Source organism: Malaya genurostris, chromosome 3, assembly GCF_030247185.1.
Source record: "Malaya genurostris strain Urasoe2022 chromosome 3, Malgen_1.1, whole genome shotgun sequence".
In the NCBI taxonomy this organism is placed as follows: domain Eukaryota; kingdom Metazoa; phylum Arthropoda; class Insecta; order Diptera; family Culicidae; genus Malaya; species Malaya genurostris.
Window position 1 is genome coordinate 185,242,885 of NC_080572.1, and position 72,089 is coordinate 185,314,973.

The following is a 72,089-nucleotide window of genomic DNA, read 5'->3' on the forward strand; positions in this document are numbered from 1 at the left end:
AGAAAGGCCAAATTCCACAGAAGGAATGTAATGCCAAGACATTGCTTTCGATTCATGCGAGACATCTTTCACCATCAACCCCAACCAACTAAACGATCAGGGTAACCAAAATTCTCAAAGAAATAATTTCGAAAATTCGCAAACACAAATAAGTTTATACCCCTAAAAACTGCTGACTTAATATTCCAAACAAATTTTTGAAATTTTGTAGTTTGATATTGTATTTAATCCTTAAATGCGCTATTTTGTTTTACAACAAAATATCGAAAACGCTTCAAGCTTCGAATTTACGCGTCTCATGCAAAGTTATATCGAAACAAAATATTATTTAAAAATCGACTAAATAATACTTCAAAATAGTGGGTCGTTCTCCCCGGTACGAATAATTACTCACCTGGGCTTAATATGTTTCACCGGCTCTGGTCATGTCAATTGTATGGGTGCGCAGTGCTACTATTTTCGCGCGTACGAATTTGACACTTCTCTAGACTACTTGTATGTACAAGATTCGATGTGGACTCGCTTGAGGGAACCATGCTCGCAAAAAAAGATGTTGCCAATTATTTGTTCGGGAAATGGGAAAGCTGGATATCTTGTTAATATGATGTCTTTGATTATACCAAGCTTCGGCAAAAGATGCGATTTATCGAAATATCAGAATAGTATTTCAACGAATCCCGACAAAGAACATTTAAATTACCGAACAATCAGAAAAATTTCGTGTTACCGATCAAATTCGACATTTAATTCTTTCTTGACTATGGAACTGAAGATACAGCAGATGTTTCATTTAAATGACATAATAAATCTAAACTCCTATCAAAGACGTCAATTTTATGATGACAAGAATCTAGATCTTGAATTGAAAATTGTACAGGTTTGCGGGGATTTCATTCCATCATCCCCTAATCGTATTCAGTGAAGTAGATGAGACGCACACTTTATTTGATGACTCATTTTTGTTCGCAAACAGGAGGAACGCAACAATTGGGTACACTCTTAAAAATATCTTCCTACAACTACGACGACTACGACAAATGCTGTCGGGCCCGTTGATTCACTGTCCAATGCATACAAACAACATGTGGATTCAGAACGATTTCCAATTTCGCGGTGTGCGTTCGGGCAGGGACAAACACGCCACTTCAGGGTATCGGTAACGTTAGTACTGCGTGAGATTTAAAGCCATACGGTTGTTCGGAAATTTGAAACGAAACAAAACGGAACGAAAAGTGACTTACCAGTGACTGTTTGCTAGGACATAACTACACCGCGTACACTAGAATTTACCGGCTGAAAAGGATTCGCGGTTTATCGAGGAACGCTAGTTAAACGCTGCCAAAATGGGACTCAACTGCGGCTTGTCAACGATCAAATACGTGCTATTTGTGTTCAATCTGTTGTGTTCGGTGAGTGACCATCAATCTATTGTCATTAATCTGTGACTAATTCCGATGCTCTACGCTGTATCAACTCGGTGAGCGGTTGGAAGGTCAAAACATGTTGAATCAGAAAACATTCTAACGAACAGTGTGATGTTATTTATTGCTAGTGAGTTGCATATTTAACCATTTTAAATGCTTGGTTAAATGACTGAATGATGGAAACAGAACCAATCAAGTTTAAACGTTTACAGATTTTACAAATTCACTTTAATAATATAGTTTGACCATAGAAAGAAAAAAAATCGATTATTCTCTCATTAAAATCAAAATCTATGCGTGTTCAAAATCCTTACTCAAAGCGTTAACATCGCCTAGTGGTTTTAAATCACCGGTTTAGTGGGAAGTGAGATATACTTGTGAAAAAATGATCAATGCTTTTGCGCGTGTTATTATTAAAATTAGTCTATAAAATCGTGAAGATGAACACAATCTTGATATAATAAATGAGAGATGAATGTGACAAACATTTTCTCAAGTGTTTTGTCTGTTTGACTGCATTTTCAGTGTGCTATGTACTTCCATAATTAGTATGTTCAAATCATGTGACTCACTGAATTTAGAAATTTTACCACTCTGTCGAAAGAACTTCGAAGGTTCCAATTGTGTATATGCTTTCATCTACAATAACTCTGTGTGTGACATTGAAATGATATTCGTTGTTCCAACTATAGTTTAGGAATTAATCGATCAAGATAATAAAATTTTGCGATCGTTAATGTTACTAATGACTGTTACGTTATTTGTGTGACTGTTTTTACTGCCGCACAATGTATTTTCATCGCCAGTCCTGTCTGCATTTTTCAGCGTTTTCGCGCCATTCTGACCCGCGTCTATTAAACTGCGTCTCAGTATCAAGACAAGAGAAAAATCAGTTTCGCCAAACAGCATCTCATTGCAACAACACGCATTTTCTAGCGTTACTGGAATATTTGCCAAACACACACATGTTTCGACAAAGAACGCGCAAAACGAGTCATATACACTCAAATAAAAATCACGCTCAATTTACTTGAAAATCACATAAAATCGTTTGAAATGTCGAATTGAATATTTCACGCTACGAGAATGAATGTTATGCGAATAAGTCAAACGTAAACGTAAACACTACACTACACACTTAGACAATTTCGCAGAATTCGGAAATTTTTTCCCGATTTTTCAACAGCTGAACGTTCGGTAATTGAATTGATTACCAATCGTTTGGTAATTGCTGAACTGTCAAACAACTACCGTAAACTGTAAATCCAATGGATCTAACGGATTGCTATTTTTTTGTTTGTTTGTTTTCCTTTGTTTTAAATTCTGAATTTCCCATTTCAAAAAACAACACAAATTCACAAAAACGAATGAAGAAAATTCTAACCAGTTGCGGATATAGTTTTATTCCACGAAAAAAAGGGTCAAATGTTCCGACTGATCGGAATTATGAGCGTCTTCCAAAACACTGCACAATCCGTGGAGTTCACAAGAAATTACCCTCGAACGATTTGTGTAGGCAGCAAGTGGGCAGTGATACAAAATTATGTTTTGCGCATAAGTAAACAAAAAGCTTTTAGTGGCTCTAATGTTTTAAAAACTTTAGCACCTGTACCTCAATCCATTCCTGATTTTTTTGTTTGGTTAATAAAAAGACACTTACTGAAAATTTTAATAACTGTTTGACAGTTAGTTTCATGACAATCAGTTTTCACAGAAGTTCGGTTATTGCAACGGAACCAGCCGCGATCCCATTTCAACCAGAATATTAGTTGATTTTCTGAATTCGATTGGTTAAAATTTGGTACAACTAATCGATCGTTGTTTTAACTAAACTGTCATTTTTGTTTTTCGATTAGCAGAAACGATGATTGAAACAACTAATTTAACTGTTTGAAAAAAATGCTGTCAATTAGTGAGGACACATACCTTTCAAATATTTTAGTTGAAATAACTGGTGTTGTTATTGAAACAAAATTCTGTTAGTTGAAAAATAAATCGGTTTTATTTGTTTTAGACATTGCAAATAGTTGAATCAACTCGAACAATGTTATTGATTTGCGAAAATAATCAAAATATCCAATCAAATCTGGTACACGTCATGATCTATTTGATATAAGTTCGGTATGTTGAGATTCATGAAATAAATATCGTTGTTAAAATAAAAAACAGTATTTTATATTGACATGTAATATCATTAGGGCTGGGAAAACCACCGATGTAATATCATTAGGGCTGCGAAAACCTGCTGATTTCAAGTGATCTTAACCAAGGAATAAATTATCATTAAGAAATCAGAACTGATCTGATCTCTAAGTGATTTTGATTTTTGTATGATCATGATCAAGTCAAGTCGAGATCAGTAAAGATCTAAATTCTAAAAAAATACTTCTGATTCGATCGGAAATGATTGATGTAGAATTTAATTTAATCAGCAAAAAGGCCCGGAGGGGCGAGTAAATTAGCGAAATTATTAAATTCACCTAAAATGAGTATTGAAAGATGATGCCTTCAAACGGTTGAACTAAAGTTATGCACTGATAATTTTAGTCAATTTATATGAGCTTGGGTGCATCAACTGCTGGGAATTGGAATTTTGCGACGGCAATTCAAACGCGCCATTCAATCGCAGCGCGTTCTGTGTGTTTGAACCCCTTCGCTCCTGTTACTTTTATAAATTAAATTCATGTCAAAAAGCGTTTTATTGCTAATGCATGAACATCATCATCGGTATCAAACAGCTGGAAGTAAAACAGTCTGCTGGAAGTAAATCAATGATCGAATTTGAAACATAAAATTTTTGCGCATACCTGAAAGATGATCATTCATTAACATTTTCTAATTTGTCACCAAATCTTCATCATCTTAAACAAGGTTAACTTTATCACAACACCGCTGTTAGATAAACACTTGTTATCATAAATTTCTTAAATCGAATGAACACAATTTCACCAAACGCTTTAACCATCGATGTTGTTTTCATTGACATTTTGAAGCGACGCGAACAGATTTCAACTAAAAAAGTTGTTGATTTTTCATTGCGATTATTGTTTTCCTTTCAACTGTCTCCGGCATTTGACAGCATTCAAAACAACATATTTTTCAACTACTTGAATATATGCAAATCAAAAACCATATTGGTTGAATCAAAAAAAATTAGTTAAATCAACTATCGCAAAAATCAAAAACTGCGATATCGCAATTTTATGATCGAAGGGTTCTCCGTGTTGAAGATAATTTTACCATACGGACAGTATGGTTTTTACCGTACTCGGCGACTATTCAGATTTACCGTATAAATTGTATATATATTTACAAAATTCTGTAATGAAAATTTACGTAAAACTGATCGTCCGGTAAAAATTTGCATAATTATTGTAAAATAAAAGTCATGTACCGAAATATCGGTCATTTCTATAGATTACCGAAATTTCTCGTCAAAAATATTACCGAACAAAGGAATTAAATCTCAGTGTGTACATTTTATCTATGAAACACATAACTTCTTAATGTCTGTCCATTAAAACCTACGTAAAAAATAGGGTGGATATAATATTCAAATAGCTTTGCACGTAACTATGATGTGATTATCTTTTGAGTGTACTTTTTACTCTATTAATCTGACACTTTTTTTGTGCTCTCAGAGTAGATTTATCAAATAAGGGAGAAGCACCCTGTGAGCAGGGATTGCTATTTTGTTGATGATGAAAATTTCACGATTTCAATCAATATTGTTTTCATTAATTACAAATAAATTTGTAGAGAACACATTTAAAACTTCTGAAAATATCTTACTTTTCCCTGTTGGTGGAGCTCCCTTTACGAAAAATTTAAAATTTTGCATGTGACTCAACACAGAATCAAAGATCGCTAATTAAAAAAACAGTTTTACCATGTCAATGTAAGAATTAGAGTTTTTGTGAGATTATTTACCGTTATTTACTAATTATCTGATTTCGTTAAGTTTGAATGAAAATGGAATTATTTCCAAGATTTATCAAATCGATTGCAGATATTTCATCTGTATTTAAACTGAGTAATACATAACAGGGGCATGGTACAATTGCCCACTGTAATGAAATAAGCTTTTATATCTCAAGAAAATGTTGACATAGGGTAACGGCTCCAGTAGTCATCTCATATATGAAAACCATTAGTTAGAGTGAGATCTGCTGTCTCTGCTCGGTAGACTGACCTTAAGGGTAAGATGAAAATAGTTGCAGATAGATTTTAACACAATTCATTGATTGGCGATACAATATGGCGACTCTAATAATCAGATGACTATTAGTACAATAGTCTTATCTGTTATTTACCGAAATCTCAACTTAACGAATTAGTATATCAAGCCTCGGTTGTCCCGATCCCGACATATCAGTACAACGTGTTAAGGAATTTTGGTATAACGAAGATCGATTATTGAACAATCGATGAAAATCACCTAGAAAAAATCGTTTAAATTTACGTCTTCTGAGACCGATATTTTCGAGTGCCAAAATTGACTCATTTCTACAGTCGACCTAACACATGTTTAAAGCATTCTGACGATGTAAATGAAGTTGAAGTTTTGTGGTTTTTATGACATATACGCTTACGGAAAAAGAAGCGAAATACAATGCAGAATAATACTGTGACGCATAATTTTATTGCTAAATAAAACAAACGAAATGATTGAGTGCAGATTCATTTTTAAAACAGATTCCTTATGAATAATAAAACTGCATAAACACGCAAATTTAAGTCGTTTGAGCCATACATATACGAGGTTCAAAATGATATATTTTTACTATTTGTTGGAATCTATCACATAAATTTTCGTCACTGCGTTAATTGCTGGGTATGTTTGACGCAGGTTTAGGTCATTTTTGTGATATAAGGCGAATCGAGTTTTTAAGTAGAATTCGGTATTTTCGAATATTTCTAATTTTTTTGCTGTGTAAACTAAAAGAATACCGTATTTTATCAACTAAAATAAAATTTATTTGGATGTAAAAATCATCCAAATTATTTGTGCTGTTAAAATCATTTCAGCTGCTGAAAATTTCATATGGGAGGTGTATAAAAGAATTGAAATTGAAATAATGAAATGTCGTTTTCGCTTGATGCCGAACCTAACCCAGTTTTCACCCTAACTGCTGTCAAACCGTTTGTTTGAAGTTAGTTTCGAACCTAGTTTCAGTGTTATTGAACTGAAAATCGAGTCAGTTTCGAACATGATTCTATATCAGGTTTGCTCAAACCCCCGTTGCTAAGTGCAAACCAAACACAGTTTCGTGAAAAGTGTTTACTTGGTGAAACTACCCAAGGTCAGTTTTAATTTTTTTTCAAGCAAAAACGACATTAGTTTCATTTATTCGAGCATTTCTACACTGTCCATACGCGCATTTAGCTTGATGAATGAAGTCTTAATATTGATATACTTTCAAAAATTGCAAGATAATATTAACTTTCGTCAGTCCTATCTGCAAAATACTCGCATATCAGTCCCATTTAGTGCATATTTAATTAATTTTATGTATTGGAATTCCAAGATTTAGCCTTCTGTAATAACAAAAAATGAAAAACATCGGAAATTAAATTTGAATCTTCTGTTATAACATGTTAATGTTGTATATGGGATTAATATGCAAGTATGTGCAGTACAGTCGAAGGTTATAGCCGGGTAACCATGTGAAATCTGTCCCAAAGGGAACTCATATCGTTTAACATGTTTGAAAGAGCTTGTACTGGAGACAATTTTCCCAACATTTTAGTCCTTCAACTATCATATTGATTAGAATTTTGAGGCAAACGTTTTACCGTGAAATTTAAAAAAAATCAGGGATGCTTTAGGCATTATCAGGAAGGTTTACAATTTTGTTCAAATTTTTTGAAAATGTATTTCTTGCATTGAAAAATACTTAAAAATATTGAAACAAATTTTTTCACCCTTCGGTTTTTGTACCACTCTGGATTTTGTTGTAATGAATAAATCATTTTCGGACACGTTGAAGTGGTTCCTTTTTCAATTTTTTTTTCTAAAATGCGGAAAACCACAATGTTTGAGTTTTTCGAAATAAAACTAACATTCCACTATGTGCCTTTATGCGGCGAATGACCAACACGTGATAAAAGCTACTAATAAATGATAACAACAACCATGCGTCTCCATTGAAATTCTATTAGAAGGAAACGCTTGATGCACAACTACTCGAACAAAGCACCATGCGCTTCCTTCTAATAGAGCTTCAACGGAAACGCGTGGTTGATTGTTATTTTTTTTTTAGAAAAATTCAAACATTTTGCTCGTTCACATTTAAAAAATACGAAACCGAAACAGCATTCATTATTTATTACTAAAAAAATCCATAGTGGTACCAAAATCGAAGTGTGACAAAATATGTTTTCAAATTTATAAGTATTTTTGATCTTCAAAAACTCTTCCCGACTATACCTAAAACATCTATGATTTTCTCAATTATCCATGGTTTTTCCAACTCAATAGAACTACACTAACTGGTAGTTAAGGATTTGCAATGCACTGAGGTCTTTTTTGCGTAAAAAACCGCATAATTTCGGAAGGCCATGAAAAAACAACTGCAAAACTAAAGAAATTTATTTTGTGATGCCAAATATCTTAGAAATGCATGAAACATTCAGGTCTGGTGTAATGTCGAAAAAAATTTTCTTTGAAGAAAATCGACTTTGGAACCTGATTTGATTTTGAGATTTCCGAAATTGAAAATTTTGTTTATGCCAAACGTCTTATAAATGCATGAAAGAGATATGGTGTAATCTAAAAAAAATTGGTAAAAAACGACTTTCGGACAGGGAATTTGAGACCGCGTAACTTCTGAAATCCACGTATAAAAAAACTGCAAAACTAAAGATTTTTTTTATGGCAAATGAAGACAAACACGAGAAAAACTCCTAAGTGAAAATGAAGGTTTCTCTTTCAATTATTACGGTTCTATCGATGAACCCTCTCTAATTCTTTGCATAGAATAACGACTGAATCCATCGACTTTCGATCTGTGGTTAAGAAATTGTTGAAAAATATAGGGATATGCCGTAATAATTGAAAGAGTGAGTAAACAAAGAGAATCTGCCATTTGCACTTGGAGCCTTTTCTAATGTCAATCGAGAAATGTCTTAGAAACGCATGAAACGTCGAGACCTGGTGTAATTTCCAAAAATATTTTTTTGAAAATATTCGAAAATGTGTTAGAGAGTTGACTTAAAAAAATTAGGGATAACAACAGATCTCGACGTTTCATGCATTTCTAAGACAAAACAAGAAAACCGGATAACTTCGAAAATCCGCGTAAAAACACGTAACTTCGGAAATCCGCGTAACCTCGGTAATCCGTGTAAAAATACGGTGCAACATCCGCGTAAAACCCGCATAAAAACCGCGTAAAAAAGACCTCAGTGTATTAAGAATTGTTATATCAGTCCAAGCTCTTTCAAATGTGGTATAACAATATAAATTTTTTTATTGGGGTAAGTTTCACATGCTTACTCGGCTATACCTTATGATCAAAAAAGAACCGGAATTTTATTAAAAAACGCAAAATTTCATTTTTTAATAAATTTCTTTATTATCGCCTTCAAAGTATCCTCCTCCTGCGGCAATACATGCATGCCAACGCTTGATCCAATTTTCCATACAAGTTTTATAGGCCGCCGAAGGTATGGCCTTTAGTTCACGCAGTGAATTCTCTTTTATGGTCTCTATGGTCTCAAAACGCGTTCCCCACAATGGCAATTTGAGTCTGGGGAAAAGGAAAAAGTCACACGGGGCCATATCTGGAGAGTACGGTGCTTGGTTGATGATATTGGTTGAGTGTTTGGCCAAAAACTGCGACACAACCAACGCACACACGACGCTGTTTTTGAATGAAATTCAGCTTTTTGGCACTAGCCGAGAAGCGACGCGTTTCAAACCCAAAACATCAGTTAAAATGTGTTTGGCTGATCCATAAAAGATGCCCAACAACACAGCAATCTCTCTAATCGGTATAGAACGATTTTGCAACACGATTTGCTTCGCCGATTCAATGTTTTCTTCAGTAACAGATGTTGTTGGGCGGCCAGGGATCTCATCATGATCCAAGCTTGTACGATCACCTATGAAGCGTTTATACCACTCGTATGCCTGTGTTTTTCCTAGACACGATTCACCAAAGGCCTTTCCTAACATTTTCAACGTTTCGGAACACTTAAATCCATTTGCAACACAAAATTTGATGCACGCACGTTGTTCTAAATTTTCATCCATTATAAAAATCGCCACACGAAAAATTTTCAACTTCTTTGTATAGACGCCAAACAAAAACTAATCGTACGATATGCGTCAAAATTTGACAGAATGTGTATAAAAGTGTTGCCAACGTTGAGAGAATAAAAGTTTACCGATTGGACAAGCGCGGGAATTTTAAAATGAAAATTCCGGTTCTTTTTTGATCATAAGGTAACTTTCAAAACTGGTATACGCTGCCGTTCGATTTTATCTATGTTTGGAACGCGAGTAAAACGCTACTGATGATATTAGATTTTTTTGTTATAAACTGACATAAATTATGCATCTAGAACTAGAACATTCTTGAACTAGTGATCCTACAACCAGAGATCAGCGACATTGTTATGATTCCAATTGAACTGTCACAATCTGCTTGTTCACCATTGCCTTGTTATTGGGGAGTATTGATACCTGAGTATATGATATTTGGAAGAAACGTGAAATAAATAACATATGCTTTGTGCTCAAATTGAGCAGAACTGATGGATACACTTCTTTTTTCGCTACAAGTGTGATACTTAACAAGCAAACAAACTCGCACACAATTACAAATGCAACCTGTGTCATAATTTTTGGTCTCCCTATCTCGTTGCCAGATCTACGATTTTCCTTTCCGCTGATCGCTGGATCAGATTTAGATTGTCAATTTAAGAAAATTACCACGCTTCTTTTATGTGCATCTACCGAGACGCGAATGTAATATGATTATTTCGTAGTGTAAATAAATTAATTTACAGTTGGACAAGATTGTTTTGACCATACCACAATAATCCATATTCCTGCTCGTGTGTGAAGACGGTGAGGATCTTTCTTATTGCTTACCTGTGTTGAATTCGTAACACCGCACACGCATGATGTCAACGATGTGGTTGGAAATATCTTGTACTAAAAAAAGATTTGCTAATAAAAGGACGCACACATCCAAACAAACACACGTATGGAGTGGAGTACGAGATTAAATTATCAAGTTACAGTATTATTATTTTTATGCACACTCGGCACACTCGAGCAAAATTTTTTTTTATACAATGCGGTACAACATGAGATAATGGGCCGAGTGTATTTCACTGGTCGAACGTGAAATTGATATGAGAATTATAGACTACTTTTGATATAGTGAGCAGAAAAATTAATTCGAGCATTTTACTTCAATGGATGGTTTTAATAAATATGATGTGCATAGGAACTGAGACGAATGTGGACACCGTTCCCCTTCGTTTTTCCCACATTCCAATAAAGGCAGATCTAACAAAGAAGCTAGTAATGTCGTTTCTCAATGTTGAAAGAATTTCTTCGTAGTGGGCGATGCTTCAAGTAGGCGGCGTTCATTCGGTGAAAAATCTATTTCATGACACTGCAACGAATTTATCAGTTGAACAACGTTGAAATGAAGCCCACAATGCGAATTTTAAATGCGTCACAATATTCATAGTCATAGAGGACATATCTGAAAATCTTAGTATTATGGAGATAATTGTTTTATTTGTCTCTACTGAAATGAGCTATTGTGTATTGTCATTTCATATGGCGCTATTTAGTAGGTAAACAACTTTGACAAAACAAATAGTAAGTGAGTTCGTGTCTTCGAACGGTTAACATATTTGAATCCAGAGTTATCACGTATACGCCACATATACGGGCTCACTAAGTGGCCTTCAGTGAACCAGTGGAAAAATGACATCATCTGAATTGGTGGGAGTTGTGGATACAAATGTAATAAGCAGTAGTAGTTAACTGGTTTTCCACTATACCAGCATCAAGGCGTTGCGGTCACTTCCGGTCGATTTTTATACGTATTTTGGCGACTCGACGTTGTCACGCAACGAGGTTTTCACTTGTAGTCCAATGAAAAGAAAGTACATTGGCCGAAAAACGAAAATTAACTGACAACATAGCCTAAATTGCTGTCCCATCAATCGGTTTCATCTCAAGTGAAGGTGACGCTAACCAAAAGTAGTAGAAGAAGAAGGTGTTGCGGTATATTTGCTACGATTTTATCACTGAAAGCTATTTAAAGATTGATACTTTTGTTAATATTTGTTCATTCCGGTAGCAATTGATTTTGCAATCTTATCAGTTATCAACCGTCCATCAATGTGTACCTATCCACATTCACCCAAGGAACATTTATCACTAACTTAAGGAGCAAGAGTAGACCAAGTTAACTTGTGTTGGTAATTTGTATATCACGTACATATGATTTGGTACGTATGTCATAGATCTAAGTATTCACTAGCTGTCCCGTCGAACTTCGTCTCGTCCAAAAATTATTTGTTCAAATTTATGTTCTCGGACATCATAATTGTCAAATGACTAAGTGGATAACGTTTCTCTCCCATATTTTTCTGATTACTTAACCTACAATTAACGGAATTCGACACACATTTGCTTGACCCAAAAAAGAAATATCACAAAAAGTTAATGTGAAAATGTGAAATACTTATGTTAGGCTAAAATTGAGCAAAATCACAGATTCTCATCTCATTCTTTGAGTCAATACACTGGACAGAGTTCCCTCTCTAATGGCTTCCGCATAATGGATATAAAACAATGTGGAAGAATTTCCCTTCTAGAGTTGTTCTTTCGGTAGGATGTATTATAGTTTGCATCTAACCCAAGTAACCAAAAGTTCGTACGAAAAGATTTGGCTTAAGCAGCATACAAAGTTTGTTTTCAAAGAATTACTCACACTTGATTGTTCATCCGACGTAACACAACAAACTTTGAAGTAGTTCCTTGTACAGCTTTTAAGCAGCGAGGAAGTTTCCAAGAACTTTTTCTGTACGTTCAAGTTGCCAAAAAGTGCCACGCGTACTTTAGAGCTCTAATAAAGTGGATATTTTTCAGGAACTGTTGAACTTTTGGTTGCTTGGAGAGACGACGCTTAAATTTTAATTTGGTATTAATCTTACCAATTTGAACATTCTTTTACGCACACACATTACTCATACGCTTGCAAAGTGCCTTGCTCCTTAATACAAACAGGAATCTTGAATGCTATTTGTTTTTGATATCAAGTATGAGTGAATAGTAAAGTGGATATTCAATTTTGATCAAGCGGTTGAAGTATTTGAGACCTGAATTGATTCAATGGGATATGTAATCTCATGTACGAGTACAACAAGACGCGCGTAACACACCATCGTCCGGAATCTCATTTAACATATCGAAAAAAAGGCAAAAGGCTTAAGCAAACTTAGATAAGATATCTAGTCGAACAAAAAAAGGAACAAACATTACAAAGAATATCAAAAATAATGCTGAAACGTCCCATTGTTCATAAAATTCATGGAAAACAAAAGAGTGGAACCTACTCTTAATTCATTCAGGGGTTAGTTAATGTTAGTGCTTAGGGAACAAAACCGCATTCATTTTGCCTTACGTTTTTATGTTACATATCTAATACCGTTTTCGTTTTTGAACCTATACGCGGGCGACTCTGACTCCGAGTAAAACGAACACATGGTATGCGCCCTAAACAACAACTCATGAAAAAAAGAAAAAATAAACAAACTCGCATGGATGCGTGGTGCGACCCTAGAAAATTTTCAGAGCAAAACTACGCGATTGGAGTCCGATCTAGAGTGACCCCAGGTTGCTAGAACAAACGCATCAAAAGTTGTTTGAGCGACTCTGGGTCAGCTCTCGGGCTGCTCTGATCAATAAACAAAAACGGTATAAGAATACGCAATTTTTTTGTCGTGAATACGACTTACTTTACTATGGGGCGCCTTTTAAAAATTTACCCTCTGAGAGAGTGATAAGTTTTTGATCGTGAATATCTCTTGTTGTATCTAACGAATCAACATAATTTTTGCTACATGCCATCGGAAATATGATCACAATTTTATGATAAAATTTTCAGTTTTGTGACATAATCTCAAATAATTCAAAATTAAACTTTTCTGAAATGTTTGGTATAAACGAGTATCAAAGAGGATAATTCATAAGGCGCGTTGGACTTCCTCGTATTTTGAAATCTCATAGCTCAGTGATCTGTGAACAACAGCATTGAAGTATTTCAATAGTACACTATTGAAAAACCTGTCTTATTTGACCCATGTCAACATCAGCCAATCAGAACGCGTTCTGGGGAAGAGAACAAAATATCTGCTGCTGCACAACAAATCGTTCGAGAAAAATACTCCGAAGAGTGCTTAATATCGTAGTGAGTTCCACAGTTTGGTCCTTCTGAAAGGCAGGAATGAATCCCGTACAGCATCCTGAGAGTTTCTTTCAATGAAATGCAAATCCGAAATGAAATAATCGACATTAAAATTCTGTATGCGGCTATCTTTATTGCCGTTAGGACCGCCCATTAGTGAAAAAGCTACAAACGAAATCACGTAAAAAGAAACCTGCTAACAAAAATTGGATCAGTTTGGATTCTATCGCCAATGCGAGCAGATGTATTGTTCTTTGCATTTGCGCCTGTTCTTTGCATTGGTGAAAAAACAACGGAAAGAGGACAACGGTGGAGAGCATCACACAAAATCAGCCGTTCTAATGGCTCTAAAAGTTGTCTAAAGAACTATTAGGATTTCTTCTTCGCAAATCGAAGGTAAAAACCTCAGCTTAGTGCAAATTTAGAACTGTTTGATAAGATTTGTGCACAGTAATCGAGATCAGGTGAAGCCTTCTTTGTTTTTGAGAAAAATGTTAAAAAGGGGAATGCTTGCATAATTCATACAATTGATCAACTAATTGATATTTGGAAGTGTTAAGGAACATATCAGTTGTTTTCGTATTCACGACATCCAGTTATGTCTCTGACATTACCCACCCACCTTTTTTGTATCTAAGAATATCATTTTCTTCTTCATACGTAAACGTAATATTTTCTAAACATTGTTGATCATATACAATAAAGTTGTTAAATTATCACATTGGATAAGGCAAACTTTTTTTTTACTTTCTTCTAAATTTGTTACAAACAATTCATATAGAAGCGAACGAGAAAAGGACGTTACTCATGGATGCGCCCTGTAATTGTCTAAAAAATTCTCATTTTACTTTTTCACAAGCTACTGCCATTTATTTAAGTAACCAATCTTTCAAGATATTTACAGAGCAACGTGAATAATGAATGTTCACGATAGAAAACTAGATGCAAAATGTTGATTTCGCAAAACCAATCGAAATGCTGAGGTCTTCCGCACCGGACAACTATTGCTAATACTGCATTTATTGTTTACCGTTATCTCAACACCAACAAAACAGATTGTGCTGAATGTTTACTCAAGACAGCCATATTGTGAATAAACAAATTCGAGTGCTGATCGGCGTGTTTTAGTAGCCACCCTGTAGGTACTGATGCAGCACACAGCACGTTCACGAATGTGTTTCGAGTGTATCCAGATCGGAAGACTCTCGATTAACGGTCGTACAATGCTCGGTTCGATGAATCGACTTCTTTGTACAAGTGGAGCGACCGAATGACTCGGCCGGCGGCTTCTATGTATTACCAGTAACTTGTTTATTTGATAAAGACAACAACCGTTCTCGGAGCAAAGCCGAAGCATGCTTTTGTGGTTGAGCCAGACCTACGGGAAAAACAATATTCAGCTTATTTTTAAAACAAATTAAATTTCTCTCTTACGAACGCTTTGCGAATTTCTGTCTGGCAGCGTCGTAGCACTCGTAGCAATTTCACCATGCTAAGCGCATAAGCCACCTGATTTTCCACTTGTCAGCACTGCGTGTCTAGGGTTACTTCCTACGTACAGCGGTTCTCAGTTACCTAAGGGCCAGCGTTTTATTCTGTATCTAGGACGCTGTTCGACCATGGAGAATTTTATAAGAACTTTGAATTTATTATTGTTATTTATATTTTCAATTCGGATGGCTAGACAGAAGAAACTTGTTTTCAGTTTTATCTATCTTAGCTAAAATGAGCAAATTCAACACGGATTTTCGAAGTTAAGCGGTTTTTTTTGTTTTGTCTTAGAAATGCATGAAACGTCGAGATCTGGTGTTATCCCGAAATTTTTTTAAAGTCAACTTTCTGACACTTAGGCTGTGAACCATTTCGTGGTTAATTTTAAATTTTGGTTGAAATCTGACACTTGAGTGGTTATTTTGTGTCGTATAGTTAAATTTAACTAAAACTGCGACCCATTTCAAAATTTGACGGAAGGAAAGTTATTTGGGTTTATATTCCGCTGGAAATAATTTCAACTAAAGAATTAATATAAGAATTTTCATTGCAAGATTTTTTTCAGTGTCGGAAAATAATCATCGATCTGTCAAAAATAACCGTACTCTCGAGCAGGGTTATTTTTGACAACACCAAATTAATCACTCGAGTGTCAGATTTTAACCAAAAGTTAAAATTAACCGCGAAAGCCTTAGAAAATTGTCGGTTTTTTGTAAAAAAAAATTTAGGTTACACCAGATCTCCAATTTTTATGCATTTCTAAGACATTTAGCATTAAAAAAATTTCGATTTCGGAGTTCTAGTCGAATTAAAAAAAATTTGTTTTTTGAAGTTATACCAGATCTGGATGTTTCTAAGACATTTGGCAACATTTTTTTTTTCGATTTTGCGGTTTTTTTCTACCCGCATTACCGAAGTTACGCAGTCTCAAATTCTGTAAATATTTATATCGACAGGAAAAAAACAATTTTGTTATGAGGTTACACGGAGGTCTTTTTTATGGGATTTTTTTTTACGCAGATTTTCGGAACTACGCGGACTTCGGAAGCTACGAGGTTTTCTTGTTTTGCCTTAGAAATACACGCTCACCTTGATATTTGGAGATTTATGAAGTCAATAGTGTAAGACTTAGAAAATTTTCTTTTTTTTTGAGGTTACACCAGATCTCGACTTTTCATGTTTTTCTCAACTTTTCATGCATTTCATGGCTTCAAAAATAATTTCCGATTTCGGAAGTTCGGAGTTCCAAAGTCGATTTAAGAAAAAATGTTTTTGAAATTATACCAGATTACGTTTCAAGCATTTCTAGGACATTTGGCATCATTTGGTTTTTTCCATGCGGGTCGATTTAAAAAAAATTTAAGCTTACGCCAAATATGGATGTTTCATGCATTTGGCATGAAATTTTTTTTTAAATTTGCGGTTTTTTTCTACATGGATTTCCGATACGATACGCTGTCTCTAATTTGTCCCAAGTCGATCTAAGACAAATTTATTTTTTTGGGATTGCACCAGATCTGTACGTTTCATGCTTATAAATAATAGTTCGCTCATGTGCTTCATGTAAGGCCATTTCACAGCGATTTCGGTCCATAATCGCTCCATTAATGCACACTAATACTAGAATTTTGTTGTTTTGGGGAAGTCCTCCAAAAGTATACTATGACAATCCCAAAAGACCGACATCATGACATTTTTGACTCATTAAGCCTCTCTTGCAGATACTCGTACCGCTTCGAAACACGACTACAGTCCTTTGTCGGTAATCATTCTGTTCTCTGGTGTATAATAAAGGATCCAGCCTAACATGTATTCGAAGTGCGCTTGCGTTTATCTTTTTAATCCTAAATAACTATGGCAAGCTCGCACACTTTCTCTTTTCGGACATCCAGCACAGTTTTATGAATTGTTATCATTGTCGTTTTTTTTGCCCCGGTTTTATCCTCCATTTAAAGTAATTTTTACGCCGTTCTGTGAAACCGCTTCGTAGGGTAGGCTTTTATTAGTTTCTGTTTCTCATTTCGGACGAGGCCAAGGTCCTTCGGTTTCTTACTTCTGGATACATGCCTGTAAATCTGTAACATCTAAACCAGAAGTCAGAGTATAACAAAAATTCAACAATAGTGTGTGGTAATACGACCTTTCATTCGAATCTAAAATTTCAAAAATCGATTCAGCCATCCCCGAGAAAATCAAGTGCACATGTTTTTCATGAAATACGAACTGATTCGAGTGTTATATGAAAGTCGGCCCTCTTGGTACAAAGAAGAAAAAACTGATAAACTAATAGTTTATCAGTCATTAGTTTATTTCCTCAGATTTAGTAAGTACCTATGGGAAACATGAATCAGGGTCATTTCACCGAAAGCCATTTCGATGAAAGCCGTTTCGCCAAAAGCTGTTTCGCCAAAAGCTGTTTCGCCGATAGCCATTTCGCCGAATGTCATTTCGCCGAAAGGGTAATTTCGCCGAATGCCAGTTCGCCGACTCCTGAAATTGTCTTAAAATCGTAATTGGAATTGATCTAAAATAAAGACAAATGAAAGATGATAGCGTTAACGCACGTTTTGTTGACCTACAATTGTATTCTTGAATTAAGATTGATTCATGAACCTCAGAACGGAGTTCCCACGAAAACTTGTTGACTATTAGCTACTAAGCATCAAAGCACTCAAGTTTGAGTATTAATTAGCTTCTGTGAGTTCGCATTTAAACAAAACAAGACTTCTCGATCTGTTTTTCCACTTAGCCTTTGCAAAAATAAATACATTTATTTTCTTTTTGAGGTTTCTACTTTAGTAATGTTTAATTGACTTTAATTTTCAGCGCAAGAATATAATCTTAGTAGAAACGAATATTTAAGTAAAAGAGAATAAGAAGCCTATTTTAATAAATTATAATTATTGCTATTTATTCTCGGTTTTTTTAAAACCGAATTGATATAAACGTATAGCTAACTTACTCAGAAGTGCTTTCTCATATATAGGAATATGTAATAGTCAGTGACACGTGAAGTTGTTTAGAATGCGACTTTTCACAATCGAAGTTCAGAAGTCAAATTTAATATGCGTTGAGAAGTTTAATATTTACTGGCAGGAAAATATTAATTCTAACCAAAAGATTTCCTTACAGCTCAGGAAACCATTGTAGTCAGATAAAAAAAATGGTAAAGATAAGTATGTTGTTCCAACTCGCCTTATCACTTTCATTTACCTTGACAAACCTTTTTTACCGACTAGCATTCGTTGGCGTTATGGTATATGCCTACAAATGAAGCTTCGTATCACGGTTGAAAATTGCGAAACTTTACTATTCTACATGTCTGCGAGCAAGCTCTGATAGTAAACCTATTGCATGTGCCGTACCCGCCGCGAGCCTGCAGGTTGAAGGCAAACTTCTAGCAGCCACGGTTGAGCGCATCTTGGCTAGCTTTACGCTTCCAAACGCAAAATTTAGTTGTTACTAAATTAGTCACACCCTAACCTTGGGCATGATCGTATGTTCTTTTTTATTCTTTCGTTTGGGTCAATGCTTTGGTTGGCACCAGGAAACGACAAAAAAAAACAATTTATTAAATTAGCTTTTTTATGGGGTTCCGATTACTAACATATTACTACTACTCGTACGAGAGTCATAGTCATAGGAAATAACATACGCAATAGTATAGGCACTGTCCGAAATTGAAAATATTTGCATGCTAAATTCAATTCATAAATGAAATTCTTATGGTGAGGTTTAGGCAATTTTCCATTCTGTACCAGTTTCGAGGTACCGAACAGTTGAAGCAAACGAAATATCGTTCGGAATTATGTGAACGAACTGACGAACTAAGAACTGACTCATTGTCGAAAAGCGGGTTCCGTCGAAAAGCGGGTTCCGGCGAAAAGCTGATAAGCAGATAAGAATGCAGATACTATTTCATACGCATGTGGCGTAACATGTAATACATGTTCAACAAAATTCTTAATAATCGCACCGATTATTAATAGCATTTATTTGAAACAAATTCTTCAACAAACTTCTACTGTCTAACCTATGCGTTTACTTATCACTATGTAATGGAGCGTAATAGAAATGCGGTTGAACGACGCTAGTAGTTTGGTGCTTATAAGGACTGTACTCGGAAAAAATACAACACTTTCTGTTGTGAAAAACTTTTTTTTGGATGGGTAAAAATTGATGAAATTTTCCGAAAAACTACTTTAGAGTGTAGCATTTACATGTGCAAAATTTCTTTACATACTGCCAAGTTGGTGGTTCAATGCATAGCAAAGTTGGTGGAAAAGATTTTACCCAACTGTGGAGTAAAATTGTGTTGTTGATTAGTTGGCGGAGGAGGGTTGCGGTTGTTAAAAGAAAGTGATAAAAACCTGCATTTCCAGGTATAGAATTCCGCACCTAGACATTTTCCAGGTGTGGAGTTCAGTATACTCCCAACAGGGCCTCCGGTGCCCCCGATGCATAGAACACTGATATTACAAACCAGTTGTGGTATGTTTCTAGAAGAAAACCGGTAGCGAAGTCTATTGAATCAGAAAGAATAAACTCCACAAAACGTATGTAACGTCAAGACGTTGTTGTTTTTGCTGTCAAGCGATTACCGAGAATAAATTTTGTGTCGCGGTTGTAGAAAATCCAGGCCACTCCCACAGATGGATCGTGAATCAGTCTCGAATCGACTATTCGATCGTTTCCCGTGGGGTAAAATTGCTCAAGGAGACCCAGATAACCCAGCGGTAAACTGACAGCGGAACAAAAGCGAAGAAATGCAACCCTGAGATCTCAAGGAAGACGAGGAAATACTTCAAGCGTAACCCGAACCTTTTGAATCGGGACGAGGCCCAAAAGATCAATTCTTCTGTCTGCTTCATCCAACATGCAATGAGGCGGGTCGGATTTCATGGCTAAATCCTGCGGCCAGGAAGCGGTACCGCGAGCAGTTGGTGCAGCCGAAGTACATCGCAATGGACGACGAGAAGTACATTAAAGCGGGCACCAAGGAGATCCCGCCTCGACGTTCTGAGAATATTCGGTAGATGAAGGAGCATAGTGAACATTGTTATTGTCTTTAGCGAATTGAATTGCATCCAACTCTATAAAACTGGATGTAAACAACATTATTTGTCTTGTTGCTTCGAAGTAAATGCACACGTTTAATATCAAGATGCATTTGCCCCTTAAGCAAACCTTCAAGTTCTCGTATCGAAAGTCGAATTATGCACTGTCTGAAGTAAACAATAATTATATTTTTTCGTATAGGCTGTGGTAGCTTTTGTTAATTTGGCTCACTCATTTCGAAATCGTTCTATTGTTCTCTACACAATACTGTACTTGGTTACTGCCGTTCCGAACGTAAGCGGTTTTGTTTTATCGACTGACTTGGATGAGATGTGAAAGCTAACTGGATAACTACAGGTGTGAACGTTCCGGTAAAGAAAGTATCAAACTAATTTTGACGGAAGCTGAAGTTCCGGTGACGGTTTGAATCGTACATTAGTTTTATACAAATCACTTCTAACGTACAATAGGCGGAGAAAAAAATATGAAAATGCATTAACCATGTTCGAATTCTTCATCTGGGTGGTACTTTTTCGTAAAAATTTTCACTTTTTACTGTTTCATGCATACTAAAGTGACGACACTTATTATTCTCATTGAGTTTCGAATTTATAAAACCGAAAGAGAAGATAAGGAAGTCGAATTGATACTTTACTTGATTTTATTTGGAACTGCCCATCTCCAACTCTACACACTCTAGCAAGTTGGATCGCAACCAACACCTTAGGAGTGCTCAAAATCTAGTAAACAAAGTAGTAGAAGTACTCTAAGTAGAGTGAAATCAGAATTTCTTCTTCGTGGTGAGGAAAATCTGAACGAAGTTTTGATCTTTTCGGAAATATGTTAACCCGTAGCGTCTCGTCCTCATGTACACTTCGTCAAGTTCACGGAATGAACTGCATCAATTATATTTTAGATTCTCAATTTATTCGATGAAAGCTTCGGATGGTACCGAATATAAAATAATGAACGATTTGGTCCATAGCAAAAATTCACTCTGCTTGCGCTTGCTGGTCTATAACAGCAAATCGATCTTTTCATATCCCATTGCCGTAGCCAGTACGTGGTACTCTGAACTCGAACACTTTGCCTCCTGTGCCGGAATTGCGTGTATTTAACACACACATCTCATATACATCCAACCTAAAATTTCAAGTATCTCTTGTCGTTGTGTTAGTGGCTTTTCCGTGTTCATAAGTTACTGAACTGAGAGAACGAATTACTCCGCTCAGCTCTGAGATTTGTTGTTCTCTCTGTCACGTTTGGCTCTGTGCGAACATGTATGCACGCCGTTAGGAGAGGCTTCAGTGGTTTATGCTTATAGTAGTTGAAAACAAATTGCTGTCTCAGTTGCAACGTCGAGTCGGTTTTATTGATGATGTTATTGACAGATTTGCTCGACGTGCAGAGCACCGAATACTTCTATTGTATCGATTATACGAAATAAATTTTAAAAAAATCCCATCCAACAGTATATTATTATTTCATTGTACACTAAGATTGCGAATTTTCAGAGTTATGGGGTTTTTTATGCGAAGTTTCATAGCTATGCGTTTTTTTAAGCGAATTTTCAGAGTTATGCGGTTTCCTTTCTGCGGTTTTCTTTATGCGAAGTTTCAGAGTTATGCGGTTTTTTTATGCGAAGTTTCAAAGTTATTCGGTTTTTTTTTGCGAATTTTCAGAGTTATGCGGTTTTTTATGCGGTACGTAAAGTCGCATAAAAAAAGACTTCAGTGTATTGAAAAACACTAGCAAATATCTGTTTGTTTATTTGGAGTAGTTAAAAGCCCGGTGGAGTTAGTTTCTGTCAAACTTGCTCTCCAATAGGCATAAAACCTCCTCTTCTTTTGCATCAACAGATTACAATCATCCAAATGATACATTTCACTTGAACATAGTAATTCTAAATGAACTAAAACTAATTAGATAGTAGGCCTAGGAACATTTTCTTGACTACGTTTCGTGATAGATTGTAGTCGAATGAGTTGGTTGAATATTCAGCACATGCTGGCAAAAGGCTCGTTATACCCATAATTAGTTCTAGCATTTGGCATGGTAACTTGGAAGGTTCCAAGGGTATCTCCGAGGAAGCCGATGCAGAGTGACTCAAACAAATTTTCGTTGGATTGCTTCAATGCGTTGGATATCGTTTTGGTAGTACGGTGACCAGACAACTGAGGCGTATTCGAGCGTAGAGCGAACTAAGGCACAATATAATGCTTTCAAGCAATGCGCATCATCGAATTTTTGAGTAACGAGAAAAATGAATCATTGTAGCTTAGAGGCTTTGGAGATAGTAAGCTCAAATAAAATTTAACATGTAGTCCAAGAGGACACCAAGGTCCTTCACAGACGATGTACGTTGCAGAAAAATTTGTGAAATATTATAGTCGAAACTGACTACAGACTGTTTGCGACTAAAAGCGATGACGAAATATTTTGAGGCGTCCAAAACCATTCTGTTGATATTACACCACTTAGTCAAATTATTCAACTGCTCTTGTAGGAACTCTGCGTCAGCTGTGGATTTGATGACATGAAATATTTTGAAGTCTTCGGAGAACGATAGTTTCATGCATTTGATCGAAAAATTTAGATCGTTGAGATAAAGTAAAAATATAAACGGTCTAAGGTGACTTCGTAAAAGGTAAAAGCGAATGGTAAGGTTGTACAGTCTCCTATTTTCAGTATCATTTCGTGACCAGTAAGATATGAGTGGAGCCAATCCAGAAATGACCCGTTAAATCCTAGTCTCCATCTCCATTCCTCAATCGTTAGTTTTCATTTATAATGAACTGTTACAACTGATTTTATACTACATAAGCAGTGCACAACCCGTCAATTTCGTTGCGCGACGCCACTGATGTTAACCACAGAAATACGATCTGGGGCAAAATTCAAATGTTCACCTTTACATCCACACATTTTCTGGCTGTACAGAAAACGTATTCTGATTGGCTCACACACGGAAAGACCGAAATCAGAATTTTGGCGAAAAAATTAGTTGATTTTCTGATTTTAGTTAGTTATTTTTTGAGACAATTAAAAAAACTTACTTTTGTCAATTTAGATTTTTTAATTCTAATTCCCTTAATAATAATAAAATTATTAATTATAAAATAATTTTAACAAATTGCTATTTTTTCAGTTGAATTCACCAATTAAACGTGCTGTCATTTCTTAGCTAAGGAACACTTCATTTCCATTCAACTAATTTTTTAGTTGAATAAGAGAAATAAAACGTTGTTTTCAACCAATATAAATGGTTGAACTGGTTTCTGCAATTTGCAGCTGTATGGCGCACAGTCACCGAAAAAACGTTAACACCGTAATGACTACTAGCCACTACTACCGAAAAAAATTAGTCGCGGTTGTCTTTTTTATATTGTCAGGTATAAATACGATGTTGTATTGGAGAAAAAGATATAAACGAAACATAAATTTATTTTTGAAAATTTTTCTCCTAAATCGCTGTTTTCTTCATTCGACTTCGTGAAATCGACTCTCTCACTGAAAACTTTGAGCACTCGGAAAACAAAACCGAATACAAGTAGTACACCGGACGGCGTAGCCCGGAATGTTAGAAGATACAAAAAAACATCATTTGACGTGTACAATTAGAGTGCAACATTCGAAACTCACTTCACTGTTCCGCGTAAAAACTTTATTACGCACAATCGCTTCAAATACGCACAAATTCTGAATAAATACACTTTCCACTAACAGTTTACGTCATTTTTACATATCGGTTTAGAAATTTATATATGGATACATCGTAACACATGCGAAAAACATCTAAACAATTTGCAAGCAGTTTCAACAAGACTGTCCCTTTTAACTTTTTAATGGATTGTTTTGCTTTGACACTTCTCATGAGTTTTTGGCTAATAAACTTGTCAATAAAACCCATTTCATTTTTGTTTTCTTTGTGCTGTCCTTCAGTAATGATGGTGATAGATAAATAGAAACAAATTTTCTGATTTTAATAACGAAAGTAGTTGTCAATGAGAATTTCGTGTTGGATTGAAATATTGCTGGTTTGTGTCCAGGATATTTGTCAACTAAACACATTCTCGAAAAATAAGAGTTTTTTTCAGCAAAGTAAATTCTCAATTTTAACTAAATTTATAGTTATTTTGGAATTTTTGTTGTTAAAATCAACTAATTCAAAAACAGTAATACGAATTAGGCGCAGAGCTCGTTTCGATCGTTCCGTGCAAAAACGTGTTTCAATTCAAAGATATTTCTAAATAAAGGCTAACTAATGCCGTTTTCGTTTGATCCCAAACTTATCTTAGTTTCCACACGAACTTTTTTTGAAGCCAGCTTCGAACCGAACGTTATTTAACTGAAATTCGGGTCAGTTTCAAAACTGATTCTTATAACGCGGGTTTGCTCACACTTCCGTTGCTAAGTGCGAACCCAGCACAGTTTTGTGAAAAGTGTTAGTTTGAGGAAACTACCCTGGGTCAGTTTCATTTTTTTTCAAACGAAAACTCTTCTTTTGGCTTGAACTTGCTGTACCAGGGACTTTTTCGGCACCTTCTGTTTCTTGTACGTTTTCAGGGAGTTCAGAACTTTGATCCGTTGAATCATCCCGATGCTGGTGTTGAACTGCTTGGCCAAATCCCGCATCGACAATGATGGGTTTTTCCTGATGTACTCAACCACTTTTAAGTCCCGGCCGGGCTGGCTGGGATCCGTTTTCCTACCGGATCGGGGCAAATCCTTCATGTAAAGCGTCTTACCGAACTTCTCGATAGTATTTTTGACACCGGTGTGGTGCACTTTCACCCGTTTTGCAATTTCGTTGTACGTAACACCACTTTATGAGCACCAAGTGTGCAGAATTTTCTTTCGCGTTTCCGGATCAATTCGACTCATCATCGAAACGATAAACCGTACCGAAACCAATCGATTGCGCAGCTGTTATTGATATGTAAACAAACATGTCACCGCAAAACACGCTGCAAAAAATTAAGCCATTCAAATCATTTAAGGGTTAACCTAAGTTTGTGATTAGGGCACATAATCGTTTTTACTTTTCTTTACGTTTCGTACTAGACTCGTCAGTTCAAATTGCACTTCGGTGCCAATTAAAAAGCGTTTCGCAAATAACGTTAACTTTACGTCTGCTGAGCGATTCAAGTTGAACTGTTTAAGTTAGCATTAAGCAGTTCAATTTGAACTACTCTGCACTGACGAGACTAAGACGAAACATAAAGAAAAGTAAAACAAAAATCTTTGTTTACTTTTAATTGCTGAAAGCTTCATAAACTTCACTTCTTTTTTTGACCGAACATTCAGTAAAGGTTATGCCGAACAGCCAGTAAACTTTTTGCTGACGATTTCGGTTATAACTGACGCTTGTCAAATTTAAGATTACCGAGACTCAGCAGTATCATATTTTGCTAAGATGATTACCCACTTAGAAAAAAACGTTCAACGGTGGTCCTTCATTGGTCCAATACGTTGGATCATTGGTCCAATGAAAGTCTAATCAATCGTCCAACGGGAGGCCAACACGGGACCTTCGTTTGCCGATTTTAAAACTGACCGTTTAGCCGAATGCCATTTTTTTCGTTCAACAAACCCGGTAGACAGAGGTCCATTGTTGAGCCATTTTTAACATGAGGAATTGGAGCCCCGTTGGACTAGTTTTACTGTAGAATTTCTGAAGTTTTTTCCACTTATTTGTTTAAACTAACAATACATACCTGCACAATACTTCTACTTCACGTAGAATAACAACAAATTTTCTTTCTATGTAAAGGTAACACTTAATTTTCACACTATTTTTGCAAGACAAAAAACAACAACAAACAGATCCAGCAAATTGACCGAATCTTTCGTGCAATATATCGTTCAACAAGCGCTCAAAAACCAACATAATTGAACGGCCTGTTGAGAGAGTACTGAGTACTCGACGGTGCCAATCTCGGTAAACATTTTACCGAGATTCAACGAAAACAAATAAATGTGTACAAGAAAAGCCTGAGTGTAGAAAGAAGAAAGATTCAAGTTTGCGAAGAAAGTTGTGTTTTGGGAAGCGATTTACAGATGTGGCCTGGAAACGGAACCATTTGTCACATCCTCGACGATGACATTCCAAGTTTGTGTTTCCGTTCATCCGCAAGCATAGAGGAACAAAGTCATCTTTTTACCCGATTTATCCAGCTGTCACTAGTCCACGGTGGTCCTGGAGGGGTATGCTGCCAACAAGATCGGCTTTGTCCCCAAGCCAATGAATCCTTAAAAATATCCGGAATTTCGAACAATCGAAAAATACTGGGCAAACTCCGAGACCGTTTCCATCAGGTGCACCAAGAAGTAGTAAAACTTTGAAATTTTTGGGAGAAAGTTTTCGTGTGTACCAATTTAGTTTCAGTCATTCTTTATTGCAACTTTATGTTCTGAGGTTTATCCGTGTATGATAAGCATTGCGCGAGAATTGCTACGAAGTCTTCTACTACAAACACCGATACCAACACTAATAGAGACGAAATAAAGACTCAAAACAAACAGCTTTAAATACGCGAATCATACGATCTGTGAATCAGCCATTCCACAACCATTGCTGAATATTTAGTAATGAAATCATCTCTCCCCCAGGAAACAAGGTGACAACGAGATTGACTTTATTTACTTGAAACATAAAATGATATACGATAAAAACAGATTAATGAATAGAAAACAATCATTTAAAACTATAATGTGAAATTTTCATATTTCCCACAGAAAAATTGAAGTACAATTGATAGTATGCATCAGCTACAATATAACCTGTTCTGCACGAATCGAGTGCCTAATGATTCTATTAGTCAGCACTGATCGCCAGATTTGTATCACACCAATTGAGAGTCACTGACAGTTTCAATGTCAAGGCTAGAACTATGCATGTCGTACGTACTGGATAAAAAAAACCCCGCTTCTGTCGGTTATGGCTATGTACTTCTGGACGAATGTAGCTAGTATAGAATCGACGGGTTTGCATCATCAAGAAATGATGTTTCAGGCACATACCTAGTTATTTGTATGCAACGAATGTTCGGCGTTCGAATCCATTCGAGCTTGTTCCCGACGAAGCGGATGACCGAGTTGGGAGTTCCAGTGTTTGCGCTTTTCATTACGTGACGTCGTCCTAATTGCATTGTTGTCTGTGAGTGTAAATATGTCACGGCTGTTATTGTCCTTGAAAACAACATTTTTTCGGTTGAATATTCTTCCTGGTCTGTTGGATACGAGAGCCATGTTTTATTTCAATAAAAATATAAAACATTTTTCGAATGCAAGCTATTGTTTGACGGTTTAATTTAATTTAGTTAGCAGTACCGTCTCAAACACATGTGGAATGCGTTACCTTTCAGATGACTAACAGAACAAACACCGATTAATAGAAACTTCCGTGGTTGGTCCGATGCGCAATATTCCATGAGTTTCAACATATTGACTGTCGGAACTGTTGGTTAGCATTAGTTAGTCAGTATGTCCCTGGTGATCGTGCGAGTTGGCTTTTGTGGTGCCGTGTTTGAAATTATGACTTTCCAGAAACAACTTTGCGTCCACATGATGTCATGCCACTGCTATTTGTCATTGCGATTCCAAACCGAACGCATTTTGTCTTTCGCGCTTTGTGGTCTAAGTCTACACATTCGAACCAGCTTCCTGAGTGTGCGTTTTTAATATTTCATTCTCACATTTTATTCTAGCGTCAACTCATACAGTGGGGATAATGAATAATACAATAAAAATAAAAACAAACGAAGTTGGATATAGTAGGTTACTTTTAAATCTATATTTTTCCGATTTTTCTCTATGAAAAGGCCACTGCAGACCTTAACTCTATTTTTTCGCAACGATAGTGTTTCTTTCGCTTTTCTACGTTGTGGAAAGTCCAATATGTGAACTCGTTCCAATATACAGCAATAAATAATAAAATTCGAATTTCATTACAACTTTAAGGAAAGATCTTACGAGCTAACCTAGAGTAATAGAACTATTATCACTGAATTTGGAATCGTGAGATTTAAACAAATTTGATGTAATTATCTTGCATACATACCTAAATTTTGTGTGAATCATAAAAAGGATCAGTTAAGTGACAATTTCATGTCAAGTACTCGAATGCATACTATCTCAAGGATGAGTTTTTATAAGGATCTGTCGGGCAATAGACTTTTTCATATTCATTACTACTTCCCACTGCACTAACACTTTTAGGTGAGATTTTGCCTTACCCAAGCTATTAATGATCGAACCTGTTTGCTTCATTAGATCAGACATACGGTTTCCCTCCACAATTACTGCACGACCACCAACTTGATCCATTTTGCTACGTATGCAATTGATCACAGAATCAACCGGTCGAGAATATATACTATCCGCACAAACCAGACGACTGCCTTCGATAAGGTCAATCATCGCATCACTGGCGGAGGCTAATTTGCTTTTATTGGTCGCCTATCGAGCTGTATCAAATTTGAACCCACCCTTTATTGTATAAATTTTTTGCCGTGGTGGAAAGATATTTAAGACTGTTTTCTCGATTTTGAAAGCACAACTTATTTAATGTCTGGAGTAGTAACTTGCGTAGAGATACTAGAGAACTAATAACAAATATAACATTAAACTTTGTCCGGGTTCGAGACACGGTTGTAGCGTTACGGTTTGTTTAGTTTAGTCAGCTGCACAACAGCTTATTTGTAAATACTGTCCCAGAAAGTATGGACGCAACCAAAAATCGCTGCCATTTCGCAATGGTTCAGAATCTGTCAATTTTTATGGCTGCGCCCTGTTGTTTACACTCTTCTCTAACCAATTGTGCAGTTGTTTATTCGTTTTCATTAGTTTGTTTCGAAATGCGTGGACTTTCAGCAGAACAACGTCGAAAAATTGTGTACAAATGGTGCACAGAACGCGAACTGTCACTGAGAAAGATAGCAAAAATGGAAGGAGTAAGTGAAAAAGCCGTGCGAAATGCAATCATAAAGTTCGGTGCGAATAACACCTTTGAGGATAAACCGAAAACGGGTCGAATAAATCGTCCTGCTAACCCTCAGTTGGATAAACGTATACTGAAGGCGTTCGAGCCAAAGAACTAGGTTTCAGTTTGGGATGTGGCCAAAAATGTGGGCACTTCGATGTCAAATGTTCTTCGTGCTAAAGAACGTTTGAATCTTTGAACCTATAAGAACTTATCAAAAGCATTCGACAAAGTCCCTCACCGTCTTGCTGTTGAAAAATTTAAAAAACTCGGATTTCCAGATTGGCTTACTCAGTGGATTTGGACATACTTGACTGGACGCAGCGCTTTCGTAGGTATAGGAAACATAACATCCTCATCGTTCGATATATCTTCAGGCGTACCACAAGGAAGCCATCTTGGTCCGTTAATATTCGTTCTATTTATCAACGATCTCTGCAAGGTGATAAAATCCCCAAAATTATTATACGCGGACGATTTGAAGATTTTTCGCAGTATTATACCTACACTGGATTGTTACGCACTGCAATCTGATATTGAAACACTTATCGATTGGTGTAATATCAATGGCATGGAGATCAACATTCGTAAATGTAATGCTGTCACATTTTCTCGTTTACGTACTTCAACTGTTTTCGACTATAAAATTTCCACAACAAGTATTGAACGAGTCACTATAATAAAGGATCTTGAAGTCTATTTGGATAACAAACCACGCTTCTCGGAACACGTCGCACTAATCACCGCGAAGGCCTTTTCCATGTTGGGTTTCATCCGTCGGAATACACAGTCGTTCGAAGACATCTATTGCCTGAAAACTTTGTACTGTTCAGTTGTTCGCAGTATTTTAGAATACGCCGTTCCGGTATGGGCACCGTTCCATCGTGTCCATATCAGAAGAATTGAAAGCGTGCAAAGGAGCTTCATACGATACGCACTACGTCTGCTGCCTTGGTCGGATCCCGTTCATCTCCCATCTTACGAGGATCGCTGTCGACTCATCAATCTATCAACACTGGAAAGCCGGAGACAGGTCTTGCAGCGACTCCTGATATTCGATATAATAGTTAACAACATTGACTGCGCAGAGCTTTTAGGAAAATTGCCGTTTTTTGCTCCATTAAGACGAACTCGACGTGTGCAATTTCTACGGCTGCCAATCCATCGCACTCAATATGGACAAAACAACCCTTTTTATGTATGTTGCCGTCTTTTTAACGAAGTTTACGACAAATTTGATTTCAATGTGTCCAAAAATATGTTTAGATTAAGAATTAGTAATTAGGTGTCTGTGCGATGTAAATTATCGAAGACTAAGTAAATAAATAAAAAAGAAGCAGAAACAACCAAAACGTAGTCCGAAACAAAAAGCATCGGTCAGGCCAAGGGTTGGAAAGCTGTACAATACGATTCTCGCTGGAAATTTGAACTGCATAATCATGGACGACGAAACCTACGTGAAATCCTTGCCTTGGGACCACAATATTATACGGTGCGAGAAGGGCAAGTGTTAAACCAGTCCGAGACATCGATTGAAGTCGAAAAATTTGGTAAGAAAGCTATGGTCTGGCAAACAATTTGTAGTTGCGGTATGATTTCGAAACCCTTCATCACCACTGCTTAAATGAACAGCGAAATATACATCAAGGAATGTTTACAAAAACGACTTCTACCCATGATTCGAAGCCTGATGGCTAAGTAGCAAATGTTGAGAACAATATTCTGTTGTTGTAGTCTAATATTATCAGTATATCGAATAAAATTTGAATATCTAACACTTGTGAATTATTTACAGCGAAATCAAAGTGCGTCCATACTTTCTGGGACAGTCGTTAAAATCACAGAGTCTTTTTGAAAGTGTGTATCTACTCAATAACAAGTACTCAACTATTGAGTTTTATAGGCTCTACGCTATAGGTTGAATACGGTTTACTTAATTTTAGCTTATTGAACCAAATTCTCGTTATTTTGCTCTTTGTGTTTTGAATACACTTAAAACAGGGAATGAATGAAAAGATTTAAAGCAATTCAAAGTTGAGTAAAAAGAAGTCAACAGATACTTTTAATCCACCGAGCGAATTATCTGTTGCTTTTTCGTTGTTGAAATTGTTGTTTGATTGTTGGTGTCGTTGTCCGTAGCCGACGTATCAAGTTGTTGTATTTTATCTATGTCAGTTCTTACAACAGAAGCATTGCTGATAAAAGATATACAAGCTCGCACTTGAGGTATGTGTAAAGTTTGCTTATCAGCCTGGTGAACACATGCAGATGTCGCCGGGATCGAAACTACATGGGTGTTGCATTCACATCACGCAACACTTGAGGAAATGCAATTCTCATTCTGTGTGGAATTTTTTTCAATAGCTGCAGTTGAAAAATGTAACAGGCAAGAGAACTTTGTTATCGCTCTGGAACAAAGTGGAACGTTATAAAAGACTAAGCCGGGCAGTCGAGTAAGTGGTAGTAGCCAAGGATGGCTTTTATCGTATCAAAGAACGCTCACTAGCAACGCTTCACACGATTCAATCAGTGCCATCAAAGAGAGACGGATATCATCGCAACAACAAAAAACCCGGCATGGCTAATTTAACATAGAATCGACACCAGTGCGAGAGTGAATTTCTCTCGAAGACATTTCTGAGAATCAAAGGTTAGCACGCTCCTCTCTGAAGCAACAAACGGTCGCTTATTCTCGTCTCGCGGTCCGATTCTGTATGGGCAGTTGATAATTGCGATAGCATTATTTTACTATTACCGCTTATTCTAACTATGCGCATATAACCTTTGTATAAGTTGTGTCTATGAAAATGTATGTGAATGCTCCACGCAAGGGTTTTGAAATATTGCAACCTATTATGGGAATCATCAAGTCGAATCATCGATTCGATTTTCTGCCATAATTGTCAATTTTAGATTTTCTCTTGGTAAATTACACACAGCACCGTACATTACCAGACTGTAATTTTTTTAGGAGCCGTGAAATACTCAGAGTATGAAGTGGAAAGAAGAAATGTAGAAAAATTCTCTCACGGTTCATGGCTACTGCTACTTACTCGACTGCCCGGCGTAGTGATACGAGTTCTTGTAGCATCTTCTAACGGATTGAAAATGCTGTATACAATATAGATAAATATCGAGCAGCTCCTGTCAAATTATCGGGAATCACCAATACTGGCAGTAGCGAGAGGAGGAGATCAGCATATAGCAAAATTTCAAATTTTTCTGAGGTAGTTTGAAACTAAAGTAGGAAGGTTTTCAGGTATCCTTGGCTACAGGCGTTCTTTTGTTTGATGTCTCGTCTTATCATAGTTGGTAGGTTTGGTCAGTATTGACATGTGACCAGTTGATTCTTGTATGTGAGCAGCGATTTGAATTCGAGCATTCCGCTTTTGTACACCAAGTAAAAAGAAATTGATTTCTCTCATACGAAATACACGAATACCGTTCGTCAGAGAAAAAGCAACTCCACACTTCCTTCTCGATAAAAAGAAACTCGTCGTACTCATTTTCAGTTCCAGTACATTTGTTTATGTCGAGGAGCATTTTTTCCTTCGACAATGTTTCGACTTCGCTTACTGAAGATCGAATACTGCTCTTGCTGGAGTCAATAACAATTACCCTTGGTCGAATAACCATTTGCCCACCTCGAGATCGCTTTATTGTTCACAGCACTGTATTGCTCACTACGCAGTATTTTAATTTTGATTTCATAACCGAGACTGTAGTGATCAACGTGAACTGCCTTAAAAGTAGCGTAACAAACTTTTTTAGAAAAAGTAGTAGAAAGTAGAAACGGCGCACAAACGCTATCATTCGGAAGCAAATGATCTTTTTAGGACTTCAAAGCCTCAAGCGGTTCTTTTCGGGAAGTAATATGAAAAGCGTATTAGGAAATTTGAAAATATCAGCCGGAGGTGTTTGATTAGTATGAATCCACTAAATTTGTAATATGCAGTTCGAATGCAGTCCTACGTCGATCTCGTGTTTATGTTTATGATATTACCAACTCCTAGTTTTTTGTATTTCGATGTTTAATTTGCCGTTGTACAAAAATGGCAACTCCACCACCCATTCCAGTAAACCTGTCAAATCGATGAATCACATAATGTGGATTACTTTTCAATTTGACATTTGGTTTAAGAAAAGTTTCTGTCACAATGGCAATATGGATTTTATGAACTTCGAGAAAATTATAAAACTCATCTTCACTCGATTTCAAAGATCGAGCATTCCAATTTAAAATATTCAAATAATTATTTAACATCACTGTTAAATTTTAAATTCAATATAATATTATTTGCGAAGTGCCATCCATTAAAGAATGTAGTGTTTTTCGTTTTCTTCCGTTGAATTATTATTCAATTGCCATTGCCATTTTCATATGATATTAATTACCAATGTATTTGGCAGCTGCATATAATAATTCATTGCAGTAGCCAGAACGCACATCACACCAAAATATTTCACGTATCAAATCATAACGTGCTTCTGGTATAGTAATTTTTTACGTTTGTTTAAATGATTCAACAATTCGGGCTACTCACGATCTATCTTTTCTAGATGGTATAACTAACAATAACAACAGTACCACTACGTATATCCTAATTCGCTTTTTTTCATGTTCTTTACAGCTATGCGGTATTGCTCTGGTCGTGGTTGGAGGCGTCTCGCTGGCCAAAATCTCAGAGCTTCAGGATATCACTGATGAGCACAACATTGTGGCCCCATCGATCATCTTCATTGTCCTCGGTTCAATAGTTTTCATCATATCATTCTTCGGATGCTGCGGTGCGATTCGGGAATCGTACTGTATGACGACTACCGTAAGTTACAGGGATTTTGTTTACCGAATCCGATCCATCTGATATTATTTCTCGTTTTAGTATGGCTTCTTCCTCATGGTCTTGATCATCGGACAAATCGTGATAGCTGCTCTGGTCTTCATCTACGTTGGTGATGTTAGGCAGGCATTATTGAAAGGATTTAGTCGAGTGTTCCAACAAACAGATAATGCTGCTAACAAAGAACTGGTTGATACTATACAAACAAACGTAAGCATCGATGTCATTTATTTCGTAACTAAATCTTTTAATGGCGTTCTTTATTTTACAACAGCTGCAATGTTGCGGAGATAGCTCATTTTTGGATTGGGGCGTAAATATCCCGCAATCATGCTGCTCAAGTGGAACGGCTCCATTTTGTATCCCACATCCTGTCGGCTGCCAGAAGCGCCTAGGCGAGTTTATCGATAGTGCGGGAAATGTCCTCGGATGGGTATCGTTGGGTGTTGCTGCAATTGAACTAATTGGCCTCATTGCTGCCTGCTGTCTGGCCAACGGAATACGCAATCGAGAAAGAAGGTCTGGCTATTAGGCAATCTAATCTAATTCTTTTCTAACACCTAAAATCCAATCAACTTCTAATAAACTGACTTGTAATGTTATACTGATTAATCTATTTTATTTTATTTATTTCACAGATACGCTTAAGCTTGAGTGTCGCTTGATTCGGGGTAAAATGCTTAATGTTTTATACTGAGTTTAAATGCGTGGAACGAGCAGCTTTTTTTGTTAGTGTAGTCTAAACACAACGTGAGAAAGAGAAGATTTATTGCTTAGTGTAAGCCGGGAATCGTGGGCTGACCACACCTAAATATCTAACGTGGAGTCTAAAATTAACTTCGATCATACTACTTTGAAATTGAAAACCATTATGCTCACTGAATATCACAGCACCATTGGTTTTACCGTGTATATAAAAAATCTATACACTACACCATCTATACAAACATGTGAAAGCTCCGTGTATCATCAGAATCTATTGATATCACATTAACGCACAACGATAAGAATTTAAGTTTCGTTTTCTCTGTTTAGCCTGGATGTTAGTATTAAACAAGAGTACACGTTATAAGAAATGATTATATGATAAAAATAAACAAAAATGTTTCATTAAATACAAACATGCTTACACATACCCTCTAAGAGTATTTTCAATCTCATCAGACATATTTGAACTAGGAAATGTCAATACTCGAATTGAAATTGTAGTAGGTTTGGGAAAGTGTGATTATATGTGTGCAACTGAAAATGTCAATGTGTTATACATACGTGTGATTCAGTTACGTTCGTCCTTGATTAGGCTTCAATGTTATGTTAAACTCATATACCGATATAATTGTTATATTTTACATGTACTATAATTGTTCTATTTTTTACTCTTTCATTTATGACTACTTCTCCGTCAATGATTTTTTCTGTTATTTTTATGATTTTTACTTGAATTAAACAAACTAGAGATTATAAGAAAAAAGATAATACGAAAACTATACAACTAATTAAAAATGAACAAGAGATGTGAAAATAAAGAGCGGAAAAGCGTGATAATCTCTAATTAGATTAATATCATTAAAACTTTAAAAAAATAACAAATAAAATTATTGACTAAACCGAAGTTGTAAATAAAAGCGTAAAAAAGCTGATGGTTCTTTCCCATCGCACACAGTGATGAATGAAGCGCTGCAGGCACCGCATACATCGTGTATCGAAAAGCCATAACTGGTAAAGGACCCATTTCTTTACAGTATGCAAAAGAAAACGTAAGTAACAGCTGCTTAATTCTGATCGTCTAAAAAGTTTTTTTTTATTCACTATTTACTCACGCTCATGCTGCAGATGTCGTCAAATTTTAGCGCTGGTTTTTGAAAAAGGATTTAATAAATTCTTACGAATCTACGCGTTTATTGCATTGTGTGAAGCTTCTAGAAAGTTTGTTGGGTATGTTCGTGAGAATTGACGTTTCGAGTAAAAATTGAGGTGTGTCGTCTATGCCCTACTATCGGTATGGATGCCGCAGAAAGTTCAAGATGCGACGTCGCATTATTATAAGTACTGCATTGAGATATTGTTGCTTAAGCGAAAAAATAAGTTTTGAGCTTGAGCTTGAGCGACCACCTCTGGTTGCTACTCCGTTACTGATCGAAATTCACTGAAATTGTACAGAGAATTTCTAGATGATCAGATCTGGGACTGGTAAATCATCCCTCAAAGTACATCTTTTGGGAACCCCAGCATTCATTGATCAGTACCGGCGCCGGCCAGCCCCAAACATAGTTCGTCAAAGGAATGGAAAGGGATGTTAGTTCAACACTTGTTGTTACTAGAGGCAGTATATACTACTCCACAAGTGTCACGGAAGAAGGATATTTGTTAGTATAAATTTCAGTAATGGTAGTATTCGCATTCGTATAAAATCATTTTAAATTACCAAACAAAAGTCAACGTATTTCGCGCGCGACTTTGTTGTCCGCTTTATTATTTTAATTATTTATTGAAAATAATAATTGGTTTTACTGGTTCATCTGGACAGCCGGCTGCCGAGAAAAAAATATTAATTTATCAAACAAACAAGTATTTTTTACTATTTATTCAATATACCGATATATGTTATCTCTGTTATTAGCTTTGTAATATTAACGAATTTGCGCAATAGTTGATTTTTATCATTCAATTTATAATCTTGAAAGACAAGCAATAACATGGAATAAGAAAACATACCAAATAAAACTTCTCTCCGAAGCTAACTTCAATTGATAAGTTAGAAGAAGTTGAATGAAGAGATAATTTAGTAAAATAGAGTAATCAGAAGTGAAACGTTGGAAATATCTGTTAACTGAAAGGAAAAAGAAACTCCTGCAATTGTCGTCTTTTACGACATGGAAGCAGGAGCCCAGTGGATCTTTTCTTGGCTCATTTTTTTTCGCCGGATTCCACACGGCATCTAGGCTGGTACTGCCCGGAGAAAGATAATAGGTACTATCAATCTCCTAGTGGACCCCAGCCCCTATTAAGATTCAAGTATTAGTTTTGGGAGCAATATCGAACATTCATTGAGTGACATAAAAAGATGTAAATAGCTTCGTTCCTCCAACGTTTCCTACGTGTGGTCTTACCATAAGGCGGGGCATCTCACCTGGATTTGCGTTTTTTATTCAAATATGAATATTATAAACAAATTATATTTCTTAACCAACATCATTTTTCAATATGTTGTACAATCCTTCGATTTTTAATAACAATACACTAAGTTCAATTCACGTCACACGTCACGTCACGCTGGGGTTGTTTGGAACCGTAGTAGAAAAGTGTTCTTGGGTGTAGGTGTTCTATTGTCTGATGTCTAGCAGAGGATAAGCTTTTAACAGAACTGACATGTGGCCTGTTGATTCTCGTTGATTTGAATTGTTAAAACCGGGGGTAAATAAACGATATAATAATAATAATGATTTGAATTAGTCATCCGAAAACCAAGTAAGAAGAAATTGACTTCTCTGAACGCATATGAACTGCACGAATAGCTTTCGGTACACCAGATGAAAAATTTCCGAATACCTTTCGGTACACCAGATGAAAGGGAGGTGCCCTTTCGATAGAAGATGCCTCGCCGAACTGCGCCATTTGTGTTAGTATAAAGCTATCACTATCAGCTATCATTTCAAAAGCATTGTCCTCCACATTGACGATTATGTAATAGTTGAGGAGTATATAAAAGTCAATGCAGTGGACTTTATTATTTTTAAGCACCTCCAAATCTTGGTTACCAACTGCAGCGTCCTTAGCGAATTTGCTGTATTGCTAGTTTGCATTGGCGCAGCAGTTTTTGTTTACGCGCTCTTGGAATGTGCTCGGGGTTGCTGAGCAGTTTTTTGTTTACGCGACACTGAGGTGCTCTGCGTAAACAAAGAAATTTCACGGACAACCGCGGTAACGTTCACGATGGTCTCGGGTTTAGGCCGAACAGTTAGCATAAAACCCCCTAGTCGGGAAAAGTTAGGGCTCAGTTCGAATTCAATTTCTGAAGGCATCTAAAGAATTAAGTGAAAGATTGTTGTAATGAGTTCGGATTCAATTTCTGAAGGCATCTAAAGAATTAAGTGAAAGATTGTTGTAATGAGTTCGGATTCAATTTCTGAAGGCATCTAAAGAATTAAGTGAAAGATTGTTGTAATGAGTTCGGATTCAATTTCTGAAGGCATCTAAAGAATTAAGTGAAAGATTGTTGTAATGAGTTCGGATTCAATTTCTGAAGGCATCTAAAGAATTGAGTGAAAGATTGTTGTAATGAGTTCAGATTCAATTCCTGAAGGCAAAGATTGTTGTAATGAGTTCGGATTCAATTCCTGAAGGCAAAGATTGTTGTAATCAGTTCGGATTCAAATTCTGAAGGCATCTAAAGAATTGAGTGAAAGATTGTTGTAATGAGTGCGGATTCAATTCCTGAAGGCAAAGATTGTTGTAATGAGTTCAGATTCAATTCCTGAAGGCAAAGATTGTTGTAATGAGTTCAGATTCAATTTCTGAAGGCATCTAAAGAATTGAGTGAAAGATTGTTGTAATGAGTTCAAATTCAATTTCGGAAGGCATCTAAAGAATTGAGTGAAAGATTGCTGTAATGAATAAAGATTTAACAGTTTTATGTGCAGTGTTTGATACTCATATGCGAGAAGAACAAAATAGTTATACGACAATAAAATTATGTGTTGAAGAATTAGTGTTGACAATATACGACAACAAAATTATGTGTTGAAGAATTAGTATTGACAATATACGACAATAAAATTATGTGTTGAAGAATTAGTGTTGACAATATACGACAATAAAATTATGTGTTGAAGAATTAGTGTTGACAACATACGACAACAAAAGTATGTGTTGAAGAATAACTTCTTTTATTAATGTAAACAAGTAAATGTTGAGACATATATTCGACGAGATCACCATGAAGTGTTGTGAATAGATTTACAAACTAGTGGAGTATGCAATAGAACTACAAGTCAAAAAAAAGAAAATAACTCAACATACTATGGTTGTAGCATAACTGCACAGAATTTACGGTGAAAGTTAAAAGGTTCCAATTCTAATGTAAATGTGTGAAAATCACAAAAAGATTTGAAACTCAGAAAAAGGTGAAATTCGTGATATTAAACTCAAGTACATGTAGAGACCGAATTGAAGAGTATTACTCCGTATAGAACTGAAAGAAACGTCATCTTCGTCATTCTTCTCCCGCCACCGCTCGGCCGGGAGCTTACAAGTGGTGGCAGCGGTGGTCCTTTGCGAGGCAAAGGAAGACATCATCGCAACGCAAACCCAAGTGACTACCAGAAGTCGGAGATGATCGGCAGAAGGGGGATGTTCATCATGTTGGTCGAGTAAGTAATCCATGCACATTCAGTGCGCTTTGTTTGACATCTACATTCAACAGTGAATTGGGGCAACCATGCGCGTCTGTCTCGAAGTAAAGTTCATCTAAAAATTGCTGGGAAATCAATGATAAGACGTATTTTTACGTTCTTTCGCGCGTAAATTTAAAGTGAATCGCGACGCGCTTTTATGTGCATCGGCGAAAACATACAGTCCACTAAGGGTATATCGTTACTATACCACATACTGCCGAGTCTTCACTAGCAGGTGACCGTCTTTACTCTTAAGTTGCATTGTCTGACACGTTTAACTACAAGTCTTGTGCCTTTTCTCGTGCCGATGCGTATTTTTTTATTCGACAAGCTTTCAGTTTCGCTTACTGAAGGTCAAATATTGCTCTTTTTGAAGTCAATATTAATTTTGCTTGGTCGAAAAGCCACAGCCGTTGCATTTTGTTTTTCAGGTTTCGAATATCTCGAGACCGTCGTATGGTTTACTGCACTATGTATTATACTACCGTTTAATACTCGGCGTTAACGGCGCACTACAAAAACCACATAACTTCGAAAAAACCGCAAAACCATAGACAATTTTTTTTCGAAATGTCTTCCAAAATTCATGAAACATCGAGATCTGCTGTTATTTTGATCATATTTTTTTTTTAAATTTGACTTTGGGATTTAGAACAATTTTGCAGAATGCCTTCGAAAATTCATGAAAAATCAAGATCTGGTGTTATCTTGATCAATTTTTTAGAAAAAATCGACATTGGGATTCAAACAAATGTTGAGATTTCCGAAATTTTTATTTTTCCAAATGTGTTAAACATGCATGAAACGTCGAGATCTAGTATAACCTCGGAATTTTTTTTTCGAAGAAATTGTCAGGGAAACGTACTTACAGAAAATCAAATGGACCCTGCCAGAGTAAAAGCTAAGCAGATTTACGACTTGTACTCTGACATGGTCGCAATAATCGAAGGTAAACAAAGAGAATCTCTCATTCTTACATTCGTCGTTTTGAACATTTTATACAGAAATAGTTTTCCACAAAAAAGTAGATCTAGTGTGATATTTTGAAAGAGAGACTAGCTTTAGGGTTGGAGATAATTAATGGGTTCGAGTTGCTATTAAGCTTGTTAGAAAACGCTGATTAATTTGGAAAGAAACGAAAGCGAAAGTTCTCAAAACACACTAAAAACGAATCGACTGTCAAGTTTTACCACTTGATATGCAAAACTAGCTATCACTTATGTTTTCGAGCAAAACTAGCTTTCACAAAAGTGCGAGTAACAAAACGACGAATGCACTCTGCGACTTTCGAAAAACGACTTTGGCTGTGAACCATTTCGTGGTTAATTTTAACTGTTGGTTGAAATCTGACACTCGAGTGGTTATTTTCCGCAAAAATCTTGCAAAGAAAATTCTAATATCAATTCTTTAGTCAAAATTATTCCAAGTGCAAAATAAACCCAAATAACTTTCCATTCGTCAAACATTGAAATGGGCCGCAGTTTTAGTTAAATTTAACTCGTCGATACAAAATAACCACTCAAGTGTCAGATTTTAACCAAAAGTTAAAATTAACCGCGAAATGGTTTACAGCCTTAATAAACAGAAGTAAAACGACTTTTGTGTCAAGTCAACCAAAAACAACGACCTATCATACTGTCCAATGTACACGATCAAATTACAAAACGACGTAAGTTTCGTTTTTGTCTAACAGTTATTTTTGTGGCTATAAATCGTGAATTAGTCTCTATGATACGTTGCGCTCATACAAACTTGAAAATTTAGTGAAGAGATGAAGCTGTTTCAACTAATCATTTTTAAATAGCATTTAAAATTGTGCGATTATTTTTCAACATCGCTTCTCTCGGTTATGCCTAAATGTTACATTCGTCGTTTCGAAAATTTCATGCAGATATATAAAATGCTTCAACAATGGATTTCTTCCTACGGAATTCGTTCAACAGGAAAATTTACCCGGTTCAACGCTCTATATTTTGTTTTTAATTATATACATTAAACTAATCCATCTGTTTTTAGCGTATAGCGTCTGATTCAGATCTCATCATATAATCAATTTGTAAACAAAAATAAGAACAGATCCGTCGAATTTAATAGTGCTTATCAAAATATCTAAACTATTATGAAGTGGACTCATGAACTTTGAAAGGTCAGTGTGTAAGGGTATATTTTACTAAATCATAACATTATTAATATGACAATATACTAGAACTAGTGAGTTGCATTGTAGGATCTGCAGGCAGCACAAATGAAAAGAGCGTATGTTATAAATCTATTGAGATACAAAAATGTTCGTATTTGCAAATTTTGTACGAATCAGAATAGTGATAGCAAAACCAAACCGGAAAGCATTGAGGTAGTCCAAATAAAATCTAATATGTCAAAGCTTTCAATGCTATTAAAATAACATGTTTAGCTACCACCGGAACCCACAACTTGTTGCATGTCCGGTTGCCAGAACTGCGTTTGGATTCAGTATGCTGCCGAGCTGACCAAACTGCTGGACGATGGGGGAGAGCAGGCACGTGAAATTATATTGAGTAAAATATCGGATCCCAGTCTCAAGATGTTTCTTCGTATGGAACTCCAAAACATGACATTCGACAAAAAAGATTCAAGTAAATAGTACATTGTTCAAAGTAGTCATTGTTTATAGTAAAATTTTAAGAATACAACTGAATTGTCAATGATCCGAAATCAAAACGATTTGTTTTCTACAAATGCAAAAATGATATAACATTATCGAATGCCTTTCTACAAATCAATGCTGTACAAATTGTTAGAGAATGTATGCATTGTTCAGCTCAACTATAACGTAAAACTTTTTCGGATCATTATTGAATATTGCTTTGGAACTTGGATTTTTGGTTTATTTTCTATATCACGTTTTTGACGAAGCGCGGAAAAGTTACGCTAGCAAACTATTGACAACGAACAAAACCTAAACAAAAAACAATCGGATTTTATTGTTGTAAGGTATAGATTGTAGTTTTAATTTCACTTCAGATTGAAGCTTTGATCCCATTTTCGCTTCAAAACGATTTAGTACTGTGCAGTTTGATCTGGTGGCAATTGAATCAGAAAAACGGTATTTACTACTATACGTTGAATAATGTAAGTGCTTTCACCAATCGCTTCAACCAGCCTCCTGCTATGACGTCATGAAACTGTGGCCTACATCATTCTGCAAAAATCAAAACAATGAAGAAGAATGGCTAACAAAAAATGGATATTACAAACTACTTGTTTGTTCAGTACCGTTTACCGCACTACCCGCATATTACCGATCAGAATATCATCACTACAATAAGAAAATTAAGATTTTACTCGATTTGAAATGCTCGAATGTTTGTTTACCATACTCTGAGCGCTCTGAATGCCCACCAAATGCTCCAGATTATGACCACGATAGCACTTGCTGGAGCGCCCTATCCTTGCATCTACATCACTGCAATCTACTTTCTGGTAGATTATTTTGAAATCCGAACCACATAGGGCTATTGTACCAATATCTCATTAGCAGAGTCATCATATCAACGAAGTGTGATGAAATCGGATGCAATATGTTTGCTTCAGCTCTAAGAAGCAATACCGCAGAACAAATATGCACCCATTTTCATCTTACCCTTAAAGTCAAGCTATCAAAAACGATTCTTCTAAAACTCCGTATGCAGATATTCCACTGAACTTCAAGTTTAGTTTCGATTTTTAATCCTGATAATCGATTAGTTCTAAAAGTAGAATAATCTAGAAATTCGATAAATACGACATTCCTACATATGCCTTTTTGAAAAATCATACACATCCAAGTCAATTCGTATTATAAGCTAACCCACTGGGCACATACATAGAACATCATCAGACGGCTTCTGAACGTAGCCAAGTAAACGAATGAACTGTCAAAATCAGCTGGAGCTAAACAAGATTTTGCGAAGTTACGTAAAATTTATTTCTTCGGTGGATCCTGAAAGGTAATATCAAAAACAGAACCGATTCCAGAATGTTATTTATTTTGGCTTTCTACAAACATAAATTCCGACAATTGGAATTGTTTACGTCTAATTCTGCTTTTAGGTTTTAGACAAAATGAGCATACTAACCACGAAATACTACGATAACCCAGAGGGGAGCGATTTGTTTGGAAAAATGGTGGCCACCAACAAATATGCTCTAGCTACCGGACTCGGTTGGTCCTCGATTGAAATTATTATGGTTTCCAAACCGAAAGGTGTATTACCATCTCTCGCGCGTTACGTTTACTTCACCGGCCCTTTCATGGGAATGGCTTCAGCCTTCACCGTCGGCGCTTATACTGCGAATCGGCTTCGTGGCAAGGACGATATGTGAGTATAGGACATAAGTTAGGTTGTTGTTGCTTATAATCAAATCGACCATATGATAAAAGTATGTAGCACTATAATCTCGACCCATTTTGAGATGAAATATGGAAATCGGTTTCTATTCTCTTGAAACGATCGTTTATCTTTTCGATTCGACAATAAGATTCAATCATCCACTCTGATCTGAAAGTTTCATTGGAAATAAATAATTCCATAAAATTCATGTCAGTTCAATAAAAGCTTCTGTTAGAATCATACGTGTTTTCAAAATACATCTAACCTTGAGGTCGTTCGACGGGAGAAATTTAAAAATTCAGTCTAAGGCTGTTTTTTTTCCTAAGAAAATTAAAACTTTTTTCGTATTATTTATTTTACCCCGACTTTAACCATTTTGGTTGTTCACCAAGAATAAAACTTTGTTCCAGAAAGTTATTTTATACAACTCTATAAATAATAATCCATTCATATTTTAAACACTAATCTGACAACTATCATTTTGCTCATGACTAGAATGAATTACGTTGTGGGTGGCTTCGCCTCCGGTGGTGTGTATGGAGCCTGGAGACGCAGTGTCGTGGCTGGGCTTGTGTCCGGACTAATCTTTAGCATTGCGGGTGCTGTCAAAAAGATGTCCATCGACGAGGGATGGGAGTTTTTCCCGGAAGTAACGAAACACGCCTATGGCTCACTTAATCCAAAGCGATATGATTTCACACTAACTCAGGAACGAGAACGAGGATGGACCACCGGCAAGTAGAAGGTGATCCCGGATTCGGTTGGTGAATGTGATGTTGGAATCAGAAGAATTTAGAAATATATGCAGTACAAAATATGAACCGAGCATTATATGTGTTTTGAATAGAGAAAATATCCATGCAGTTTAATTAATGTTATCTAAATATGGACTGAATTGTATATTGAGGAGTATTAATCCATGTCACTTTTTATATTTCCGTAACGTTCAACGGACCAATAACTACAACAACAATGCTAGGAAATAAAAGGGATAAGTGTTTATAAGTAATGTAAAGCAGCTGAAAGTATTTTCAATTGTCTATTCTGCTTTCTTCAAACCATCAAAAACATGCATCGCTATGCAATACCTCTGCCAATAACAATGATCTTCGTACAGATTGTGCAAAAATGCTGAAACCTGGTTTGCTGTCTGCTCAAGCAAAAGCGGAAGGTATGCGTCATATTCTGCATGCAAGAGACGCAAAGATCTACAGAAAGCATGAGTAGAATAAGTCATTTGCGTAGAAAAATGGGCTGCGCACAACAATAGCCGATCGTATCAGTGATATAAGTAGGTAAACAGGTAAGACAGCATTCGTCGGTCTTAATCGGATCGAAAAAAAGCTGAAGGAATGCAAAGAACTGAAAGAACACCGATATGCTTATGCATCCACCAAACTGAGAACGTGTGCTCGCGACCAGCATGTTTTACCAGTGTTTGCGGCAAACACTGCAACAATCGTTTTCGGCAGAAAATTTCACCTAGTGGTCAATTGTTTTCATTTCAGCGAGACTGGCTGAACAGCTTTGACTAGGTTGGATATTTCCAACTGTTTGTGCTTTTCTGTTTGTTCTTCACATTCTGATTCTTCTACTTCTGGTTGACGTCATCTCACTTGAGTCGCCAATGTACAGATAAAAATTCTTTTTTTGAGAAGTACTCGATTTTTCACCGCACAAACGAGATACGGCATGCTAACTTGTTGAGAGTTTCATCGGAAGTGTTAAAAATTGTTGCAAAGAGCGATTGCACCGCTTTCACACAACCAAACATGATTAATTAAACCGGGTATAAATAAACGACATACTAGAAAAATGGCGTATGAAATTCATATAGTTATGTATTCTGAGATCATTTACATTCATACTTTAAATGACGACAATTCACACCATAAAGTAGCACAGCCGATTCGTGGAGAACGGAAACATCTTCTAAATGTATGGTTCATATTAGTAGATGGCCAAACAAATTTACTTTAGCTATACTGGTTTCGAATTCAGGTTCAGGAAGTAGTGATCTAAAATTCCGAAACGAAACTCACAAAAATTACTCAGAAATAAATTAACGTTTGAGTACAGTTAATAGTACGAGGAAGCCAAAGCAGGTGAACGAGGATGATGCCCAAGTAATTAAAACCTAAACCGTTGGTAGCGATGCTCATGTGCTTCATGTAAGGCCATTTCACAGCGATTTCGGTCTTCAGTCGCTTCATTAATGCATGATAATACTGACTTTTTTCTGATTTAACTTTCAGTCAAACACGTACCTGAATGGCGCTTACGTTCCTCTTTCTATCCCTAAATAAGTATGTGCGGGATCCAGCGGCAGGATATCTTTCTCATCTGAAGAATCATGCTCAACTAATACAAGCTCGTGAACTTTCTCTTTTCGGTCATCCAGTACAGTTTTATGTATTATTATTATTGTCATTTATTTGTTCCCCCGGATTCATCCTCCATTTTATGTGTTTTTGGCTTTGTTCTGCTTCGTAGGGCCTGCCGCTGCGTGCTTTATCGGCAGTGGAGTTTTGACCATGACGTAACTCTCAAACCTTCTATCTCACGGTGTAAGCCACAGGATCCACAGCCCCGTAATATTTTTTTTTTTCGTTTCTGTTTCTGGATTCGGAAGGGGCCAAAACCCTTCGTCCTCCACCCTGGGCACGTGGCTATCGGTAACATTTAAAATATAGAAACCGATGAATCATGTGAAATAACATTTCAATTTACTAAATACTCTCATATCAACAAAGAACTAATGAATCCTTCATGGATGGAAAAGAACAATTAATTCACTTGAATAATATTTATGCTTATTTTCCTTAAAAATTAGATACAAGTTTTCGTATCGATGGGATATTTCATCGTGCTAATTTTGATTAGTGTATTCCATGTCGTTGCAGGATCATTTCTAATCATTTCATAATTTTGACATTTCCAGTAGATTTGGTAAATAAGTGACACTTCAATATGGTAAAATTGGGATGCCAAAACTCTTGTAACGCTTTTTAACACCTATAACTTTAGAACTAATTGGCTCAAGAGGCACGTTCCCAATTAGTTCTGAAGTTATAGGTGTTAAAAAGCGTTACAAGAGTTTTGGTATCCCAATTTTAACATATTGAAGGGTCACTTATTTGCAAACACCTTCGTAACACCTATAACTTACAAAAAAGTGACGCATGTAACGCTTCATAACACCTATGATTCACATAAAATAACGCATGTAACGTTTCGTAACGTTTATAACTTACAAAACGGTAACGTTTGTAACGCCTGTAACACTTCGTAACGTCATAACTCACAAATAAGTCATGCATATAACGGATTCTTAGTTTCAGTAGGATCCATAGTACTAGCCATGCAATGCTTCTGTACGCTAAGAATAGGCTGCGAAGTCTGTTGAAATAGAAAGGCCAAATTCCACAAAAGCTATGTAATGCCAAGACTTTGCTTTTTATGTAACGCTTCGTAACGCCTAAAACATACTTAAGAGTAACGCATGTAACGCTTCGTAACATCATAACTCACAAAAAATAATGCATGCAACGTTTCGTAACGCTTATAACTTAAAAAACATTAATGTTTGTAACGCTTCGTAACTCCTATAACTTACAAAACAGCAACGTTTGTAAAGCTTCATAACGCCTAATTTACTACAAAGTAACGCACGTAACAGTTAATAACACTTATAACTTACAAAACAGCAACGATTGTAACGCTTCCTAACGCCTGTAACTTACTTAAGAGTAACGCATGTAACGCTTCGTAACATCATAACTCACAAAAAATAATGCATGCAACGTTTCGTAACGCTTATAACTTAAAAACCATTAATGTTTGTAACGCTTCGTAACTCGTATAACTTACAAAACAGCAACGTTTGTAAAGCTTCATAACGCCTAATTTACTACAAAGTAACGCACGTAACAGTTAATAACACTTATAACTTACAAAACAGTAACGTTTGTAACACTTCGTAACGCCTGTAACGTACGAAAAAGTAACGCATGTAATGCTCCGTATCATCATAACTCACAAATAAGTAACGTATATAACGGATTCTTAGTTTCAGTAGGATCCATAGTACTAGCCATGCAATGATTCTGTACGCTAAGTATAGGCTGTGAAGTCTGTTGAAATAGGAAGGCCAAATTCCACAAAAGGAATGTAATGCCAAGACTTTGCTTTTTATGTAACGCTTCGTAACGCCTATAACATACTAAAAAGTAATGCATGTAATGCTTCGTAACGCTTATAACTTACAAAACAGTAACGTTTGTAACGCTGCCTAACGCCTGTAACTTACTAAAAAGTAACGCATGTAACGCTTCGTAACGTCATAACTCAAAAAAATAATGCATGTAACGTTTCGTAACGCTTATAACTTACAAAACAGCAACGTTTGTAACGCTTCGTAACGCCTATAACTTACAAAACAGCATCGTTTGTAACGCTTCGTAACACCTAATTTACTACAAAGTAACGCACGCAACGCCCCATAACACTTATAATTTACAAAATAGTAACGCATGTAACACTTCGTAACGTCTATAGCTTACAAAAAAGTAACGCTTCGTAACGTTTATAACTTACTGAAAAAGTTTTAAAAAAGTAACATATATACCGCTTCGTAATGCCCATAACTTACATAAAGTAACGCATGTAACGCTTCGTGACATCTATAATTTACAAACGAGCGAAATATATAAAAATTCGTTAGAACTATAACTTCCTTGAAAGTAACGTGTTGTAACTCGTTCACCGCAAGAATCTAGCCCTTATAACGGTTTTGAACATTCATAATTTCCACAAAATAACTAATATGATTTGTAGCCCTCAATTTAAGAAAATTATCGTATGCAACACTTTCTAGCTTTTTTAACTTAACAGGAATTCGGAAGGAGCCATGGCCTCTCGGGCACCCCTCTAGGTACGGGACTGGATTTGCCGTTGCAGAACCATTTAAAACATACAATAACCACAGCATTTATTGTGGAAATAACACAGGAATATTTTTCAATGTATTGTGAAAGATAAACTCAAGAAATTTTTCATGCATCGTAATTGGGGATGTCGGTCTTTTCTAATTATTCTATTATTAAATAATCGAGTATAATTTTCTAACTATTCGATTAAATTTTTGTCGATCATCTAGGTTAATTATCTAATACTCGATTAATTAATCGAATATTGTTATTGAATTTTTCAAATCACTGAATTAGCTTAATAGTCGAATTCAGTGAAGTAGGTTCAGCGTCAACATTACCTCTCCTCCTTATTATTTGAAATTTTATATTTTTCTGTGAAAACTATACGAGGGTAAATAATTATATTCCGTTGGTAGCAAGCTCTTTGAAGCTTGCTTCATTTAGAATTGGAACGCGTTATCAAACGGTATAAGGAAAAATTGACGACGATTCGGAAGCCTCAAGCCAATCGTCGGAGTGGAACTGTCGACCGGAAACTGCGTGGTAAGATTTTGAAGACGATTAAGAGGAATCCTAATCTGTCGAACCGTGATTTGGCTAGAAAATTCGGTGCTGCCCATAGTACCATGAGGAGAACTCGACTCCGGGAAGAAATCAAGTCGTATCGAGCTAGCAAACAGCATAATCGGACCATAAAACAGATTGGTGTGGTCCAAATTCGTGCTCGGAAACTATATGACCAGGTGCCGACCAAGTTCGACGGGTGTCTTCTGATGGACGATGAAACCTATGTCAAGGCTGACTTCGGGCGAATCCCAGGTCAAAAATTTTACTTGACAACGGCTCGGGACGATGTTCCAGCAAATTTAAATTTGTTATTGCCGACAAATTTGCAAGAAAATTTATGATTTGGTAGGGCATTTGCAGCTGTGGCAAAAAAAACCGAATGTTTTCGTTACAAATAAGACTATGATATCGGAACTATACCAAAAAGAGTGCCTCCAAAAACGAAATTTGCCGTTCATTCGATCCCACGACCAACCCGTAATATTTTGGCCAGATTTGACAAGCTGTCATTACGGCAAAGTCGTTCAAGAATGGTATGCAGAGAAAGGGGTCCAGTTTGATCCGAAAAACCTTAACCCACCCAACTGCTCCCAGTTCCGCCCTATTGAGAAATACTGGGCAACCATTAAGAGGAGACTCAAGGCAAAGGGAAAGGTTGTCAAAGACATCAATCAGATGACGACCTGGTGGAATAAGATAGCTAAAACGATGGACGAAGAAGGTGTGCGCCTCCTAATGAGCCGTGTTACAGGAAAAATTCGATTATTCCTTCAAAACCGTGTCGAACAATTTTATCCGTATTTTTTCTTAAAAGTATGAAGAAAACGCTACATTTGTACAAAAAAGATCTTGAATTCAATAATAAATTACTGAAATACAGGCAAATGTCTTTGTTCCGATTCTATCTGAAGCAAGCTTTAATAGTGAATGCATTGACTTTCTTGTATGTATTTAAAGTGTAGCAACTATTACCTTTGTGCTATTTTTCAGGGATAGCTAAATATACACAATTTCTACTGCATTCCTAACAATTATAGACGTTCCGAAATATACAGTCATTAATACAGGGTCCGCCATCTAACATTTTTTTAACTAGCGGTTATTTCGACATTGGTAACTTTAATGTCACTTCTGATTTGACAGAAACTTAGTTTTATCCTTCCGCTGAACGAAAATGGTTGTGTATACGCGTTATCGCTTCGCCAACTGGGCTTGCGATCAGCTTGAAAAAGATGCCGATTTTTGCCAAAAAAAATCATCTTCTCGGATGATGCACATTTTCATCTCGGCGGGTATGTTAATAAGCAAAATTGTCGCATCTCGGGGACGGGCAGGTTATCATGGAGAAGCCGATGCATCCTCAGAGAATGACGGTTTGGTGCGGATTGTTGTCTGGGGGCATCATTGGGCGATTTTTCTTCGAAAATGAGGCAGGAGCCGCCGCCACGGTCAATGGCGAGCGCTACCGCGCCATGATTAGTGATTGGTTCTTCCCATTACTTGAAGAGGAAGACTTGGACACCATTTGGTTCCAACAAGACGGCGCTCCGTGCCACACAGCCAACGCTACGATCGATCTTCTGCGCACAGTCTTCGAAGATCGAATTATCAGTAGAAATTCAGATGTCGTTTGGCCGCCTCGGAGCTGTTGACGCCGTTAGACTATTATCTTTGGGGGGCTGTCAAAGATAAGTGTTATGACAATTCAATCCTTGAAGGACAACATTCGTGCAGCCATAGCTGAAATAAAGCTGCATACAATCGAAAATGTACTAAAAACTGGACCGACCGTATGATAATATTCCACAATTAACCGGAAGGATTGTACTTTGATATGAAAAATAAATTTTGTAATCGGATGAACGCATAGAAGGTACATGTTAAGGAGTCAAACCATAAAGAATCATTTTTAAGACCAATTAAATATATGAATTATCAATTGAAAAACTTACAGTCTTGCCTCACAATATAGAAAAACTGCGCTTTTTGAGTTACACAATAGTTACTAAAAGAGTGATATAAACTAACTTGAGAAGTTGTACGATCAGTATAAAATTTGCAGGACAGTAACTTAACGTGCTACTCGAGAGGATGGTTTGATCAAGATTTCAAGATTTATTTTGTTTTATGACTGTTTCATTGCGGATAGTCATGCAACCAGAAGCGGTACACAGTACACATCAAATATATTGAACATTAAATGTCAATAAATCTAAATTTTTTTCTGGAAGTTTTTTTGGCTCTTAGTCTTCTGAGAATTAAAGCATGTTATTAAGTTCTGTTTCTTCCTTTCTAGCGTCTTTGCAACGGCTGAAACCGGTTACGGTACATCCTACCTATTATGTCCTTTATGTTAAAATGAAGTAACCACGATTTTATCATATTTACTCACGAGAACATATTATTTAGAGATAGGAAAAATTCTTTCAAAACTCGTCCAACGTTTGGTTACGTGGATTACGATGGAAGGTAGAGTGTTCCTCTATTTTAGCCAAACAGTTATGCTTCGGTGACCTGCAGTTTCATTCTGCATTAATGCGGGATTGCAAAGTTGCTTTCGCCTAACGTGCTTCCGTGCGGGCTGGTTTCGTATCTGCTTCGGGGTCATACCGAGCTATAAACACACCTTACATTTACTGACTGCAAAGAATGCATTTTTAGGGTTATGTAGACACAAATGTTTTGCATTGTCCCTTGGGTTTGGGCACTCACGATAGCACACACCTGCGATGTTAGGCTTTTGTTCGTGTTTGATGAATGAGAAAATTTGACCGTTCCGGTCGATGGTCTGCCTGTAGGGGAGATGATATAAAACGTGAGAAAATATAAACATTGCTCATTTGGTAGCAACGAAATAATTTTAAAATGCACATTTTAATACTTCCAAAGAAGACTATCTCACTATACGTGTTTTGCCTTTCTCTGGTAATGGTATTATTGAGAAAAGGCTCATTATAGTTTTAGGCTGTGAATCATTTCGCGGTTAATTTTAACTTTTGGTTGAAATCTTACACTTGAGTGGTTATTTTGTGTCGAGTAGTTAAATTTAACTAAATCTGTGGCCCATTTCAAAGTTTGACGGACGGAAAGTTATTTGGGTTTATTTTCCACTGGAAATAATTTCAACTAAAGAACTTATATTAGAATTTTCATTGCAAGATTTTTTTCAGTGTCGGAAAATAACCATCGATCTGTCAAAAATAACCATGCTCTCGAGCAGGGTTATTTCTGACAACATCAAAATAACCACTCGAGTGTCAGATTTCAACCAAAAGTTAAAATTAACCGCGAAATGGTTCACAGCTTTAGTAGGATACTTGCTCGCTAGGGGAGTATGAGTAAACTCACGTTTTTTTTCAAGTTATGTGTTTAACGTAAGCGAAGTTTTCATTTTGAATAATTTCTGTCCCAAAACCTTTTTTTGATGCAGTGCGAAAATAAAATCTGTTTTAATTTTATAAACATCATTATTTCAAAAAAAATCGGAGCTCCGTGCAGCACATGTACATGTACGAACAACAAACCGCCTGGTAAGGTTCCAGCCTGGCTGAATTCCGGCAGCCGTCAAAAAACTTTGGCAAACTGTATCATTTTCTCACCGTTGAAAACGGCGGGTTCTAGCATTTATAACCTGTGACCGCCACGTTTACTCGGTCTGCTCAAAGCTGTATATCCACCTCCCAAGTAACAACGTATTATATAGCTACAATAATTCCACATTATATAAATTCGGTGCGACTCTCTTTAAATGCTATATAACTTTAAGAACTTTTATAATGTAAATATAAAGTGAAAATGTGCAATTATACGATCAATAAAAGATTATCTTTGTATAACATGTTAGTGTCATTCATAATGCTGGAAAAAAGTATGTAATTTTTCTTTATTGATTTAATCATTACATTCCAAATAACAATCAAATCTTATACATACACTGTGAATAGATATAAGACAACCAAGTCGTATGTCTTCTTTATATTTGTTTATATAAGGTATATAGGACTTAATTGTTACTTAAGATGTTACGAACTTCAGCAATTGAATCGAATAAAAATTGGAATTTGTGAAAAAATGTGTGATACACAAATTGAACGGCACTTACTGCCTTGATCAACAAGTTCCCGGAATCACCACCGTGCGCCGCTCTTAGTCACCCGATTATTTTTTCTGTTTTGGGTTGCCACATCTGTCATTGATATTCTATCAAATTTTCAGCTTGATATCTGGACATTTGTAAAAGTTACGCTGTATTGAGTACATCTGCGATTGTGCGTGTCCTCCATTTTGTATAATTTTCAAAATAAAATTGAATTTGCAACGACGGGTTTGCATTAAATTTTGCGTTAAAAACAGTTTCGATGGTGCGACGATATTGCAAATGTTAGCAGAGTGTTTCGGTAACGATACTCTGAAGCAAACAGTCGTATATCAGTGGCACGAACGTTTCCGAAGTGGCCGTGAGTCTGTAAACGATGAAGAGAAACGGTAGGGCATCGACGATAACGCACCGTGACAAAATGCCATCGTTGTTCGTGAAAATTTGGCTAAAAACGAAACGAAGACCATTCAGCAACCACCGAATTCACCTGATTTGGCTCTCTGCGACTTTTTCCAATTCGGTCGACTCAAGAAACCGCTCCGTGGAACGCGTTTCAGCACCCAAGATGAGATTATGGAAAAATCGCAGATGGATCTGATGGCCATACCGAAAACTGAATATAAAAAATGTTTCGAGGATTCAATCAAGCGCTGGCATGAGTGTGTTGCAGTTGATGGGGAGTACTTTGAAAGGGACAATATCGATAATGATGAATAATCTTGTATTTTTAATATTCTATATACACACACCAAAAAAATTTTAATTTTACAGGTGACTTAATCCCTCATACGGTGTAATTCATAAAGACCTAATTTGTCAAATGACGGAAAATCTCATTTGTAATGAATTAATGTTAGATGAGCTTGAATTTTACTGGTTTCGACTGTATGAATTCAAATGCACCTTTTATCAGCCAAGCAGATGCATGCTTCTGTGGCCCGGTCGATTAACAGACGTACTCGCTATCCAATGATTCTCGGTTCAAGTCGCGCGACGGTTGCTCTTAGTATTCTTTTTTTTATTTCAATGAGTTTCATGTATAGAGTTTTATACACAATATTAAATGTTCTTCCACGTAAATTTGTGTGAGCTGCGACGCTCCATTTATGTGCATCTAATAAGATGTAAAATCACAGGGTTTTTTTTAACTGTGCAGTCTGCTCTGTAAATAAATGTATACATTACTACTATTTGCACTATGTAAGTGAAAGTCGGTAATCAATTTTACTTCGGTATTACCAACAACTATTATTAAATTAAAGAACTTTTCTACATTTTTTCAATACAGTCTTAATACTGGCAAGATGTCACTCGCTCATCATCAATCGAACAACAACGCCTTACGAAGTAATGTCGATATTTACTCGCTAACCAAAATAATAAAATATCTAGTTGGGTCCTCCTCGCAGTCTAAACTATATTTACATACGTCCTAGTTAAGCACAATGGCAAGGAATATCTGCACGGTTATAAACTTCGCGCGCACGTTTTAAACCTAGCGTTTAAACCAGGGGTTCCCAAACTATTTTGTGTCATGGACCCCTTTACTAAAATTAACTTAGGCCTCAACAAATTCTTTTGAAAATTCGATTTCTTGCTTTTCTAATATTGATGTAAAATACTTACCAATTTCTGCGGATGGTTAAATAAACACAACTTTCTATCGTAAATATTTCAAATAACAACTTATATCAAACAATAGGGGATCGCTTTCTAAACCACGTCGACCCCCATAGTCAGTTTTCGTTTACGTCGACCCCCGCAAAAAGGATATCGGCCCCAAGGGGTCTATATCGACCACTTTGGGAACCCCTGGTTTGAACCGAAGAAAAATAAATCCATCGATCAAACGTTCCCCGAATAATCGATGGGGTTTAGTCTAGCCCAGTAATGAGAAATATATTAAGACATTCTCCATCTCCAAGGAACGATCTCACGCAAGATGACACACCAACACTGAAAAAAATTAAATAAACACTCGCGGATGGGTTTGCTGCAAACCAATTTTTGATTTCAGATTTAATCATACGATTGACTTGTAAATTTTCACATTTTCCATATAATCTGATAACAAAAGTCGGATAACGCCGACAATGATATGCAGATGACGCTTCGATCGGTTGAAATAGTTTAATTTTAGGCGGTAAACTCGCAGTATCCGTCGCTTGAACATATTTTAGTTTCGCGAATTGGCACAATGACGCTGCAATGAAATGTAGAGGCGCTGCTTGTTTAGAGATAATACTTTCAGTAAGAGCCATTAGATTGGTAGGAAAATTTTTAATTACATAAAATAAAATCATAGTAGAAGTAAAAGAAAAAGTTTTTAATCTGAGGTGGTAATGTCGATCTTAATTTATTGTGCGAAAAATAACGTTTATTTGGAATTGAGCATTTTTCTTGGTTCAATACCATTTTTCAAATGCCCGGAAATAACAAATAAAATATTGAAATTAAACGGTACTCGGTCACTAAACATTCTAGTACCCGAGAAATCATTATTGCACTGGTTTCTGTTTGAAAAAGTGCTAGTCCGAAAAAGCCTAACCTCACCCAATTTCACACATACCTAAAGATTTTCCACGTTTAATCGTAGTTCACACAAAAAAAGTAATAGCAATAATTTTGAAACCGATTTTCTTGCATCCGAGTTTGTTTTTCTTGCTGATATCTATTAGTACTTTTAAATAAAAAAAAAATGAAAATTTTCGGAAGAATCCTCCATTTCTTGGTTCCATTTTTTATTGGCAGGTGTCGCTACCGATAATTCAGATTTGCGACAATGTGTCAATCAGAATTTTTTAATAAATAATACTATTAACATGTTTCACTAATCAACACACTTTCCACGGCTGCACTATCACTCAAAATAACTGTTTCAACCAATTACTTAACTATAAGTTGTTTTGATACACATTGAAATTAGACTTTTTTTGAGAGCAAGACTTAGGCACCGCATCGTACTTCCGGTGATGCTAACTCTCTCCAGTTAGTTTAATTGAAGGACAATTAGTCCTGAACTGAGGTGCTACGATAATGATGAAATACGACGATATTTAGCTTATTTTAAGTTATATTTGAATATTTTCGCATTTAATTTGCACTGAAACTACTCTAATCCCAACAGTTCCAAGACAAATTTTGAGCTTGTCCTAATCTCTTAACTCATATCTGGCTATACACAGTAGATACCTAGACAGTTCACCTATTTCAACTAAAAACTGGGCCATATGAAGGATCCGAGACCTACTCAGACTATAACATTTGTATTTCTCCCTGACAGACTCTTCCCTCTTCCCTAGTTTGTTATACAAACACTAAACAAAGCCTTAAAACAGCATATGTAAAGACTGTCCCAGAAAGTATGGACGCAACCAAAAACCGCTGCCATTTCGCAATGGTTCAGAATCTGTCAATTTTTATGGCTGCGTCCTGTTGTTTACACTCTTTTCAAACCACTTGTGCAGTTGTTTATTCGTTTTCATTAGTTTGTTTCGAAATGCGTAGACTTTCAGCAGGGCAACGTCGAAAAATTGTGTACAAATGGTGCACAGAACGCGGACTGTCACTGAGAAAGATAGCAAAAATGGAAGGAGTAAGTGAAAAAGCCGTGCAAAATGCAACCAGGAAGTTCGGTGAGGATAACACCTTTGAGGATAAATCGAAAACGGGTCGGAAAAAAGGTCCTGCTAACCCTCAGTTGGATATAGTTGGACGTATACTGAAGGCGTTCGAGCAAAAGAAGGATGTGGCCAAAAAAGTGGGCACTTCGAAGTCAAATGTTCTTCGTGCTAAAGAACGTTTGAATCTTCGAACCTATAAGAAGCAGAAACAACCAAAACGTAGTCCGAAACAAGAAGCATCGATCAGGCCGAGGGTTCGAAAGCTGTACAATACGATTCTTGCTGGAAATTTGAACTGCATAATCATGGACGACGAAACCTACGTGAAACTCGATTACAAGTCCTTGCCGGGACCACAATATCATACGGTGCGAGAAGGACAAGTGTTAAACCAGTCCGAGACATCGATTGAAGTCGAAAAATTTGGTGAGAAAGCTATGGTCTGGCAAGCAATTTGTAGCTGCGATAAGATTTCGAAACCCTTCATCACCACTGCTTCAATGAACAGCGAAATATACATCAAGGAATGTTTACGAAAACGACTTCTACCCATGATTCGAAGCCACAAGGATCCTGTTGTGTTCTGGCCAGATCTTGCTTCTTGCCACTATTCGAAATCAACGGTAGAATGGTATACTACCAAAAATGTCACTTTCGTCCCAACAGACATGAATCCACCAAATTGCCCACAACTTCGACTAATTGAGGAATTTTGAGCATTAACGTAGGCACATCTTAGGAAACATGTCTCGGTAGCCGGAAACCATTCAACAGTTCGAAAAAGATTGGAAAAAAGTGTCAAAACTTGTCGCCAAGAAGTCTGTACGAAATTTTATGAGGAACGTTCGCAAGAAAATACGCCAGCTAGTCTACAATGGCTAAGTAGCAATGTTGAGAATAATATTCTGTTGTTGTAATCTAATATTATCAGTATATCGAATAAAATTTGAATATATAACACTTGTGAATTATTTACAGAGAAATCAAAGTGCGTCCATACTTTCTCTGACAGTCTTTAGTAAGAAGATACGTGTGATCTTTAGTAAGAAGATACGTGTGATCAATAAAATTGCGCATATTGTTTTTGTGGAACAACTCTATTGCTGACGTATCGCCATATTCGAAAAGGAGGCAAGGGAGGCCGGACAAATTTGGCACACCACCATCTAGACGGCTTAGAACGGCTTAGCATTAGAAAATTAAACTCAAAATTTTATTAATTTAGTAAAAGAAGTATGTTAAAGCACAAATAACAGATGTACAGGCTCAAACAAAATTTTTCAAAATCCTGTGTAAATTTTAAATTTGCTATACGTTGGAAACATTACTGCCACCTACTCGACTATTCGCCGCGATCTTTCAAAACGTTCCACTACGTTCCGGAACGATAACAAAATCCTCCTACCTGTTACATAAATATTCGAACTATAACAATTTTAACACTTATCACACGATTTCCATAGGTGTTAGAGCCAAATTTATTTCCATGTCGCATAAATTACACGAGAATTCGATCGGAATAAAACAAAAATTAACTTGCCATTTCAGCCAACAGCAAAACAAAAATCTAGCGGGAAGTGAATGTTGCACCCAAAATTGTGGCTAATGTGAAAGCGACACCCAAATCGTGATGGCACCTCGTGTCGATTGTGGTGACATCTGCAAGTGTTCGCCACGCTGACTGAGCAAATTTTACACACAGTTCATATGTGAGCCAGTATATCTGTTATCTGTGGTTAAAGAAAACTACAAACAACTAAGCGAAACACTTTCAAGGAAAGCTTCGTCAACGAATCAGCACATAAGAATGAGTGATGAGGAACGCGTATGAATTCCCAAATAGCACGTTAAGTTACTGTCCTGTATTTTTCTACAGATTGTGCAATTTATTAAATTAGTTCATATTACTATTGTAGTAACTATTGTGCTATGGAAAAAGCGCAATTTTTCTGTGTTGTGCAACATATCTTTAAGTTCTTCCGTTGTCACGAACATTCATTCACAATTATTGTGCAACTGATACAAAAACTTATGCATCGATCCTATTACAAATGCAGAAATTAAATCAGCGAAAAAACAATTGTGAAACTACTACGTAATGTAAGCAAGAATTGAATTGATGTTTACAAAAACATAGCAAACATAATTTCTAATGAATAAGTTTCACATTTGATTTTCAACACAACTGCCCGTAACACAAACATGGAACTTTAAAAATATTCTGAACATAAATAAATGGTAATACTACATGTTTACATGTTGTACGTGTTTTGATGATTGCACATCAATTTCTATGAAAATAACAATCTATTCTTTTCAATGAACATGATCGGGAGAGTGTTTAAAATGTGTACAAGAAAGTTATCAAACATTCATACACCTTTTTAGACGATTTTAATCATATTGATGGTTCAATTAATCTGAAAAATCTTGAAATGAATTTTTCTTCAATATTTTCCAATCTGTCATCGAGGATAACTGTGTGTTGAAAAGAAAATGGTTCACCCAACGTAATGATTTATTTTACCTAAAAAAATGGAATTATAAACAAATAAATATTGAAAAGAGAAATTTTGGTTTTTAGGTCAATCTAGTTGACTTAAACAATAATACAGTTTAGTCATTCATCTTAGTGAACCCGACATATATGATACGTACTGTAGGTATTATTTTGGTGAGCCCATGTGCTTCAGTTGAAAAAACAAGTTGCTCAAGCGGTAATATATCACTATGAGAGTAACTATGATGAACTTAACTTTTCGTTCAATATCTTTGAAAAGTGATGTCAGGTCTGTTCATTTTTTCGCGAGACGAAAACCGAATACCAATTATCTGATTTGATTTTTGTTTTCATTGCGTATGTAATAATGTATTTCTGCAACTTTTATGATAATATTCTCATGTCGGCAAGTTTTACGTTCATTTCAAGCAGATAAACCTGGTACAACTTATTTGCAAGTTTCGAATTGTTTTTCTAAAAATGAAGAAAACTGCACCCACTGACCTAAAATTTCATGAGACAGTCAAGACAATGTGGACTCGACAGTAGTTTTCAATTCGGCTTATCAGTTTTTGCTTTGCGGAGAGCATAATTTCACTATTGTTTTTTTCACAAGCGATATACAGCTATTTCGGCATATATTGAGTCCGATACAATTATGACAGCCATTTGGAAAATTTTTGATAAGTTGAACAATTGTTTTAGTTACTTCGTTTTTACATGACGACGTGAAAATTTTGGCAGAGCTTCTATAACTACTAGTGCAACGTGGGCAAGTTGGTGATTTGTTGCACAATTGTTTTAGATATGCTCAAAATTGTTCTATAGTGATTTTTTCGGTATTATCGTGAAACTTAACAGGTATAAGTTGCACAACTGGTTTTAATGTATTTAAAAATCTTTTTGAACATATCTAACATAAAAAAAATGTAGAACATCTTGAAATTTCAATAACTTACAGTGTTCTGGTAACTAAAAGTAGAAAAAAAGAAACTCTTGCAATTGTGACCTTTTACGACATGGAAGCAGAACGGCGGATTCCACACGGGCTCTAGGATGGTCCTGTTCGACGAAAGATAATAGGAACTATCAATCTCCCATTGGACCCCAGCCTCTTTAACAATAAAATGAGCTGGAACGAATATTTTGTTTTCGTTTGGTGTAGTTTAATTGGGCGTGTAGTTCAATTGGGAATACGGTTTCCCCGGATAGAAGTAGGTTGAATACTCGAATTCTGTCTCCAATCGCTCTAGGGTTTGGAAAAGTATGTAAAATTAATACGACAAGCAGCGTTTCGTTTTATATAGATGAACAATAAAAGTATCCGTCAAATGATCAGGGTGGCAAGTGAATTGCCGATTTCAATTTCCCGGTTTTTTCCCGGTTTTTTTAGATAAAAATTCCTGGTTTTTAGAATAGGCTAAAATCTTCCCTGTTTAATTTTTAAAAATATTTTTCAACTCAAACTTTAAACAGATATCTCATGTCCAAAAAGGATCATTGTAATAGACCCACTAATATAGGATTCAAATGCTTTCCAGGCATTTCGATGTATAAACAGAAAATATTCTTAATAACATGTGCGTATAAGAAAAGCATAAAGTCTTTTTCAAGTCATTCAGGGGTTTTGGTTACACGTAACCGATTTCTTCCGTGTGCACATGACTGTTTTCACTATTTTTTGGTATACATATGATTGAAAATAAATCAATAAGGAATAACAATCCCAAAAACGAACGCTTGCCACTCGGAGAAAACAACTACAATCTATGCTTGCAACTTCAAATCATTTTGTACAGAGCTTTCTTCGCTCCTTCCGGAAGTGAAAGTGGAAATCTCAGTTCGGCGGGAAAATTATAAACGGCATGATGGCCAAGGATGGCTTTTATCGTATCAAAGAACACTCTCTACCAACTCTTCACACGATTCAATCAGTGCCATAAAAGAGAGACGGATATCATCTCAGCAACAAAACACCGTCATGGTTAATATAACATAGAATGGACACCAGTGCGAATTTCTCTCGATTTTACTATTGCCGCTTATTCTAACTATGTGCATATACCTTTGTATAAGTTGTTTCTATGAAAATAGCAGTGAATGCTCCAGACCAGGGTTTTAAAATATTGTATATCGTGACCTAGTATGAGTCGAATTATCTGCGATAATGATCAACTTGCGATTCTCTCTTGGTAAATTCCTCACCGCGCCAATAATTGCAGGACTGTATATATTTTGTTCAGGGCTGTGAAATACTCAGAGTATGAAGCGGAGTGAAGAAATGTAGAAAAATTCTCTCACGGTTCATGCCTTGGGGGACAGTGAGTTCTTGTAGCATCTTCTACCAGATTGAAAATGTTGTATACAATGTAGAGAAATATCGAGCCACTTTCTGCCAAATTATCGACAATCACAAACACTGATGATGGCACAGCGAATCTAACACAATATCTTCATTGCCAGGGCTTCGGCCATGGTACAATAAATTGTTATATGGACATATACTGTTTAAATTATGTCGCTTGCAAGCACATCTGTTCAATGAATGATACCCTCAGATGAATTATCATGCTGTGATTGTGATGGAAACCATAAAACCAATTATTAACAAAGTCCTGTCAGACCAAAAATTTGAAATTTTCATTTTCATAATAGAGTCGAATTTAAAATCATTAGATGTATTAAATGTGTGTATTAGAAGATTTCGCAAAACCGTTCGGCTGCCAAGACTTGCTCTTTTAAAACACCATTTTTGCTAATGTATCTATTAGTTAATAAACAATGTGTTGCGTTGATGGGCAAATAAATCAAATGATATCAGTTAAAATGCACAATATATCGATCTGTTTTTTTTCCTAATAGGATTCTAAATGCTCATAGAGTAGTCAGAAAAAAAAAATCAGAAAGTTCGAGTTGTTCATGATGAACTCTCCGCTGGTTTTAAACCAGTTTTATTTCCAATAGCTTAACTAATTTATCTATATGATAAATCCTTCTACAATTGTTTTGATCCTAGCAGATCAATCAATAACATTCAGGGTTTCAATTAAGCAATGATTAGTTCAATTAGTTATATATTCTACCAGCTTAGAACTAATCGACTAGAATACTATCGAATGTAAACCCTGAAATTGTTTTGGGAAAAATAGATCTGGCCGTATATAATTTAAATCGTTACCTTATTGTAGTTCCAAAAGCTCAAACTAAATTCAATTCGCCTTTATCGATATCAATATCAACGTTCTTGTGATCCTACTATGGAATAGTTGAGGACCTTTAAAAGAAAATTAAACACATATTCACTGAACAAATTAATCCATTTTCTGAATCTTTCTAAGATTCTATACTAGTCCTCAGAAACCAGTTTAAACTCTCAAAAAAGGAACTCAAATACTTCCTGTAATCGGTGAATAAGATCAAACTCGACAACTTTTCCAATTTTGCGAGTCCTTTTGACATCTAACAGAAATATAAGCATAATACAAGTATTGTCTCAAGATGACATTACTGAGACAAATTATGATGAAACAATCATTAGCAAACTTGAAAACATGAAGGCTCCTAAAAATGTTCAATAATTTTATTAAAAATTTTCCTTATGTTACCTTGAGATTTTGCTATACATTTTGCAGGTGTGTTGAATACTTATTTAAAAATTTAATAAAAATCCAACAGAAGCATACAAATTATCCTTATTTTTCAAAATGAGGTTTCATTATGCTGTTATTGATAACAACAAAAAAAAACTCTGATGATTCCTGTTTGATTTAAAACTGCCTGCAAGTCTCTAAAAATCGTTGGACGAGACATGGAATATTGGCCCAATTTCCAATGGACAATAAGTTATTTCAACACTTGTACTGAACATTTCGCTCAAACGCAAACTTAGGTATTCTTCTACTTTTCAATTGTTGAAAAAAAATCTTTATGCTAACAACTGTTACTCATAGGTGAGCTAGTAATATTTTTCCCGGTTTTTCACTAAAATTTCCGACTTCTTCCCGGTTTTTCCCGGTGAAATCATATTCCCGACTTTTTCCCGGTTTTCTCGATTTTCCCGGTCACTTGCCACCCTGAATGATCCTTCCTCGTTCTGGTTTCGATTTATTTTGACGGTAGTCCTAGAAATGCATTTGCAGCATAAACATTTCAATTTGTATGAGAACTGTCAGAAACCAACATCAAGTTGTCACTTATCATCGAATGTACAGACACTATTATGCAGATGTTTACCCTAAACTAATCCTACCGTAGTTAGAATCCGTCGGGGCGTATAAATATTATTTTATGCATCGTTCTCTCTTTGCAATAAAGTCGAAAAATAAACTGCCGAGTTCAATTAACCCACCCAATTATTTACCCAAAAACTAGGCATCGTCGCAGTTGGCAGGGGACCAGAAAACAGGCGAAAGTGCTTTATGGCTTCCACATCCTCTGGCCGCATATTGCAGGTCGGCAATTCTCATGTTTACACACTGATTACAAATATTATCCTTTTCTGTTTCCTCTCCCTTTAGATTTATCGAATTCCAAAAACCAAAAACCCGGAGCCAAGAAGCGAAAACCACTAAATCAACAAACGAGCAAGATCTGCGTGGACTCATAATTGTTTATTTAGCAAACCGTTATCGAAGGGGAATCGGAAAGGGGAAAAAAAGCAGCACGCATCGTCGGATGATATATGGCGTTCAAACGGCACGCAGAAACCTACGTCGGGCTGAAAGTGAGAGCAACATTTTTTTTACAGAAATTTCAAGCCGGAGAAGCGGAGAAAGGTGGTCTAAAATTATAAACGACCATAAATCTTCAGGGGCTTCGACGACTGACACAACGCGGATGCTTCCCATGGATGTCGTGTCGCGAGGTTCACACAAAGCAAGCATAAAAAATTACCGATGAGGCATGTCTAAATTATGTGCAAATATGATGCGCGAAGCATAAGGCGGCACACGGTATGGGAGTTGGACGAGGTTGGTTTAACCCATTGAAGGCCTAGGTTATGTTTTTCGTTAACTTATATTAAAGAAGATACGATCTAATTGAATTCCTTTGATGTGTCAAAAAATGTATATCCTCTGGAATGAAAGACAAATTTAATATCACGCTAATCCCTTGCATTTCGATGTTTTTTTCGTGTTTATGCATATTACTATAACACATATCGCATATCAAAAGGCAACAGTTTGAAGCTCAGTCAGATTCCGAATAATTTATGGAATTACATTACAGCAAATGAAGGCAATCAGTCACGCAATTAAGCTCAAGATACCCGAAACCCTTTTTTCAAGTTGTTGGAATATGAGCGGAGCAATCATTCACCAAAAAAAAATATCGCATAAAAACAACTGAATCAATTATAAATTCACTTCACAAGCGGCATTTATACGCACCATAGTTTTCGTTGATGTCGCCCTTAATCCAGTTATTTCCACAACCATTCATTAACATGTCACCCAAAACGCGCGCTGCACTAGAGACTAATTTAAAAAAACCATAAATTTATCACTCATGCTCCCTACATTCACGAATTATCAAAAAAAAGGAAGGGACTTGAAGTACAGAACATGTCTTGTAATGTGAAAGAAATGTACAGATCGGTTCCGAAACCGCAGCAAAATTCCATAAACCAAGATAATACGAGCATGTCAAAATGAAATTAATGAGATCAACTAGGGGAAAGCCGAAAGAAAAACAATTACATTCATGCGAGTCCGGTCGGAAGATGTTTTATTATAATTTCCAGGCCGCTAAAATTAGTCACTGTTTGCGTTCCGCTTGGGTCGGAACCGATTCCGATGCATGAAGTAGAGTTCGCTCCAGAGCAGACGTGATGACTAACAATTACATTTCTACGCTATGGATTGATTTATGTTTACATCGTCAGCAGCAGCAGCACTGGCACGCTTGGGTGATACATGCTATTCTGCGCGACAAAAGTTTCTACAATAAATTCTAAACTTTCGATTTCCTTGACAGTTGTTGAAATTTAAATATAACACATGCCAAGTTATGAAATGGTCTTTTTTTAGATAATCACTTGACATTTAATATTTAAATATGATTTCGGGCATATGGCCGCCACGACTATTTTTCGCAAAGGTCATTCTGGTGGTGCAATCGACCACTTCTTCAAGCATTTGAGGGCTGGCTTATTTCAGTAATGACACGTCGAATATTGGTTTATGAGGCATCAATCGTTGCTGGTTCATCCACATAAACCAATGACTTCACGTATCCCCACAGAAAAAAAACCGAGTGGCGTCAAATCACACGAATGCAGAGGCCAATTTATCTATGCTCAAAATACGGCAATTTTGCTTGTTGACATATTCATTCAACCAAAAATGCGCCTCATCACTGAAGATAATTTGGCGCTATAAACAGTTTTAATTGAACACTGATTTTGAAAATAAATTTCCTCGATTTGGAAGCGTTGTTCTCGAGTTAACCTATTCATGATGATTTGCCAAACAATACGGAGTACACGCAGAGAAATAACAAAACAGTCAGTAGATTTTTAAACATGATTTCTGTTAATTTCAAGCTAGAATATTATTGTTTTGAACTAATATTCTAGCTTGAAATTAACCCCCTCTACATCAACAATCATATCTATTTCATTTGCAGCAAAATTCTCATCCTGGCTAATGAAACAAATTTGTTTGTTTCAGCAGATTATATTGTTGAAATAAATCAGAAATTTTTTACATGACAACAAAAATTGAGTTGATGTTATTAGCATTGTATTTGACTTCCCATTTCAGCTTTTCCAGGTACTTTTTAACCACTTTTGCGACGTGAGGCCGAGCATTGTCGTGATGGAGGATGACTGTGTCATGTCGCTTTTGATATTGTGGCCGCTTTTCTTTTAGCACGCAACTAAGGCGCATCAGTTGTGTTCGGTAGCGCTCTTCCGTGATGGTTTCACCCGGTTCTAAGAGCTCGTAGTAAATCACACCGAGCTGTTCCCACCAAATACAAATCATAACCTTGGCGCCGTGAATATTCGGTTTTGCTTTGACGAAGTAGCATGCCCGGGCTTTCCTCATGATTTTCAGCGTTTAGGATTATCGTATCGAACCTACTTTTCATCACCGGTTACGATTCGATGTAAAAACCCCTTACGATTCCGTCTTACAAGCAGTTGCTCACATGCAAATAGACGGCGCTCGATGTCCCTCGGTTTCAACTCGTACGGCACCCAGTTTCCTTCTTTCTGAATCATGCCCAGGGCCTTGAGACGTTTTGAAATGGCTTGCTGACTCACTCTCAACGATTCGGCAAGCTCTTCTTGGGTTTGGCACGAATCTTCATCAAGCAATGCTTCTAGTTGTCCATCTTTGAAGGTTTTTTCTCTTCCACCACCATGTTTATCTTCGACATCGAAATCACCATTTTGAAAACGTTGAAACCACTCCCGACACGTTCTTTTACTCAGAGCAGCATCACCGTAAGTTTCTGAGAGCATTCGATGCGCTTCAGCTGCATTTTTTTCGAATTGTAACAGAAAAGTAAAACTTCCCGCAAATGGCGAGAATTGGGCACATAAACAGACATTTTCGAGCGTGAATAATACGAAAACAAGAATAACTGTCACTGAAACGGCGATGACAATTCGTTAGGCACTGTACACACTCACTTTAAAGGTATTATCATCTATGTATTTTGACCAGCCTCAGCCGGTACAGCCACCTATCGGAAAACGGCGGAAGCACCGTTGTACACCAGATATGATTAAAAAACAACAAAACTGACATATTCTAGCTTGAAATTAACAGAATTCATATTTCAAATCTACTGACTTTTTTTTTTAATTTTAAACAAGCTCGATTTCTCTGGGTGATGGATAATCAAAAAGTTTACACGTGTTTTACAAGGAAAATTTATGTGCTTCTTTCGTTCCCTTGGGGCTTTTCAACAGTTCAACTGTATGTATAGATAATTGAAAATATTACATAACTTGCATTAAATTACATAACACGTTTTTCACAGAAAACATCTGAAGTCGGAAGTCGAATCTGATTAGAAAACGAGCAGTTTTTATGGGACCTTAAGACCTTTTATTTGAATGTTAGATGGAGGAAATCGGTTCAGCTATCTACGAGCAAAATGAGCGACATTATTTTAATTTTAGAATGCTATATAGGTGTAATAAGTTGTGTTCTTCTAGCAATTATTGTTGCAAGCAGTATAAATCAATATAAATATGAAATTGTTTTGAATTTGAAAATAACGCCATCTTTCTAATACATATTTCATGTTCGAACGATTATGTTGCCAAAAACGAACCGTACTAAAATCGAAACGTCATGAAAAAGGACGGTGTGCATAGTCTTTTAGGTGCTAAAGAACAATTGCATAAAACAGTATTGAAAATTTTGTTTCACTTTGCTCCGAAACATTGCTTTATCATCAAACGCGTAAAATTCCTGGAATAAGGCGAAAAGTCGCTTACAAAAAAATATCGGAATCTCCGTTAAAATGGATAGTCTATGGCTTGTTGGATAGCTATTACCGTGCGGAATATATTCTATTTTCAAGGTCAATTGTGACAGATATTTCCAAAAAACTGAAAATCTTGACATAAAACTTCGTATAACGAAAAAGTAAACATCCGATCTCAAACCACTCAATAGCGTTCAGAGTGACGGCGAGACCTGTCATTAGCGAGTAGTTTGATCAAAATCGGTCCAGTCATCTCTGAGATCTCGACCTCTTTGTTGACAACATACATACAGATACACACACATACACATAAGGACATTTGCTCAGTTTGTCGAGCTGAATCGATTGGTATATGAGGCACGGCCCTCCGGGCCTCGGAAAATTTTTCTTAAGTTTGAGCGAATTCCATACCTATATTTTAATACTTATAAAAAAGGTAAAAAATCAGTAGAAGATAAAACAAAGAATGTAGATTACCTTCCAATAACCCTGGGCAGTTTTCTTTCCATAGGATCTACGGTATCTATCTCTCGTATTACATCGCACTCACAGCGGTCAATAAATCAAAAGCATCTCACACGACATCTGTTTGAAAGCAGAGATTGACAGTTGCATGCTCTACTGTAAAATGATACTTGCCGAGCGAGAGGACTGCCAAGAGGTGGATGGTACTACTGTTTGATGTAGAGGGACTGACTGGTGGCACCGAGAATCTATCAAGTCGCGATAAGGGTCATGTGACAGAGAGGAAACCAAGACGCACATCAGAGGGGAGTTAGAATTACGTGCACTCCAAGGTTAAAGCCGGTTACTCGATGGACTGTGTCTGATTCAATCGGACTTGATTACTGGCGTTTATTAATGTGACCTAAGTTAGTGTAAATCGACGAGCTTCGTCGCAAGGCAGAATCTAAATATGCAATCAAGTCAGTCACGATGGATGGGCATCTGGGGAGCTGCTATGGAATGCAGCGCTAACGTTTCCTGTGGACGTCAGTTAGAGGGCTCGCAGAAATAAGCGAAAGCTATACTTTTTTCTGGGATTGAACTGAATGATGACACATAATGTAAACCATAATAAGCAATGAAATAAAACGAAACTAAAATCGAAGACGCACTGGACTTGAACTGGTAAACTGATCCGGTCTGAATTCATAGTTCGTTTTTAGCTTTTCATGAAAACTTTCCACATTCCACCGATATTTGAAGATTGATTCCAATCAATATTATATCCTCATCTAAAATAAGAAAATTATCTTGACTTCATTCATAACATGAAATAACTCAATCACACATCTTCATCATATCAATTTGCTGGATAAAATTATTGATTGTTAATATTCTTTGACAAACTGAATACGAATATACAATGTATTAAGAGCAAGAATTCTTATACAGAAAATGTTATTTGTGTTGTACAGCAAATTCTCTTTGGATACGGGGCATAGGCATGATCTGAAAAAAGGCGGACAAAATAAATCTGTTATTTAAAAGACGTGCAAAACAATTGTACTGTAACGAGAAACCAGACAAAAACACGTGTTGTTTTGCCTTTCTCATATAGAAAGGTTGTGCAATCACTGTGAATACCGACTTTTGAATCAAGGACCGAGTTTCATATACCATTCGACTCAGTTTGTCGAGTACGCAAAATGTCGGTGTGTGTATGTGTGTATGTAACGTTTCTTGCACTAATTTTTTGTCGGAGATGGCTAGACCGATTTTCACAAACTTAGATTGAAAAGAAAGGTCTTGTGGTCCCATACCAAATTTCTGAATATTATTTGAATCCGACTTCTGGTTCCGGGATTATAGAATAATTAGTGTAAAAATTCTAATGTTAAATTACTTACTTACTCACTTTTCTCAGGGATGGTGTGACCGGTTTTCTAACTTACAAACGAATGATAGGTCTTATGGTTCAATACGAAATTCCTGAATTTCATCCAGATACAACTTCCGGTTCCGAAATTATAGGGTAAAGAGTGTTAAAAATTGTATATCATCACGTATACCAGTAGACGTCCAAACAACCCGATTCCGGCTATTCTTTTAAGAATCGAAGAAAATTATTATGAAGAATACCACAGTATTATATATGAGAGTATGATTGGAATGAGAAAGGCATCATTACACCACTAGGTGGATTAAAACAGGTTGTTCAAGGTTGCATTACGATACGAACCAACAAGTATGTATATTGATAATAACTACATGATTACATCATGTTTTCTCAAAGAACCGTACAAAAAATGTCTTGTATTTATAAACCCGTTCATAAAAAGAGTGAAAATTAGAATTTTATATGATACCTACATACAATCCAAAATTGTTAAAATCGGGGTATTCCAGGGAGCTTCCCCGGAATTCCTTCTTCGAAAACCCCAAGAATTTTCAAAAAATCTTCATTCGAATTAGGGAAAATTTGAGTCGGTGATTCTATTTACAAAGAAAATACACACCAGCATACCACCTTTACTTAAGTTTGTGAAAGCAAAACATTCTATCGCGGTTTACGCATGTAACAGACTCAACAAAAGAAATCATTTTTACTTACGATTATCATCAACTGGAATGCCTTCTAATGTACTGATGTGTTTCTCCTATTTTGGTGAATATGCAATCACTCTCTTGAGGTTCGACAAATTACAAAGTATTCTTACAAAAACGGGAAGTATAAGTGTACACGTGAAGATTTGGCTCAAAGACAATATCGAAGCATTTAAAACAAACTCTATCTTTTTTCCATATGTAATATGAATGATCACAAATATATTCAACAATATCACTCATAAAGAAACTTACCGGATGCATTGGAAATACCTATTTCCGACCTTCAAGCAGAAACAAGCTTTTAACAAGAATCATTTTTCGTAGCAAGTGCTGGATTCACTGGAGCAAGAGCTGAACTGAAGTAGATCGCTCTTAGTTGCCCTTCGTGATTGACCGAATGAGTGGAAATTTACAATGAAGCTTGGGGGAAACAAATCATTTTAATTGTACATACCCACTCACTCCTAATTTTTCATTAAATGATAAATAACGACGCGGGCTACGACCAAAGGCTGTGCGACTGAGGAAAAGGAAGGAATGTTAGTCCGATACTCGTTGTTTCTAGAGACCGCGGGTACCACTGTATTTCCACGAGCATCACGGGATAGAAAATGAAGAGTAGGGAGGGAAACAGATTCGGATATGTTTTGGTAAACAATATGTTCTCAACAAAAGCTGATTTTCGATACTCAGGAGAAATACAATAAGGCATTATAAATAAGAAAAATATGAAATATTTCTAGGGAACGATCCCACCAGTATCCTATTTCTCCTATTCGCATTGCTGTTAACAACGCGAGATGAAACATGACAACTGAAAAAATAAAATAAATTAAACACTCGCAAATGGGTTTGCTGCAGACCAATTTTAGATTTTCAGCATGAATTACACGATTGACTTGTAAACTTTTACACATTTCATAGAAATCTTATAACACCGACAATGATATGCAGACGGCGCATCGATCGGTTAATATCGTTGAATTTGGGGGCGGTAAATTCTCAGTTTCCGCCGCTTGAGCATATTTAGTTTTGCGAATCATCATTATTCAATAAATAGCACTCTCACTACTAAACACACACTTGCAACACCTGCCCTATCACTCAAAATAACTGTTTCGACAGCACTTAGACTCCGCATCGCACTCCCGGTGATGCCAACTCTCCAGTGCTGGATTTACTGGAGCAAGAAATAGATTTTTTAATAAAAAATATATATACATTGATTACTACATTATCCGCAAAATAACAAATTCGGGGAATTGGTTCTCGATGTAACAGTTTCCGGAAAAAATGCTTACTGTCGTTGAAGAATGCCTAAATAGATTGTATTAGAAAAGAAAATTATTTTATTGAAAAAAATGTACTCGGACAAATAACCGAATA

General features: G+C 36.4%; 2 protein-coding genes across 3 annotated transcripts; both read left to right on the plus strand.

Moving 5' to 3' along the window:
- The first annotated feature begins 1,150 nt into the window (after nt 1-1,150).
- LOC131435003 (23 kDa integral membrane protein-like) lies at nt 1,151-35,375 on the plus strand. 2 transcript variants are annotated; one of them, XM_058602442.1, is made up of 5 exons: nt 1,153-1,409; nt 34,031-34,222; nt 34,283-34,450; nt 34,515-34,759; nt 34,879-35,375. In XM_058602442.1, exons 1-5 carry the CDS (start codon nt 1,344-1,346, stop codon nt 34,886-34,888), a joined length of 681 nt encoding a protein of 226 aa, XP_058458425.1. In that variant the 5' UTR covers nt 1,153-1,343; the 3' UTR covers nt 34,889-35,375. The 2 variants fall into 2 exon arrangements, with proteins under 2 accessions (XP_058458424.1, XP_058458425.1); XM_058602441.1 differs by lacking the exon at nt 34,879-35,375 and having other exon boundaries at nt 1,151-1,409; nt 34,515-34,787.
- Nucleotides 35,376-43,448: 8,073 nt separating this feature from the next.
- LOC131435004 (uncharacterized) lies at nt 43,449-44,806 on the plus strand. The gene is made up of 3 exons (XM_058602443.1): nt 43,449-43,601; nt 43,705-43,973; nt 44,481-44,806. Exons 2-3 carry the CDS (start codon nt 43,717-43,719, stop codon nt 44,725-44,727), a joined length of 504 nt encoding a protein of 167 aa, XP_058458426.1. The 5' UTR covers nt 43,449-43,601; nt 43,705-43,716; the 3' UTR covers nt 44,728-44,806.
- The last annotated feature ends 27,283 nt before the right edge of the window (nt 44,807-72,089 follow it).

Excerpts from the sequence above, each read along its gene's own strand:
- LOC131435003 (XM_058602441.1), top strand. The coding sequence starts at position 1,344 with ATGGGACTCAACTGCGGCTTGTCAACGATCAAATACGTGCTATTTGTG. Across the intron at positions 1,410-34,030 it reads TGTTCAATCTGTTGTGTTCG|CTATGCGGTATTGCTCTGGT; the intron begins GTGAGTGACCAT and ends TGTTCTTTACAG. Across the intron at positions 34,451-34,514 it reads TTGATACTATACAAACAAAC|CTGCAATGTTGCGGAGATAG; the intron begins GTAAGCATCGAT and ends ATTTTACAACAG.
- LOC131435004 (XM_058602443.1), top strand. The coding sequence starts at position 43,717 with ATGAGCATACTAACCACGAAATACTACGATAACCCAGAGGGGAGCGAT. Across the intron at positions 43,974-44,480 it reads CTTCGTGGCAAGGACGATAT|AATGAATTACGTTGTGGGTG; the intron begins GTGAGTATAGGA and ends GCTCATGACTAG.